Source organism: Amphibalanus amphitrite, unplaced genomic scaffold, assembly GCF_019059575.1.
Source record: "Amphibalanus amphitrite isolate SeventyFive unplaced genomic scaffold, NRLGWU_Aamphi_draft 000208F_arrow, whole genome shotgun sequence".
Classification (NCBI taxonomy): domain Eukaryota; kingdom Metazoa; phylum Arthropoda; class Thecostraca; order Balanomorpha; family Balanidae; genus Amphibalanus; species Amphibalanus amphitrite.
In genome coordinates this window covers 721739-793827 of record NW_024881703.1, presented here as the reverse complement: position 1 = coordinate 793827, position 72089 = coordinate 721739, and the positions used below count along the sequence as shown (strand labels likewise).

The 72089-nt window shown below is 47.2% G+C and overlaps 1 protein-coding gene and 1 long non-coding RNA gene across 2 annotated transcripts; one reads left to right on the top strand and one right to left on the bottom strand.

The window, feature by feature from the left end:
* Nucleotides 1-14847: 14847 nt before the first annotated feature.
* On the top strand, nucleotides 14848-17901 carry LOC122385105. Its single transcript, XR_006257158.1, has 3 exons — nucleotides 14848-15205; nucleotides 15445-15580; nucleotides 17135-17901. It is a non-coding gene; the product is annotated as an uncharacterized LOC122385105 (long non-coding RNA).
* A 1909-nt stretch (nucleotides 17902-19810) lies between these two features.
* Nucleotides 19811-48605, bottom strand: LOC122385097 (lysophosphatidylcholine acyltransferase-like). Its single transcript, XM_043373103.1, has 5 exons — nucleotides 48600-48605; nucleotides 46718-46860; nucleotides 46120-46337; nucleotides 22911-23023; nucleotides 19811-19846 (listed from the first exon to the last, which is right to left on the bottom strand). The coding sequence occupies exons 1-5, from the start codon at nucleotides 48603-48605 to the stop codon at nucleotides 19811-19813; spliced, it is 516 nt and encodes a 171-aa protein (XP_043229038.1).
* Between the last annotated feature and the right edge of the window lie 23484 nt (nucleotides 48606-72089).

The following is a 72089-nucleotide window of genomic DNA, read 5'->3' as shown; positions in this document are numbered from 1 at the left end:
TGTGCATGTTTTTTTTCGTATTTTATCTTTTGACTTCACCTATCATAGGGATCATGCCTGTTGGTGATATTATGCAATACAAGAATACAAGAATACGCAACTTAGACGAGAATCATTCAGGACTCGCCAAACATGTTATAGAAACGGGCCACTGTGTCGCTTGGGGAGATGTGAAAGTCTTAGCTTACGAGTCTGACTGGAGGAAACGAAAAATCAAAGAGGGTATTTTTATCGACAAGGCGAGAGGAAATGTGCTGAATGTGAAACCTGGTGTCATGGGGGCAGATGTGTATCGAGTGCTCGCATGGGCGTCGCCACCACTAGGGACACTAGGGACATTGTCCCTAGAAGTTTTGAAATCATCGAAAACTACTAGGGATTGTCCCTAGAAGTTTTTGGAGTTCCCTCTACTGGGGACACGCAAAGAACCCGGGACATGATAACGGCGCAACTTGCTCTGCTCTCCGAACACATGTATTTTGCCTTGGGAACGGTCGCGTCAACATCTCCACGGTAAATAAAAATGCCCGCGAGCGATGTGCCTCCCTACAGATGTGACGGTGCCCTCCAGCCTCCAGGCACGTGCGTGTGGTCGCCGTAAAGCTGGATACGGCAGGCCGGCACTCGTCCGAGAAATTGGTCGAGTTTGTTTCCCAGTCACCCGAGGAGACAACCGAGCCGATTCTGGAGGTGTCCAGCATGATTGCTGAAACGAACTCGGCTGGTTACATACTGGTCCAGCTTATAAACCCGACCGAAGACGATATGCAGCTGCCCGCCGGTTACGAGCTGGGACAGACTCAGCTGTATGACGGGCTGGTCACCACAGTGCGCGTGGACCCGGCGGGAGGTCAGGATCAGGACGGTAGGTACTGGGCCGCCGCTCTGGGCCGGCCGCTGGTCAAGCCAATATTTCCTAAATCAATTCCCTCTGGAACATCGGAATGGGGATCGGAAACGGCGGATAGAGGGGGAGGCATCAGGGCCATGCCCCCGCCCCAGGGAAAATCAGGGGTCATCATATAATTTGCTCCCCCCCCCCCAAAAAAAAAACAAGCGATGGGGCCCCGGCCCTTATTCGGTTGTCACGAGGCTCAAGAAACCTACGCCAGCTATTAACAGCTCCATACCGGTCTTCGAGGGTCCTACACTGACCTCTGAGGGCCCTTCCGTGGTGGTCAAGCGCCCACATTGACCGTGGAGGGCACGCATTGACCTCTGAGGGCCCTCCGCTGGAGCCCCTAAACCGGCCTCAGGGGCCCATCCGGCGTCTGAGGGCCTCACATCGGCCTCTGGTGGCATTGCTGTCTCTGGGGTACCGAGACTACCTTTACGTGTCCCTGAGGGCCCTGTACTGGATTTCGAAGACCCGGTGCCGGCCTCTAAGGGCCTGCATCGGCCTCTGAGGGCCTATTTTGGCCTTTGGGGCCGTCTGCTGGTCTGTGGAATCTAACACTGGCTCATGCCGGTCTTTTAGGACCCAACACTGACCTCAGATGCCCCAATGCTGGCCTATAAGGCCCATATTAGCCTCTGAGGGCCCGCACTGGATTCTGAAGACCCGATGACGGCCTCTAAGGGCCCGCATCGGCCTCTGAGGGCCAATCTTGGCTTTTGAGAGCTTTCTGCTGGTCTCTGGGGTCCAACGCTGGCCCATGCCGGTCTTTTAGGACCCCACACTGACCTATGAGGCCCCATGCTGGCCTGTACAGGGTGTCCCATAAGTTCGTTCTCACCTAAATTTTACGTTTTTAGGCTCTCTTGCTTAAAGGCACGCTGAAATTGGTTCGTTACTGGGCTTACGTGGTTGCCATGGCTGGTAGAAATATGCTCCACAGTAACTAATTTCTGTAGACAAAATAGTTTTTGCTGGAGAGCCCGTTTCTGTAGCAAGGGAATAAAGGAAAGCAAGGAAAAAAAAGAAAGATAAACTGCTGCATCTTCTTTGTGGTTCATCAAACATCGCGGTCCTCTGTCGCTCAACTGGTTATACAAGAAGAGAAAATAATTCGCTGCTGGAAGGAACTCGGTAGTAGAGCTGGTAGAACAGGGGAGCTTGAGCGTCTTGGAAATGATCCCGAGAGAGATCTACATAGAGGGAGATCCAGGAGTGATGAGAGATCCAGATAGAGATCTAAAGATCCACCTGAGAGAGATGTAGAGGTCCTGAGATGGAGATGATCGATCCACCTGATAGAGATGTAGATATCCAGATCCACCTTGCATACAAATACATCTGATGGAAGATGCTTTTTAATTTAGAGGCTTGATGATTCTGTCCATTGTATAGACCATGATAAACGAGATGCTACTTCACTGCTCGGATTAGGGATCGGGGATCCGATCAGCTGAAAAGATTGCTAAATCTTTCAACTCGTACTTCTCACAGGTTGGAAAACAACTGGAGGAACTGATTCCCCCTAGTCATATCGACCCATTGGGAAGCTTTCCTAGTGAAATAGGAAATACACTATCATCTTTCACAGATACAAATGAAGTAGAACTTGAAGAAATCGTAAAAGGTACGAAAAATGTTGGCGCTGGGATCGACGGTATCAATGCACGCATATTTAAAGCAACTTTTCGTGTAATACGTAGTTACCTTGTATATCTTATGAATCTTTGTTTACGACAAAATGTATTCCCTCTGCCCCTGAAAAGAGCTGTTATAAAGCCGATTTATAAATCCGGAGACAAACAGAGCTTTAACAATTATAGACCTATAAGTATACTGCCTTTTATCTCGAAAATACTGGAAAAACTGGTCTTTAATCGGCTCGATACTTTTTTTAACTTCAACGATACGTTATCTAAGTATCAGTTCGGTTTTAGGAGTAATAGAAGCACTTATATGCCTCTAATTTTGGTTCAGGAGAAGGTAAGCCAAGCTTTTGAGGCAGGCAATGTTGTCTGTGGCCTATATCTTGATCTACGAAAAGCGTTTGACACGGTGGACCAATATGTTTTACTAAAAAACCTATATGCTTATGGTATACGTGGAGATGCGCATAAAATGATGACTTCGTATTTGCAGGATCGTGCCCAATGCACACAAATAGATCATGTCCGATCTAGCTTCCTCCCAGTAGACATAGGCGTGCCACAGGGCTCCATTTTAGGACCTCTCCTTTTTCTTATATACATTAATGACTTTCCCACTATATCTGACGATTTTACTGCGTATCTTTACGCAGATGACACGGCAATTTTTATAGAAGGCAAAGATGAAAACCATCTTCAAAGCATCATCAATGTCACCATGCCTAAAATCACAGACTGGTTTAAATCAAACAGGCTTTCACTAAACACTGACAAAACAGTTTGCCAATTGTATAATATTTCTAAAAGTGATATAAGTGTATCTGTTTCTCTCTCTGGTGTTCATATCACGTTCGTTAAAACTGTGAAATATTTGGGTATGTATGTGGATGATGATATGAGATGGAAATCCCATATTACTTATCTTACTCATACGTTAGGTCGTAACGTAGGCTTGATAAGTCGAGTTAGGCATTTTCTTTTGCCTAAGCAGCTCATACTTTTGTACAATGCACTGTTCCAACCATATATTAACTACTGTTGTATGCTTTTTAGCAATACACATGTAACTTATATTGAGAAGCTTGAAAAACTACAAAAGCGTGTAGTAAGAATGATTGATGGACAAGACAGATTTGCCCACACTGCACCCATTTTTAAGAAGCTGAAGATCCTTCGTCTGAGAGACGTGGGCAAGCTACAAATGATGCTATTGATGCATAAAAAGTTGAATGGTACTTTGCCCACGCCTCTTGACGAACTTTTTACTGTTTTTGAACCGCTCCGAACCACCCGTTCACTTCATCACTTCCAGGAAACATTTACACACAAATTATACTGTACGCACACAGTACGTTGGGCTGGACCCAGGCTTTGGAACCAAGTTATGGGGCCAAAGTTCCCAAACCTACGAGATGTTCCAACCTCCAAGAGACATATCAAAGGTCTCTTAAAACAATTTTTCTTTGATTCTTACTGAACTGACACAATTGACCACGCATTTTATATTACAATAACTTTATACATTTTCATGCTGTCACAGTTCACCCCCGCACTGTTTTTGTCTGTATATTTGTATACAATGTGATATAATGAAGGAGACCCATAATGCCACTGCGTGTTTACAATAACATAGGTATTATGCATATATACCTAAACCAGAGCGAGAGGTGGTCTACTTCGATGAATCGTTATCTCACTATGCCATCATTGAATTTTGACCTCTTTAATGTATTTGTGCTTTCCATTTTTTTTTCTTTAGTTACGCTACCGTGTATTTTCCTTATATCTTTTTCGTGGAGTCACTCATGTATGTGTTGTGTTCGCATTCTCGAATTCATGTTTGTAACAACATGATATATTTCGACCGCTTATAAACTACGTAACAATACGTAACACTTCAAATAACGCCCTGACGTTTGCCCGCTGATTTGAGTTCGCTGAGCAACAAGCTTGCTTAGCTCGGCGGCTCTTTTCAGTGGGCATTTGACTCTGCCGAACCCAGACCAGATACTGTCCCCCCCCCACTCCGCAAAAATGTGTGAATGCGCTGCACGATTAACCTAACTAACCGATGGAATGACTGATCCTTTGGCTTATTCTTAAATGGGAAGGTGTAGTGGTCAGTCAAGCTACATTTAGCCTTGACTTCTTTGCTTCTCTTTTAAGCCATATACCATACTAACAAGGGCCTTACCGCGCTTATTCCAGCTTTGATTTTGTTTTCTTCATTCTCCTAGCAGGGAGTGTCGCGACTTGATGTATTATGTTTCGGGGTGGTGTTAACGTAAGGTTCTATGTGTCGCGCGGGTCAGTGGGTGGACACTCCTGGTCGTCTATTCATGGGCGGCGGCTTAGAAAAAAAAGCTGGGTTTGCGGCACAGCTGGGCAGGTGAAGGACAGGGCATTCGAAGTCCCGATGACCACTGCCAACTCATGGGTGGTAATTACATTGATTAATTGAATGTGATCATTTGTCCAGTCACCCATTCCTATATCACTGGCCTCCCCATTAAGAAAATTGCCCACTTTATTCGTATTAGCGTTGCTAGTTTACGTTGCCCTCGAGAATCATTTGTTCGACTGCCGTAACCGAATTCTACCAAATTCCTATCGGCCTTACTCTAAGATTCATGCGTCATCATTCTCACACCCTTGCTCGCATTACGTTCGCATTTCATGTATTCACCCAAATTTAATTGGTAGCCCCCGAAATTCCCTCCGATAGTGTTAGGCGTCTTACAAACCATGGTCTCCCCGGCTAGATAAATGTCTCTTTCCGAAATCCATATGCATGCTCCGCTAACCGGCGACAAAGATACTTATCGCAGGGCCGTCCAGAATAAATGCACAAATATCCACCCTACTAATTTATGGGATTCACTACACGTCCGATACTTATGGTACACACATACACGATTTATATCCGACTTATCTCTCTACCGGGAGAGATTACCTATGCCCTCTTCCAGTCCGCGTGTAACATTCCCGTTCACGACCCAGGGACCACAGTTCATATCCTGGAACTATCCTTAACCCGCGCACCGACGGGGGGGCGGATATCCGCCCCCCCCTGAGGTTTTTCGCAAATAGCGGGAAAACTGCGGCACGTAGCGCCGCGAAATTTGGTACGACTATTCCCTCATCAATTTTACACATGGTGTGCAAGTTTGAAACTCCTACCTTTTAAGGTCAGGTCAGGTCAGGTCACTTTGAATGACCCAACCTCAAGTCACTTTTTTGCAACTTTGTCACCGTGCCAGAGCTACAATAGATGTCGGAGGCCTTTGAAAGTCGCAGGATGTTATTAGGTCATTAGTAGCTACAATTTGTACATCTCGGAATTTTGATATCGGTGACCTAAGGTCAGGTCAATTTCGCGACCTCCCCATTATAAGTCAATGGGGGAAAAATCAACTCCCTGTTTTTACCACTAAAACGGGTCGGAATGGCCCCATATACCATACATGACTTCATATACGATCAACCTTCACTACCTTTAGGTCTGTTTTACTGTTGGGCAGCTGTGAGGTCATGTGACGTCATCAAAGGTCACCAAAGGTTTTTGGCCAATAACTCCGTACAGGAACAAGATACAGCCGCGTGGATGGTCTCATTGTGTTCAGCTCGTCAAGACGCATCGAATGATATACATGATGACCTCGAGGTCACGTGACCTGAGGTCAACCTTTGACCTTGACCTTTCGAGGTGAACATATATATCATTCGATGCGGATTGACGAGAGGATCACGATGATACCCTTAGTTTGTTCCTATCTTGACTAATTCGAAAGTTATTCGAGAAAAACTCTCTCCATATCTAGCGCCGCCATTTTGACTTTTTCGACCCCTGTGACGTCATCTTTGACCTGACCTGAAAATAACCTTAGTAAAAATTGTAGATCTTGACCGTGCGTATCCGATGCCGTTTACCGCTTGTCGCTATCTTGCTTCGTTCTCGAGATCTCAGGGGGGCGGTCATCCGCCCCCCCCCGTCGGTGCGAAGTTGGCGCAGACCCCCCGTCGGTGCGCGGGTTAAACCATAGGATTTACTCTTCAAGGCCTTACGTGTCCTGGAGTACATTCTTCCCTCCCCTGAGGCTGTCCAGTACCGATAAGAGTACCTTTACGAAATAAGTATGAGGACTTATCCGGGACACTACGGCTCGCCTTATCCGCCCTTTGGGTGACTCACCCCTGACCTTCGGCTTCTTGCCTTTGGCATAACTTACTCTCCACTGCATACTGTGCCAATCTTCCCCTTTCCCTCCTGCCGTAGAAACCTCCCACTGCCTTCTCACCCAGTGTTACCTAAGCGGGAAAATTAACAGTGGCCGGTACCACTGGCGGAAAAGTGCACATGCCCTACGTACGTGACGGTGTGTCCCTCTTATTATTCCGGTCTGGACGTGGGTTTAGAGAAGTGCATCTGTGTCCCATACGGTCATGCTGGTAAACGTTACGCCATAGGAGACGGGCAAACAAGCCGTCTGTGCCTCACAGTGCCCTGTGTCAATATTGGTGGAGTAATTATTGGCGCTAACTCGCAAGAACGCGAATAACAGAAACGCATTATTTATCCGACCTAATCGTAATCTCAAGTCCTAATTGCTGCTGCACGCGTGAACCTAATCATCAGTTCTCGTATACAATCCTAGCAGACCTTGAACCGCTCTTGATTTAATCAGATGATCTAGAACCAATAAGCACGCACCGATCTGTCGTCTGGTTGTGATCCACCGTATCATAGTGATTTACTGAATGCTCAAACGGAAATGACTCCTTGAAACTCGTTCGATAGCTTCTGATGGGCTACTAGTTACCTATACAAATTATCTTTATAGAGTGCCAGAATATTTTCATAGGGGTCCCTAGCCTTTCATAGAAAATCTAATTTATATCATCCTATTAGCAGTAAACAATGCACATCAAACGAAGTGCAGTCCTAGATATCATATAGCATGTCATATTTAAAATTATGCATTAACTGTTTACGTTCTTATCCCGTTGCAACTTTCCACAACTAACCATGCTCCTATACGATGACCTTCACCTACCGCACGCGCCCCAATTACGGCTAACCCACTGCCCCTGTTGTGGCTGCTCCTCGCGCCCTCTGGCGGCTCAACGCCCGCGTCGGGAACGACGAATACCACGGCCACCGGCCGGCGCCGCGTCGACACCGTCAGTCAGTCACGCCGCTATGGGCGCGTATACACTCACGGTGCAGTGCTCGTGCGTGTTGTCTCTTCTGGCCGGGTAGATTCACCGGATGTGTCAGTGAGTGTGAATCTGGTAAAATATCGCTGCAATATCTCCCTGTTCGACATCTCATCAGCTCCATTCCACGTAAGTTTTTTTTTTTAATTTATTTCCTGTCCCATTTAATCGTTCCCCAACAAAGATGGTCCTTTCTAGTATTTATTCTACAAAAGCACAACGATCGGTACCTATATTAGTCGCATATTAGTTCTAACCACAAACAATTCTACATCTACCTGTTACTCGACATTTCGCAATTTCAATGATGCAAAGTGACCATCTAAAGTCGCAAAGTGTCAAACCGTCAACCTCAAACCACTGCTCACAACTCTGCACCTAAGTAACAGAAGAAATTCCGCCGTAAGCTCAAGCATTCGTATCTGTCGAAAATCATAACTCATAGCCATATTCATAGATCGATCGCATGAATCAGTCGCCACCTTAACCCTCGCATGTGTGCGGCGTTTTCCAGCTTCTAATGTGTAGGGGGGGGGGTCGGTTGGACCCCCCCCTTGCCGTTTGGCCCCTGATCGAGCTAGAGCTTCGCGGAAAAAACGAGCGTGTTGCCCGTGACGAGAGGAAGCCGATGATACCCAATTTTAAGGTCCTAGGTCATTGGTTGACCTTCCAGGTCAGGTCAATGACCCAAAGTCGGGAAAATCGGGACCTATTAGAAAGTCGTAAAGTGTGGCTGCTAAGGGGTTTTTCGGGGTGCTGATCACGAATATCGTGTCAGTTTTGATCACAGATGATGTCTTTAAGCATTTAGACCAGGTCGGGTCAGGTCAGGTCAGGTCAATCAGTAGGCGTCGTGACGGGTATTCGTAGTACGTGTCAACCGCCTCTGACAGCTTCGTAACATGTTACGAAGGCACCAAAACTACTTCGTAAATGTTTAAATGGTTGCTAAATTCGAATTCAGCTCCAAAAACTAGCCTAGAAACATGTAAAACTCGAAAAAGTGAACCGAGGTCACCCGAGGTCACCAAAGGTCAATGACCTGACCTGACCTTCAGGTGACCTTGACACCCACCCTAATGCATGGGAGCAGCATCAAATCACATGTTTGAACGTTTGAAACCACGAAAAGCTTGCAAACGCGCGGCTAATGCTAGCCGACGTACGCCGAATCGCGATTCCGGCCAAACATGGTCTCGGAAAAGAGGTCACAGGTCAAAGGTCATTTGGGTCAGGGTCATAAAATTTTCAGGGTAGGTGTCAAATTGATCAATGCGAGGGTACTGAAAGTTTCGTCGCGATCGGCCGCTTTTTACGCGAGTTATTCGCGAAAAACCATGGGGGGGTCCATCCGACCCCCCCCCCCCTACACATGCGAGGGTTAAAACATTACATTCGCTTTCAACCGTATTTACCTGTTCAATAATTGATTTCGACTTCGCAATTAATTCCTTCAGCAATATTACCAATAATTTCGCAATGCAACTTTTAGTGAATTAAGCACGAATCTACACCATTAATTTCACAAACGAATTCCAACCACTGAACTCTAATATATACTGGAAGGAGCATTGGTGACTTGTTTTTGTCTATCGATTTCCGCCATGTTGTGTATACCAGAAATATAAATTGCATGTACGGTAGCAGAGGTGCAGTTTAGTGAGAGGTACACTACTCAAAAGTGCTGCTGCTTCATGCTTGCAGTTTGATTGCAGTGATCAACTTTTCAAGACTTTGGTATACACAACATGGCGGAAATCGTTAGACATTCTGGCCCATATACGGCCAAGGCGAGTGCCTCCCCCTGATTCCAACCTCAAATCGCACTTGACCACCGCCGATTATAATAAATCGAACGAACCAGTTTGGCCAAAGACAAAGACATATTCAATGTTGTCACGCATCCTGTCATCAATTTCAGCGTTCGTGACACTGAGCTGCTTGTTCAAATTTTTGCATCTCGATTCTCGCTCCCGGCCTAATCGCGATGTATCCCGCAACCCAACTGACAATAACGTATTTACTGGCGGCTCTGACATGACCTCACAATTCAGATCCTAATATGCTACTAGGGTGTCTGCACCAATAAGTTCAAAGTAATTTAAGTTTTCCAATTCCAATTGAGAGTGCATTTTATGGCAACCGAAAATGTTTGGCAGTCGTCACGGCACGGCAGGCTGGGCAGAGGGGGGGATCAAGGATTGGGATTGAGCAGACTTTTCAACAACACTCACATTCTGGAGTTTCTCTGTGCTTCCGCTTCTCAGTGTGGTCACAAGCGTCGGCGGCTGTCCTCGGTTCTGATCGCTCGAACTGAAGAGGCTTCTCGCGGGTGACCCCCGGACTGACGGCGGCTCCCAGAAGGCGTCCCCGGCTCCAGCTGCAGACTGTGACTCTCGGCTGCTCGACTGTGACTCTCGGCTGCTCGACTGTGACTCTCCCTCTGGTTGGGTGGCGCACCCTTTTATAGTTGGGGGAGGGGTGACTGCCACGCCCTTGCGCCGTCATCTTCCTCTGCCTTCTTCTGGTGGGTGGGTCCGTAAGATGGCGCCCTCTGTCCTGTTTAGTACCTTGCTCCTCTGTGCCTGCAAGTTTTGGCCGTCGAATCGTCTTCGTGTTGAGTGGTTTATTAGGTATTTTTGTAATCGCTGGCATAAAACAATCCCCGAAAGGTTTGTGATTTTCGAGTTTTAATTTTGATTCTTCAATTTCATTTTATTCAAACTTTTGTTTCCTTCCGTTTCGTCTGCCGCCAACGCCCCTTGTGACGTCACTCTTGCTCCGCCCACTGTACCGGGTGTGGCCGTAAGTCAGCGCCTTCTTCCTCTGCGGAGATCTCTGGAACTACCTCATGAGGCCATTGTGAGGTCGGTCACCCGGTTGTTTTGCCAGGGTCACTCACCCTGGGTTGCTGTGCCCGACAAAGGAGGCTGTGTGCTCCAGCCGGCATCCATCCTTGACACTGCTCCATGATCTGTTGACATATCTTACTGATCCAGCGTTATTTGAGGAGGTTCGGATCGCTCATCCTGCGGTAGCTGTCTCCATAGGCGGGCGTTGTAATGAGAGTTTAACGGCTGCCCATTGCGAAGACCTCTGGGACTACAGCGTTTTTGCTTGCCGTAGGATCTTCCTGGTTGTGCCATTCCCACCGTGGGACTCAGCGCGGCGCAGCTGTTGTGGTACCTGACAGAGTACGTGACAAGTGACAGAGTACCTTAACGTGCTCGCTCGCCGCCGCCGCCGCAGTCCTGACGTAGCTTGTTGACTCAGCTGTGCCTCGACGGTTCGTACTGATGTGACCGGCATCGTCTTCTCGCAGATGTGTCTACTGCGGGCTATTCTCACGGACAGTGCTCGTTGGGGGAGTTGGAGAAAAGTGCTGAGTGGGGATGGCGGGCCTGGTGACTGGGGGGTAGTGAATGATGGAGAGGGGAGGAGAGCGCAGCAGCAGCGCTCCGCTCAGCTGTGCGTCACCCGGTAGCAGCGATGGGTGTGTGAATGGAGGGCTAGGCCTGTGACCGGACTGCGAGGGGGGGGGGGGGACTGCCGGACCGAGCCGTGCCGAAAAGATACAACGTTAAATGTTCAAGATGTAGCGTGCTACATTTCCTACACAGACGGCTAACGCCGCAACATAGAGGTCTCCAATACGGGTACGTCTCGGTATTTAGTCAGCACGTGACCATTCGCGACGATTGAGGGTGATTGAGGCCTACCAGTCTGTAGACAATGTCCATCGCTAACTGGACGCACAGTCAGCAAGTGACACCGATGATTTGTCGGGAGTCAATCATTGCAAGTTTATCCTCTTTTTTGTCAGCTCTCAGGAGTGAGCCATGTGGCCAAAACTGTGTGGCGCCAAAGTGGCCATCAAAAAGGTCAAAGGGTTAGAAAGTTGGTAAGCAGACTTTTCAGTATGGATTACCAGCTGTCTAAGAGTGTTCTTTCGGGGTACATAACTCAAGGTTACTTAAGCTTTGCTTACCGGAGGGCTCAAAACAGTCAAAAACGTCTTAAAATGGCCAAACATGAGTTTCGTTATGCCTGAGGCTAAAAAAAAAAAAAAACTAAAGGGCTGAGGACATCAACCAGGTCATCTGGACTAAATAGTCCACGTTCGAGATGAAACACCCGTCCAAACCCGAAAACAACCCCATAAGGGCGAAGGGGGAGGCCTCCGTTTCGTCCCGTTATGTTCCTATGCGAAAGGCCAAGGTCACGGTATTGTGGGGTTATAGGCGTCCAGACGCTGACCAGGTTGCGATTGGTGTCCCAGAAACAGCTTTGGGAAGCATAATGCTTTTCCAAGAACATCTGGGAGGAGTTTCAACCATCAAGCTGAACTCGAACCGCGAGTATGAACACATTTATAGAGGAGAAAATGGCATCCGAGAGGTCGTAGGCCCATCTTCAGGCAAGACAGTGCATCAGTGCACATGTCAAGCAAAGCTTAAAAGCGGTGCAAGGAGACTGTGACAGGCGTTTGTGGCAAGACCACATGCCAGGCACCTCATCGGATCAAAATTTCATAAAAATTTGTTGGTTATGCTGAAAATTAGGCTCGTCGAAGCGTAGCGCTGTTCCAGCCTCGAGGAGCTCACGACGCATGTCAAGTCAGTCTGGATTAACTTTAAGCCTGCTATGCAGCCAAACATGCTGGTTGGCATGCCGCAGCATGTGTTCATGTGTTTGCCTATTAAATGGGAAGCACATCGAGGGGTCACGAATATATCAAGACGCAATGTACTCTGTTTCACATGCAAATATAATGTGAGAACGAACTTATGAGACACCCTGTAAGGGCCAATATCAGCATCGGAGGGTCCCGCACTGGATTCGGAAGATCCGATAACGGCCCTTTTATGGCTTGCATTGGCCTTTGGGGGGCTATCTTGGGCTCTGAGGGCCCTCTGCTGGCCTCTGAGGTCCAACGCCAGCCCATGCCGGTCTTTAAGGGCCCCACACTAACCCCTGAGTGTTCCATGCCTGCCTGTAATGACCCACATTAGCCTCTGAGAGCCCAAGTCGGCCTCTGATGGTCTCAAACTGCCATTAGGCCCTTAACCCGCGCCCTGGTGGGGTCTGTTTATAACGCGACCTGGTGGGGGGGGGGCTATTTTTTGCCCCCCCCCCCCTCGTATCTCCGAAACTACTGGACGGATCCGCAAAATGCAAACGGCGTTCGAAAGGTCTGTCAAATTTGTCGATGGAAACCAAATTTCATTGACCTCGGGGTCACCGATGACGTCACAGGTCAGGTCAAAGATGAAATGTTTCACCGTTCACGGGTCATCTAGGGAATGTGCTATAACACCGAAGAAAACGCATTTTGTCGAGAATCATCGATAGGGCGTCAGTTGCCTAGTACATATATTGCTATAAGAGGTCACTGACATTACCAGGTCAGGTCACAGGTCAGGTCACCAAGGGTCACAGGTCAGGTCACATGAACATAACTTTAGGTACTAAGGTTGTGCGATGCATGTTTTATGGCCAATTTTTCATTTCCAACTCAATGGTGTTGGTTATAAGACTATCAGGTACGGCTTAGGTCACTTTCTGGTGGAGGTCAGGTCAAGGTCAGGTCAAAAAAGGTCAAATTTCAAAGTTGATATTTTTGCATAAAATGGGTATTGATTCGATGCAGCTCGTCACGGGGAGTCTAATGGTGGTCTTTGTTTTGCGCTATGAGGTCTAGAATTGCAAAAAAATTGAGTTTGAAAATTTAACGTCATCAATTTTGAACAGTTTTTTCGCTGTAACTTGGCCAAAAAAAGAGGTATCGATCTCAAATTTGGTATGTAGATAGAAGGCGGTGAGGACTATCACATATATTCCGGTTTTTTCGAAATTCAAAAAACTTTTTGGATTTTTCGGCTATTATAATCAAAAAATCTATTTTTTTATTTTTGGGGGTCAAAATCCAAAAATTTTAAAAATCCGAGATAGCAGTTTTGTAGCCCTGTCAATTCTACAGCTTTTATGTCTTTATCGTTTTTCTGTATTTGCAAAGCTATAGGCCTGACAGCTCTTCCCGCGAAACCCTTTTTTGGGTCGAAAACGGCAGAACATGACGTCACTCTGACGTCATTTCCGGCCAACCTATCATAGCCTTTGGAAAAATTTTTGGTCACAATGTGTAAAATTGATGTCCGGGAGGGTACTGAAAGTTTGGTGACGATCGGCGCAGCGGTTCTGGAGATATATCGAAAAGTCTGGAGGGGGCAAAAAATAGCCCCCCCCCCACCAGGGCGCGGGTTAACTGGTCTCTGAGGGCCCAAACCGACCTCTAAACACACCGACCTCTGATGGCCCAGTTTCTGCCCTGGAGACCCAAGACTGGCCCTTACGTGCCTCTGAGGGCCCGTACTGGCTTCTGAAGGATCGATGCCGGTCTCTAAGGACCCATACCAGTCTTTAAAAGCCCCACAGTGACATCTGAGGCCCCACGCTAGCCTCTGCGGGTCCCAAACTGGTCTCTATGGGCCCCAACCAGCCTATGAGGTCACTAAACCGGCCACTGATGGCCCTATTATGTTCTCTGGGGCCCAAGACTTACCTTTGGGCGTCATGCACTGGCCTCTGAGGGCCCACACCGGCCTCTGGGGCCCCATAGCACCATAACGGCCATCAAATTACCACAGTGGCCCCATATTCCCAGCCAGCAATTCGGTTGGGGAAGGTGCGGGGACAGTGTTGGGGAAAGCTTGGGGAGAACGTACAATGCCCCTATCGGATCGGGGGACGGTCCGTGTTCCCCATCCCTTCCCCGACTGTATCGGTAATATGTTCAAAAGACATGGGGAAATCATACCGATCCCCGTACGGGAAAAGAGCAGCATTCCCCAATCAAACCCCACTGTTGGGGTTCGGTCGGATAAAAGATCAGATTCCCCGTACGGGGAAGGGTGCGTTATCCCCGACCCATTTTCTAGAACAGTTTGATTGGGGAAAAGTAGGGGAACTGTTGAAATTCCCCGCTCGGGATTTTACACTTAATCCCCAGACGAATCCCAACCGCCAGTAGGAGCAGTGTCGCCTCAACACAGCGAGGGAGGGGAGGGAGGGGTAGCAACGACCGGCCGCCGTCGGTTCCGTCCGCACATCTGGTTGAGGGGCGTCTCCTGTCCCCATCTGTCATCGTGAATGGGGCCGTGCCGACGTGTCAGACGGGACGAACGGGGGAAGTCGGTCCAGAGTCACTGCGCCGCGCGGTTGTGGGAGCAAGCCGTGGGCTAGGTACCGCTCCAGGTCAGATCATGGTTGGCACTGAAGAGTGCGGCGACACTACAGAGCTGTGAACGAAGACGGTGAACGGCGAGATGTGGTGACCGCTTGTCTGACCAGTGCCCAAAGTCGTGATCTACCGCTGGGGTCAGTGCGTGAGAAGCTGGACTCGGCACCGACGGAGGACGCAGCTCGACGAGGAAGCTATGCTGTGTTGGTAATGAACTAAAACACTTACTTGTAACGAATCCATGACAGATATAAAATGACGATACTAACTCAAGTTTATTGTAAAAGACAAAGCTTTCGATACACACAATATCTTGATCACTGTCTGGGATATGCAGAATATGACGTAAAAATGAATGAGGTCATCAACCTCCGTCTGAGATTATCCTTAAATTGCCCGGACAATATAATGTCATCAGCCTAATGCTTTATCTGCTTCTGTTCTAGAGGGACGTCTGCCGGTTACGACCGAAAGGTTTCCGACGGGACTTGGCAGAACCCACAACAGCAGTATGAGCCTGGCGTGGAGTTAATGCGTAATTGCTCGCATGAGCAACCGAAGAGCGACTTCCAGGCGAAGCTGGTAAGCAGTTTATGGGGGTGGGGGTTAGCTTAGAGCTGTTGAACAACCTGTCCTTCACCCAAGTCTTAAGGCTGAGACACACTCTTTCTACAGCCAGAAAATCTCATGCGAGAGCCCATTAATTAAATACATGAAATCACGATCGCATCAACCGCTTACAGGGATGTGCGAACGATTGACGCGATTGTATGTAATAAATGACATGCATTTTGAATAGGCTCTCGCACTCCATTTTCTGTCTTCGGAAAGAGCCTGTTTCAGCAGCTCTACTACACAGCTCTGCTTGTGAAAGGGACTTCATTGTTATCTTGATAAACTAGCCACCGATTTTAACTGTCAAACGGCGTTCATTTATCTGTCAACTTCGTAAGGCGTAACATAGACGTAAAACATTTATTACCTAATGACTTTTCCTGGAATGAGAAATGTTTAGAAGTACAAATTTAATTATTGAATTTTTATTTCCTGTTTTTACGAGCGAGCGAGCGCAGCGAGCGAAGCGAAGTTTTTTCAATATAAGGGAAAAATCTCAGTATGAGCGGCCCGGCCCGGCCCGGCCCGGCCTGTAACGCTTTTGAGAGGCTTATATCTCAGCAACCGCTGGACCGATTAGCCTGCGGTCTTTTTTTGCTGGGTAGCCCCATCCCTTCTACCCCGTAATTGACTACTTTTGATACACCTCAGTGACCGTCGTGGCACGTGCCACGTGAAAAGTCAAGGGTGTTCAAGCTGTTTTGCAAAAGTAGTGATTTTGAGAGGCTCATATCTCAGCCGCCGCTTGGGTGATTGACTTGCGGTAATTTTTGTAGGGTAGCAGCATCCCTTCTACCAAAAATAGGATACTCTCGATGCATGTGGGTCACCCCCAGTGCACGTGCAAAATACAACAATAAGAGGTGTTAAATTTGTTCCCATTTTAATAACTCGGTAATTACTGGGGCGATTTCGCTGAAACTTCACTTGGCATACAGGTAGGCACCCACCAGGCAATGCATTCCCATGTGTTGCGGTTAGGGTGCTACTGCACGTGCGCACGTGCAGGGGGCGCTTCCAGATCTCGAGAACGGCCGGGCCGATTGCGCTCAAATTTGGTACACGGTTGGGGACCAGTTAGTAGGGTACCGTGCAAAAGTCAGTTTGGACCCCATTTGCACGTGCGCACGTGCAGAATGCCGCTTCCAAATCTCAGGAGTGGCTGGGCCGATTGCGCTCAAATTTGGTACACCACTAGCGACCGGTTAGAAGGGTGCTTTGCACAAGCCCGTTGGAAGTACCCTCTCGCCCTTCCGCACGTGCAGGGCTCACTATCTCGCTCGCTCGTTCTTCGCCCAAAAGGCGTTTTACTGGTAATTAACTATTCAAAGTATATCACATTCAATTTCTAAGCACTTTTCGTGGGGAAAAAAGTTATAAATAAGTGTAATTTCATAAAATGGCATTCAACATGTTTCAGCGCAAGCTGAAGTTTCTATATAAGGACATTCCATGTAGTAGCTAGCTGTAAAACCTGATTAACATACCTACAAGTGCACATATTTTTGTTTTTGTCCACAGCCGCAGAATTCCTGGAGATGCGCTGGGACATGGATCATAGCAAGGTGGCTCTCAGCGGCAGCTGACCGCTGAGATGTGTCTGAAACAGCCAGAAAAAGACTCGAGTTGTGGTTCCAGGGCACTACCGAACAGAAGGCGGGACCAGCTGTAGGGAGCCTACAGCAAAGCCGTCGTTCTCAATCTGCTGAACAGACTCCTGCTGCAGAGGAAAATTGGGGTTCGACATGTTAGAACTGGGGTTAGACCTGTTACCAGTGCTCGTGTTCGTCACCTGTTGTTTGTCACTGCTGTGCTGCTGCTGTACCTATGTCATGCTTGCCACTTGCTAAGCGTTCACAATGTTTTTTGACTGAATAATAACTTTTTTAGTGTTTGTCTTGATTTGTAACGAGTATATCAAGTATGTTAACCTTTCATCAAATGAAGGACTCCACATAAAAATAGTATAGGCTGTGGTGGTACAGACACATACCATGCTTGGGAGACTATTGTGTATTGATCTATTGTGTATTGATCTATATATATATTGATTGGGAGACTATTGTGTATTGTGTATTGATCTATTTTTTTATAGTCGTTAAAGCATCCTGAAAGTCTGGAAATAAACAGGCATGGCCAAATGGATTGGTTCTAATTATTTTCCCGTGTGGTTTTATCGTTTCCCTATTGCGGGAAAACAAGTGGACAATTTTGTTTGTATGTAAACCAGTATGTGTGTACAAATATTTGTATGTTTACAGACAAAATAAATAGTCATTGTCAATTTAAATGGGACCCGATCTGTTTCCCAGTGCGTTTTTTTTTACTGGCTTCTCCGTACGGGGAAAAAAGCAGACAAGGCAGTGGGGTCATTGCCAAGTCGGGGAACGGCCGGGGTTCGCGCGGGGAAAGGTCTGGGAACGTTAGGGGAAAATCACGGTTTCCCCGATCGGGGAAGGTCTCCAGTAAGCATAAACCCGTACAGCCGGGTAGGGGAATGTGCGGGGCTCGCACAGGATCTTCTTGGGGAAAATGTTCGATAGCCCCGTACGGGGAACCGACCTTAACAACGGGTTTTAACCATAGTCGGCGCGGGGGTAGCTTGGGGGACGCTTGGGGAACGCTTGGGCAGTTATACCGTTTCCCCGTACGAATCCCGCACAAAGTTCCCCGTACAAAGTGTCTCAAATCCCAAGCGAACGCTCCGTTTTCCCCAGGAGAACGGTTGGGGTTTCCCCGAGCCCGCCCCAAGCTCGCCATAGGCCTTCCCCGTACGGGGAAAGCTCCGATTTGCTGGCTGGGTTACCATACCGGCCTCAAAGGCCTGTATGTTAATAATGGGGCCCCTGCAATAATGGGGCTCGGGAGGCACTGGGCCTCCCGAGGGTCGACAGGGCCTCTTTGCCAAGCTGCCCCCCCCCCTCAAACGCCAAGTCTGCGACCGTCCCTGCATGCATAGGCAGAAGGATGTGGGCACGCGTTTCATGATCGAACAACATGCCTACTACCGCGTAGCTTCTTCGTTTTTTTTTTTCCAACTAAATATTAATTATTCTCCCTCGTTTTTAAATTAGAGTGGCCGAAATCCAACGAGGTACGCAGATTTGGGAGTAGGTGGGTAATGCCGACCAGACTCAAGCAAAGGTTTGTGGCGACGCCCTGGAAAAGTGTCCCTAGAAGTTCTGAAACCGTGGTGACGCCACTGGCAACACCTTTCAAAGAAGCCCGTGGCAAATCGAGAGAAAACTCATCGCTACGTTTCTGCTGTAACATCCCCGTCACTTCCCACCCTCGTGGGTATCTTCTGTCCTCTGAAAACGTTGTGACATCGTCTATCTGTTTACATACAGGACAGGGTCGCGGACGGAGGCAGCGCAGCGGTCAGTTGACCCGGCTGGTTTGGGTCGACACGAGTCGTGCAAACAGTGGTGCCCGTCCCGTCCCGTCCCGTCCCGGCCGGCCGCGGCGCGGCGGTGGAGGGTGGAGGTCGCGCGGGCGTCGATACGACCGCTGAGTCACAGTGGGGCGGCCATGGGGCCGGCTGTTCCACAGCGGAGAGGCGACATCGGGACCGAGACAGCGACGGCACGGGCGTCGAGGACGGGACTAAACAAAACAAACTGAACAACCGCGACAGCTGAGATTCTGGGGATTCCATATAGAATGATAATGTCAACATTTACAGGGCCGAACCGAACGGCGCAAAATGAACTGTGACTTCGCCTGTAAGTTTTTTAAACACCATCTATTCATCGTCTATTTAGCTAAACATGAATCCTAAATTGATCATTTTTTATTCACCTACCTAAAGCGTGAATTGTTTTGCGACTAGCGGTAAAGTTCGCACGCGTGACAGTGCAGTGTGTCCGGGGGCCGGGGGGTTACACACCACAAACGGCCGCACGTGCTCAGCTAGCCGTCGGCTTTTATTTCGGTCCCAATCTACGGGATTACACGGCATGGCGGCGCGTGTAACGGCGGCACGGGGTCAGCTAGCAGCCGGTCTCTATTTCGGTACCGAGCAGCCGGCGGCGCCAAGGCCCTACCCTCTCACATAACTAACCATCGGTGCCTGGTTTACCGGTATCACAGCTCACCAGCTCGATGGGCCGTATGTATGTTACGGCCCGTTTGAAAACCCGGTCCGTATTAATGCTGCCCGGCCCGCATTAATACTGACCGGAGACCTGGCCCGTATTAATACGGCCCCCGGTCAGCATTAATGCGGGCCGCCTGGCGGTCAACATTAATACGGGCCGGGCAGTATTAATACAGCCCACTTTTTTCCTCACGGCCATATGAAAACTCGGGCCATATCAAAACTAGCCAACTAGTCTCTATTCCATGTCTTAGCAAATGCTGCGTAGGCCTGCAGTGGTTTTAAATGTATTTTATACTTTCTGACTGTTGGCTAGTAAATGTTTGTTTCGTGGTATCTTCAGCGTATAGACCAACCATACCTTGACCTTACACCATACATGACCTTGACACCCACCATAATGCATTGGTACAACATCATTTTACAATTACATGTTCCAGTGTTTAAAACCACAACAAGACTAGAAACACGCAGATATTATGAGCCAACATACGATGAATTGCGATTCCGGCCAAACATGGTCTCGAGGATCAGGTCACAGGTCAAAGGTCATTTGGGTCAGGGTTATGAAATTTTAGAGCAGATGTAAAATTGAATAACTCGAGGGTACTGAAAGTTTCGTCGCGATCGGCCGTTTTTTACGCGAGTTATTCGCAAAGAAAAAACGAGGGGGGGGGGGGTCCGTTCGACCCCCCCCCCCTATAAGTGCGAGGGTTAAGTGGAAATCAGTGCTAAAGTCCTCGAATTATGACATTTTCAAAATGAAGTTGCCATACACTTTATGATCACTAGTTATTAAGATCAGAAAATGAAACAGATGCGTGATACGCTGATACTCACTGTCGGTCCTCCAGCGGTAATGGAAGAAATGGGCGCGCGGCAGTGTCGGCACTCCCTGAGGTGACCTTGGGCGATGTGTTAGACCTGCTTTTATTACCCTGGGCAACGTCTAGATGAATATTGCTGGTTGTCTCTACAAAATTATGATAAACCCTCGTTTGTTTTCTCTAAATGGTGTTTTGAACTATTTTAACCCGCGCCCCGCTGGGCTATTCAGCCATACGCGCCCTGCTGGGGGGGCAGATTCTGCCCCCCTTGTCTAACTTCCGAACCGATGGTCGTAGAAAGACGGGGAAAACGGCAATCGAAAGCTCTCAACAAGGCGGATCTTAAGAGCCCAATTTTTTTGCTTAAGTAGGTCAGAGGTCAGGTCAAGGTCAGGTCAAGGGTACAAAATGCAAGTTTCTACAGTATCGGCCTTGCACCGTAGTTGCCGAAGAATGGACTGAGACTGATTGCCCAAAACGTGTTCTTAGACTACCAAGGCAATATTCGTTGCATACAATGTCATTCAAAGGTCAAGGTCAAGGTCATGTCAGGCCAGGTCAAGTCACCAAAAACAAAATACTGAAAAGGGCATGTGCGACAAATGTTTTATGGGTCACTTTACTCATAGAATTCAATAGGCACACTCAATAAGTGATATGGACCAGCTCTGGATAAATTTCAGGTTGAGGTCAGTTCAAGGTCAGGTCAAGTGAGGTCAAATTTTGAAATTGGTTTTTAAGGCCTAAAAAGGTGTCTATCTGATGCAGTTTTTCACGGCGAATCGAATGGTGCTATTTTGGTTTCCGTACGAGGTCTAGAACTTCCAAAAAAATTATTTTTCAAAATTTTTGTGTGTCGTGACGTCATAAAATTTTGAATAACTCCCACATTTTTGAACCGATTCTTCTAAAAAATTGCTATGTAGGTGCACATAGACCACTTCTCTGACATATATTTCGTTTTTTTATACACTCAAAATTTTGGATTGTATAATTATTTTCCCAAAAAAGTCAGTTTTTTAGAGAAAAAATTTGGGCCAAAATCCAAAATTTTCAAAAACCGAGATAGCCATTTGATAGACAAAGTGGAATCACGCATAACCTTTTTTTGTAACGTCTTGATTTCTTTAAAAATGAAGATGTGAGCGGCGTTTGAAATTTTGCCGTTTTTGAGGCGAAAATGGCGAACATGACGTCACTAAAACGTCAATTTCTCAAACATTTTCCGACGGATTTCGCTCAAATTTTCAGGGAACGTGTCAAATTGATGTATGATAAGGTACCGAAAGTTTGACGTCGCTGGCGTAACGCGTTTAGAAGTTATTGGCGAAAAACGGGAGGGGGGCAGATTCTGCCCCCCCCCCCCAGCGGGGCGCGGGTTAATCACGTATAATAGCATCTATTTTCTCGAGCACGTTTTGTTCCATATCATTGCCGAGCACTGGTTTCAACTGCTTGCCCAATTCACTGCCTTTCGATCTGTTCGCTAGTCTCGGGGTATATGTTCCGGTCTTGTAATCGAATGGTTGTGGGTTCGAGGCGGGGTTGGCGAATATTTACACATGGCATTCAACTTTTATCAGTAAGCCGAAGTCTATAAAAACATGCTAATGTAATTGATTTTGCAGCAGACGGATAAGTTTTGAAATAAAAGGTGGGCAGCATTAATACTGCCCACCTAAATCGGCCGCATTAATACCGACCGGCAAGGCGGCCCGCATTAATGCTGACCGGCCCGTATTAATACGGGCCAGGTCTCCGGTCAGTATTAATGCGGGCCGGGCAGCATTAATACGGGCCGGGTTTTCAAACGGGCCGTAACATGTATACCTATACCCGGCAACAAGCAGTCCTTTGCTCGTTTAATTACTGCACTTGTTTCAAGTGTCTCTAAACAGGTAGGACTTCATTTCTCTACGATCCTTGGTTACAATTTTCCTCAGTTTTGCATAGTTACGAGAAAGCGTTGATGAATGAATGAATGATGAATGAATGAATGATGAATGAACGAATGAATGCATGAATGAACAAATGGACGAACGAACGAACGAACGAACGAACGAACGAACGAACGAACGAACGAACGAACGAACGAACGAACGAACGAGCGAACGAACGAACGAACGAACGAACGAACGAACGAACGAACGGACCAACAAATGCACGCAACCACGTGCAAACAAACGAGAACGGACGGACGGACGGACGGACGGACGGACGGACGGACGGACGGACGGACGGACGAACAAACGAACGAACAAACGAACAAACGAACGAACGAACGAACGAACGAACGAACAACCACCCGCCCGCCCGCACAGACGAACGCACAGACGAACGGACGAACGGCCGGATGATGCGCACGGCTCACCTGCGGCCACTGGCCGTTGCTGTGAGCGCGCCGCTGGATCTCGCGGATGGTGTTCTGGCGCGAGTTGGGGTCTTCTCGCGACACGTACACCGGCTGGGTGTAGTCGATCAGCTCTGGAGGCGCGGCACAGACGGGGCGTCATGTAGACGGCGGGGCTGCTCGCGCCGCAGAGCGTACCGGGAACGAGGGGAACGGTAGAACAACAGGAAGCTGTCCCTATATGAATAACTTATCGAAAAGATATGTCATCAAAGGTAGGCTTTAATCGATCGACATCAAGATATTGCGTTACGATGTAATTCAATTAGTTACGCGTATCATTTTTGCGAGACTTCTAGTGCATTCAGGTTCAGCACAAGTAAACGACTGGACAATTTATAACAAAGAAAGTACAAAACACACATAGACTTCAAACCAGTAGCATAGGGTGCCACCCATTAACCAGCCACCCCTCCCGACGAGCCACTACTCTACCAAGCTCACCCGAAGCGCCAAGCGGGTCGCAAGTTACGCGTGGACATTGAAGATGAGTGCAGTGGTGAAGAAGGCGTACTCTACGTGACATGTGGCACCACCCCGTGAGGCGACTAGCCTATCCAGCCCCGTGGCAGGCACGCCCCGGCCCGGCTTCCTCCCTCGGACGTCCGCCCCCACTTACCTTCTGCCGCGCCGAGCTCGTGTGCCCGCTCGCCGCCGCCCGGCCGCGGCGCGCTAGGAGCTGGGGTCTCGCCTTTCGGTGGTCTCTAACCCAACTCACACTCAAGGCATGGCTATACGGGTCAAGATCGGCGGACACTAGAACAGCAGATATGACGATCATAATGAAACTAAATAGCCCATCGAATATCCATGATATTTATATGAAGGTAAACCAACAATAGCTGTACAGTAAATAAATCTTGGCTGTACTGTTATCAGCTCAGGGGCGAGACGATTATAAGCAGCCTGCGGTGCTACCTGGATCTTCCATCACCAATTATGACGCTATCCGAGCCACCCCAGTCCCGCAGCCCGATCCTAACACCGCGGAGAGCCGGCAACCTATCCCTGTCTCAGCTTCCTCTGTCCAACGTACTGCCAAAGAACGGCATGCCGATCGTCTCGCTGCGGCAGATGATGGACGGCAGGCCAGAGCAGAAGAGCACGATCGCGTCTCCGAAGGTGGAGTGCGGCGCGGCCACCAGAACGGGCGCCTCGCGCGACATGGTGCCGCGGATGCGGATCACCCAGCCGCTCAGGTAGTAGGCCACGCGCGCGTTCAGCGCCTGAAGCTCGCGCATGGTGCTGCGGAGGGCCGGACGGCGAGTCAGCGGCGGCGCCGGCGCTCCGGCCGGGAGGTCCAACTGACCCCCCGGCCTGCAGCGGGTTCGACGAGCACTGTGGCCATTCTTATAAAGAAAAGAACGGAGGGACGCTCCGTCATTTCTGAGATTAGACGGAATTTGGTTATCATAAAAGGACGAAGACGAAAGACGGAACCCGTTAAAAGAACGAAGCCAGATTGACGCTACCCCCACCCAAAAGGACGCGTTTCCGTATCATAAAGAGACAAAGACGCCTCTGGTGACGTAAGACTTTGCGTTGTTCGTGAAAAATAACGCATCAGAAATAGCGCTGCTCTTCAGCAGCGCTTTTTTACGGCATTGATACGATATTTAGCTGGTTGCGAGAGCAACTTGTGCGAAATGTGTTTCAGGCTGCATGCTAATCGATATGTGAACTGTATGACATTGGTCGGGAGTTATCTCACACGAAAATTAGTCAATTTGACATGCAGACCAAAACCTATAGACCGCCACCTTATCGTTCTGCAGCTATCGTTGTTTATGAGGCATACACATGAACAGGCAGGATTGGACATCTTGAGATGCAATATCCAGTAAGTGGTAGGTGTTTGAAACTGCCTCCCGGCAGCTCCACCCTTACCTGGCCTGTGACCTGTGTCCTCTGGCGCCTCGACTGGTATCACGGTTGGAGGTCTGAGTCACGTGGCACTACAACTTCTCGTTAGCACTTAAAGTTCTTGTTTGCACGCAGAGAAATTCGTATACACTCCGCCACGCTCAAGCGCTCTCGCTGGACTGTCCTCTGACCCCACACAGAGTAGATCCACAGGCCATTTCTTTCCCCCGCTCCCCCTCCCCCCCCCCTCTTTAGCGTCAGTCGAAACCGTCAAAACAACACCTGCCTCACCCGTCTCTCTCTCTCTCTCTCTCTCTCTCTCTCTCTCTCTCTCTCTCTCTCTCTCTCTCTCTCTCTCTCTCTCTCTCTCTCTCTCTCTCTCTCTCTCTCTCTCTACCTACTCCCACCCTCCCTCCCTCCATTTCATCCCGAGCCGCCGCGCGCGTTCGCCGCGCGCCATTAACTGGCAGGATTGGACACCTTGAGATGCAATATCCATTAAGTGGTAGGTAGGTGTTTACTGTTTGCAACTGCCTCCCAGTAGCTCCACCCTCACCTGGCCTGTGTCCTGTGTCCTCTGGCGCCCCGACTGGTATCACGGTTGGAGGTCTGAGTCACGTGGCACTACAACTTCTCGTTAGCAGTTAAAGTTCTTGTTTGCACGCAGAGAAATTCGTATACACTCCACCAGGCTCAAGCGCTCTCGCTGGACTGTCCTCGCTGTCCCCACACAGAGAAGATCCACAGGCCATTTCTTCCCCCGCTCCCCTCCCCCCTCTTTAGCGTCAGTTCGTCAAAACAGCACCTGCGCCCCCCGTCTCTCTCTCTCTACCTACTCCTTCCCTCTCTCCCTCCCTTTCATCCCGACCCCGAGCCGCCGCGCGCGTTCGCCGCGCGCCGCGTCGTCCCCTAGCTGATAAGATGCCTTATCAGTACCCCCTCATCTTTTATCTCTACCGCCTGTCCCGAGCCGCCACGCTAACTCAGGGTGTCTGCGTTGTTCCCTTACCGCTTATGGACGTGCGAGCAGCGTGAGTGGGCGGGCGGGCGCGCGGGCCGGGGTCCGGACGGGTGTGTATCAAATGTACCCAAGTACAGTCGGACCCAGAATCCAACGGGACCCAAGATTCATAAGTACCCAGGTGCCTCAGGCTATACGGAAGTACCATAGCGACGTTGGGTCCCAAGGTCCAAGGTTGCCAGAATATGATTGGCTGAGCAGGCAGACCAATCGAACGAGCTGTTAGAAACTACTGTCCCTCAGTACACTCTCTGACAGTGGGCAAGTGCGGTGAAGAGTTCGCATACCAAAGTGACCCTTCCGGAGGACCGGCGGCCGGCGCCCAGTCAGGTAACAGGGGCATTCCACGACAAATGGACCAAAAAAATCGCGAAATAACACCCTACCTCTCCAATTTTAATGAAATTTCGGCTATGTGGTTATCTAGCCCGGCGATTCGTTTTGTGACATTTTCAATCACATCCGTCGAATACTTTGGGAGATATTGCCCCAGGCAACTTAATGACTAGCATAAAAACTATAAATTTCATCCGCGGATATTTCGCTAAATACTCATAAGATTCATATAAAACTGCATATCCCCACAATTGGAATTAAACAAAGATTTGTGTGATATCAATTATTTTGGAAAATTTTCGATTTTTATTTTTTTTTTACATATGATTTATTTGTAAAAATCAAATTTTGAGAATGTGGCCATCTTTTTTTGCAATTTATTTTTGCAGTAAAAGTCTTCTCAACGCATTGCCATTGAATGATGAAAATATTAAAAAGGTGTTTTTCCTCTTAAGGTCGCTATACAACATTAAATTTCGTCGTACAGTGGAAAAAATAACAATAACTGTCAACTGGTCCGAACTGAGAACGGTCAAATGTGATTGAGAGGTCATTGCAACTCTGTTAATTTTTTCTAAAGAGACTTAGGACACCTACGCAAGCTAAGCTAGGTCCCAAATAGTCAAAGACGTCATAATGACGTATTGTTCTCAAGAGAGCGAGGTTAAACCGCATGTGGCCGTGGGAGCGAGTACTATCCGCCTCTGACGGTTTTCTCATCACTGCCAGGGACGCAATGGCGATAGAGCGCTAAAAGTTATTACAACTTATCTTTGATTTAGCTTGTGACACCAAACGAACTTTATATAGGGTCACTTCACTGAACTATTACGTCAAATAAGTAAGTCTATGTAATGTTAAAAATGTCGCAAGATCGAAATGCCCTCATTGCCAACAATTATTTACGAGGAGAATGTACTTCACGCATTCTTTGCTAGGTCCGATGTTTCAGTTTTGCTCCTGGACCTTGCGTGACGACATAAAAACGGAACGTCATTTGTGACGTCACTAAGGCTGTTTGATGGGATAATTTTTCGTCAATTGATTCCAAACAAAATGAGATCATTGGGGGAAGGGTCATCAATGTAGGTACTCAGAATCATCTCAATCGACCAGATTCGTAACCTGAACGACTTCGTTCTGACCTTGACCTGAAGTAAGCACGTTAAGCTGAGCTTTCCAAAATATCAGCACACCATTCTACCCGGCGGAGCATCATAAACACGATGGTGCCAGATAAGTGTCAGGTACTGAAATGACGGTGCTGCGACCATTTGGGGATTTATTGACAGAAAATTAATCCCTGGTTCAGGGCATTTGACCTGACCACAGAGGTCACCAGTTGACCGTAATGATATAACTGTATTTGGAAGAGGTCAGCTTAAGGTGTTTTCCTCAGGTCGAAGTCACATCAAAACCGCTGAGGTCAAGATGAGCTGGTCAAATGAGGCCATGTATCAGCCGTTTTCATGGCGGATGTCAGACGAATCTAGCCAAATCTGTTTTACTGTATAGCTATTTTCATAACGTAATTTTGTTCAAATGTTTGATTTAAAAGGAACGTCTGATAATATGATTAATAAGGTCAATAAGCAACTAGTGCAACCCAAGCTAAAGCAATTGAGAATCAACTATGAACCAAATTTGACCAAATCGCATCAACTATCAGTAAATGTGTGTTAGATACTTGTCGTGAAAGCAGCTATTTTAGGTATATGATTAGGTTCAGCAGGGTTCCGTGAGTTCACGCACTGGTGGCTTATTCGACTCGCGAGATTAATTCCAATCAAGGTTATTGACAAAAAGAAAAACGATGACCTAAAACGACCATACAAAGTACTAGCAATTAGCATAGGTATACGACGTCATGGAAGGTCCCGAAGAATCGCCCTCTGCAAAGTGTATGGAATCACGATTACAGGTGTTTGATAATTGATGACAGGCTTCGTTCGTTTCCGGCATCAAAATAATAGTTTCAATGTTTCAATATTTCCCATTGACTTGTAATAGTGAAGTCACGTGGCCAGCTTGACCTCGGGTGAAAGTTAAAGTTGGAGGAATTGATGTGAAATCTCAAGAGCCGTTACTATATGCCGTTACTTAAGTTTCATCCCCTGCAAAAGGCTCACTGAGGGCGCTGTAAAGCTGCAACTTTTTGCATCGTTCCGATATTTATTTGTGCTGTCATATGTCAGTAAGCTGACCTCAGCCTCAAAATTCTGTTGGCGTAAAAAAATCCGGCTTAAGTCAATGCTCAGGTAGGTAGGAAGGTATGTCAATTTCAGCTCTCCAGCCTTACAGCGTTGCAAACGATCTCGAGAAAACCGTTGGGGCTGCACATCAAACCTTCGGCCAGGTGGAAATAAAAATGCTATGGAAGTGAATGTTTGTGAAACATGGAGCATCCCAAGCCACTTAATACCTTGAAATACATTAATCCAAAACGTTTGAGATGCTTCCAGTTCCAGGCATCACCGTTCCGTGCTTCTATGCTCAGGATACAGAAATCCTTCTCCTCCACGCCGCAACCCCCCTCAGGGCTGGACAGGCAACTTTATCTCATGCGGGCTGCTCCCTTGGAGCGGCACCGCTGCTCCCGAGGGAGCGCACAATCCCGGCCAGTTTTCACGTCGGTACTTGTAATTTTGTTATCTGCACCCTCTCTGACCTGGTCACGCCCCAGGCAATTGCAATGAATTGCTTCCAAATGCCGCACTTTTGCCTGCATATATTTTGTGTGTGGCATATTCAATAAGCAAACTCACTGAAAGCCCATTATTACATGGACAGAGCGAACTTCATGCGATTACTAGGGTGAGCCTTCTCCTCATTTGACCCTAACACAGCCTCGGCTGTTATGAGCGTTTACACGCCGATAACTCAAAAAGTTACCGGTCGATTTTCTTTTTTCTTTCACTATACGAGAGAATATACATTTGTGAGTATGTATGGTGAATTTCTAGTTAATCCAACAATAAATATGGCAGTTGGAAGCCTGCGAAGGGTAAGATGTCGCCGGCTGAGGCGGGATCGGCCGACGCGAGAAACGCGGCAATCACAATTTTGTGTTTACACACACATAACTCAAGTTGTTACCGACCTATTTTCAAAATTATTGAACCATAGGATTGCCTGTACATTTCTCAGTCTTCTCACAAAATTTGACGCCAATCGAATATAATCAGCGGTAAGGAGCGCGATGTAAAGACGGAACCGTCCCGCCCCGGCACAGTCTACGATTCAGGCGGCGCGTAACGGCTAGCGCCGGCCGCCGCGCCGCCGCGGCGGCAGGATGTTTGACTTTACACCGCTATTACTAGAAAAGTTGTGATCCAATTTTCTTATTTCTTGCACGAGGAGATCTGCAGTTCAATTTTGGACAGGTAGCCAAAACTTCACATTAATATTATGTTTGCAGCGCGAGTTATTGGCGAAAAACAGGAGGGGTGGGCGAAATCCCCCTTCCACTGCTCGTGTTAATATTGCCGTAAATAAAAAATTATATAAAAAGTTCAAGGCAAAACACCTCTCCAAATTTTTGTACATCTAATTTTCATATCCAGAGGCATCTTTTGGCATAATCTTTTTGGCAAAAATTTAATGGCCACATTTTGAAAATAAAAAATAAAAAATGTATTAATTAAAAAAATGTTGAGATTTTGAAAATTTTCAAAATATTTTGATTGATTATTTTTCTTCAGTCAATGAGAATTTCAATGATATACATATTAATGTAAGTTACAGACCATATCTTTATATAATGTGAGTCAAGAAGAGGGTTACTCTGTGCATTTTGAAAAATGCCACTGGCTATAACTCGTAAACTGTTTGTAGTATAACGCTGAAAATAGGAGATTAAGAATCTACGGTACAGATAACCCCCTAGACGCAATTTCATCAAAATCTGAGAGGTAGGGTGTTATGGCTTGGTCGATCTGTCATGGAACGCCCCAACAATGGGAAGGGTCGGAGGGACGGCCCGCCGCGCCGCACGGTGACAGCTGATTCCCGGGACGCTCAAGTGTCGCCTGTCAGACGCGTCGCCTGCCTCCCCCCTCCCGCCCCGCCGAGCCGCACAAAGCAGCCGGACCCTGTCGCGGAACGAACCACCCGACCATGCTGTCATCATCGGCGGCGAACTGAACTGAATGTCTTTCTGAGTCGTGGCGCTGAGCAAGCCTGAATAACTGGTCATGCTTGCGTATTTCATGCTTCAGCCCTGCTGTGAGCCATATTTTATGATTGCGGATCTTTCGCCGGCACAGGGGGGGGGGGGGGGGGGTTGATGAGGTTTTTCGCGAATAACTCGCGTAAAAAGCGGCCGATCGCAACGAAACTTTCAGTACCCTCGCATTGATCAATTTTACACCTACCCTGAAAATTTCATGACCCTGACCCAAATGACCTTTGACCTGTGACCTCTTTTCCGAGACCATGTTTGGCCGGAATCGCGATTCGGCGTATGTCGGCTCGCATTAGCCGCGCGTTTGCAAGCTTTTCGTGGTTTCAAACGTTCAAACATGTGATTTGATGTTGCTCCCATACATTAGGGTGGGTGTCAAGGTCACCTGAAGGTCAGGTCAGGTCATTGACCTTTGGTGACCTCGGGTGATCTCGGTTCACCTTTTCGAGTTTTACATGTTTCTAGCCTAGTTTTTGGAGCTGAATTCGAATTTAGCAATCATTTTAACATTTACGAAGTAGTTTTGGTGCCTTCGTAACATGTTACGAAGCTGTCAGAGGCGGTTGACACGTATTACGAATACCCGTCACAACCCCTACCGGTTGACCTGACCTGACCTGACCCGACCTGGTCTAAATGCTTAAAGACATCATCTCTGATCAAAACTAACACGATATTCGTGATCGTGAAATTACAGGTATGGTAAAACGTCCCAACTTTGGTTGTCAACTGGTTATGAGTATGAGTTCCGTTTGTATAGATAATGCATTTAATATTCCAGTTTCGGCGGTACTACTCTATTATTTAGGTAAGCAGAAACGTATTAACGTCAGTAACGTGCTTTGGGAGTATATGATTGGATGGAGAACCGTTAAAAAACAATACTTCAGCATTTGCAAGCTAAGCTACCTAGCTCAATAAATTCACCCATTGCAAAAAAAATACTGTTTTCAATGTCTTCGTCATCTATTTACCCTAATCAGCAACAATGCATCACAATATAGCCATTTCTGGATTGTGGCAAGCAAATAAAATGGTCAAGGCTGAAACAGATTTTCCGCAGTCAGGAAATCGCATGCGACTTGCGAGAGCCTATTCAAATACATTACAATCCTTCCCGCATCAAACGCATGCGGGAGGTGCGTACGATTGATGCGAGCGTGATTTAATCAATTTGAATAGGCTCTCGCATGCGATTTCCTGACTGCGGAAAGAGTCTGTTTCAGCCTTATTAGAAACCATGCCGGTGCGTTTTGTGAATTTTACAATGCTTGTTTGTAGCGGTATATCTTATATCTGTCATTTATCCCGCGTCGTAGTCAGTATTTTCAATTGCTTCACGTGCTAAGAGAGAAAATTATCAGATGTTGAGTAAATGATTTGTTAACAGGTTCTAGACGTGTAACAGTTGTTAAACGTCTACTGTGACGATTAACAAACTGTTAAACGTCTAGTAGACATTACATGAAATATGTCGGCGGCACGGGATAAAATTATTAAACCGCTCGTAGGTAGAAAAATCTTTTAAACGTCTCGCCTATCGGCTCGACGTTAAAAAGATTTGTTGTAGGGGAGAGTGGGGCAAAGCGGCCACCCTAACGCTTCTCACGATGCCAACGCTTGATTTTTAAACTTGGAAAGATCGGTGGTCACGCTTTTGCGAGGCTTATATCTCAGCAACCACTTGACCGATTTACATGCGGTAATTAGTAAAGAAGCTTCATTCCTTCTATCAAGTATTGGATTATTCCTGATGAATGTGGGTGACCCCTTATGCACGTGCTACTTGCAAAACGAAGAGGTGTCAGTTTTGTAACAATTGCAATATCGGGCCGATTGCGATGAAAGTTGGCATGTACAGGGTGTCCCATAAGATCGTTCTCACCTAAATTTTACTTTTAGGCGTACTCTTGTTTTACAACACGTTCAGCGTAACTCGCAAACTAACCCGCGCCCCACTGGGGTGGAGGGCTATTCAATATTCATAGCCCCCTGCCGTTTTTCTACTGCAATAACTTCTAAACCGCTTGATGTATCGCCGCCACACTTTCAGTACCTTCGGCTGCATCAATTTGACATCTTGTGTCAAAATTTGAACTTCGTATCCATCATAGGTCGGCCGAAAATGACGTCAGAGTGACGTCATGTTCAGCCGATTTCGACGCAAAACACTGAACCACGGGAATCGGTCCCAAGAGCTCAGTTTTTTAGCTAGATCCAATTTCTTTGCATGAGAGGACTCCGAATGAACTGCGCTATCAAACTGCCATCTCGAATTTTCAAAATGTTGAAAATTTTGAAAAATATTTATATTTAAATTCAAAATTTGTATTTTTATCTTTTTCAAAAACTTTTTGACTTTTCGAAAAAAAAAACGGAATACATATGATATAAAAAACGGAATACATGCTTATGACTTACCTACTCTATGCTTTAGTCTAAAAAAACGGAGCGCTGAGGACACCAGTAAGGTCATGTGGGCTAATTCATGATCGAGATGAAACACTCGCCTAAATCCCAAAACGGTCTCATAAGCGCGAAAGACAGTGCCTCCTTTTCGCCCCTCTTGGTTCCTGTTCAAAAGGCCAGGGCCACGGTATTGTGGGGTTATAGGCGCCCAGGTGCTAACTAAAGTTGCACGAGGTACCCCAAAACTAGTTTTTTTACGAAGACTGGTTCACCAGAAGATCTAGGGATCTAAGAGAAGCTTCTTAAAAAGCTCATATCTTTTTCTGTAATTATCGCTGACGAAGCTTCAGGAACGAAATATTCGATAACTTTAGATATAACTTTTTGGCTCCTATTTCTGATTTATATTATGAGGTTACTGGTTATTCTTATATTATTATTATGATCTAAGAGAAGTCTCTACTTTCCAGCTTAACTCGAACCGCCAGTATTGACTCAGTTTTGGAGGGGAAAATGGCATCAGGGAGATCGGTCGGTCGGTGATACATTAAAGCATTGAGGCAATGATGATGACTACACGTTGACGCTTTGATTTAAACATAAATTAATAGAGACTGATTCTATTCATGTCAATACCTTAATTGGTTTGACCTTGGTACGGCTACCTACCGTCAACCCCTACATCGTAGCAGGGCCTCGTCTAACATGTTAACTGGGGGGGGGGGGCAAACCCCGCAGTCACCGGCCTGCCCCCCCCCCCCCAGTCAGGGTAAAAATGTCACTACTGGGGGGGGGCGGCAAAAGCGAAAGGGCAAACGAATTTTTACTCCAAGGCGTCGATGCGCATAAAAACAAATGCGTAAACGAAACATGGATGCAATGAGCATATTGATATACCCGATTAGTACCTCTCACTGTTTTCACGTGTTTAGGTATCTTGTTTACCTGATAGCATTGTTTTTTTTTTTCTTGGCTCACTGCTCAGCAATACGTTACATTTCGGGTTTTCAGGCGACCTAACTCCGTGTCCCGCATATTATCTTTCACGTATTCTCCTGTTGTTTCTGTCCTCGGGGCGTCAATCTATTGCTTCTACCCATCGTCGGCCTCACTACTTGACGTCGAACTTCTAGCTGAACGGTCACCGGTGTGCGGCAAGAGTAGCTCCTAATCGTAATGAAGCAGGCTCCCATTCTGAGTGATCGTAAGTTCAGCTTGGTGGTCTGTCTCTGGGGACAGGAAAGACTAGTGTGGGCTACCAGAGGTCAACGTGGGTCCAGAAGCTGGCATTGGCCATCAGAGCTCGGCACCTGACGCTCATAAGCCAGCGGGGCCCATTAGAACCGATCAAGGCCATATATACAGGGTGTCCCAGAATTACCCGAACATTGTTAATTAGCGTATAAAATAAGGCAAACATGATTGCGCTTTTTTCTTTTTACCGTCCTATATAGTCAACTAGGGTGGCTGTCAAATAGCACATGCAATATGTATATGTATGTATATTGTATTAGCGAAGCAGTCCAATGATGGATTAGTGTCAGCTTCTAGTCAATGACAATAGTAAAAACATATAAAACACAAGCACACACGCGCATACACATTGTACTAAAATACCAAAACGCTAGTCACATGTCGAGTTTAAAAGTCGTAAAAACTCTGCTCTAGTTCGAGAGCCGGTGGTGGCAGGCGGCAGGCGATTCCAGGACGAGGCCGCTCGGTACGACAAGGCCCGGCGCGACATAGACAGCCGGTAAGCCGGCAGCTCCAGCACACCGGCACACGTTGCTCGCGTTGAGCGCTGCGATACAGCGGCTCAAGCAATAGATACGCTTGTTACAAGATCAGCCGACAATGATGGAAAATGCCAGCCATTGCTGGTCTCAGTTGTTTTACGGGTCTCCCGGAACTGGGTGTAGGCCTGTTTTCTTTGACCTCTTGCCGGAGGATATTACGATCATATAAAGATAAACTTGACATCAAAGTGTTCCCAGGCCATAAGGTATTATCCCCCAAAACAAAAATTTCTGCCTACACCACTTTTGCTGCGTTTTTTACATTTGGAGTGCAGAAGCTCCATGTCTGAACATGGCGCGACCTTTGGCTTCCAACAGATTTGGTTTCCAAAACAAACCCGTTCATGGCCACTTGGTTCACGGCATCCAGTTTTTGTACTGGTAGAGTATTACCGCAGTAGTACTCTGTGCTAACGGTTGTCTTTGGGCCATCATATCAAGCCCAATGAGTGCACGGTGGCTCAAAATGTCTCACAATATGATTTTCGACGGGTGCCTGGCCGTCTCTGCTGTTGGGGCGTTGTAGTCATCTGACGTTCACACACGCCTTTTTCGGGCGGTTCGAATGACAAAATACCTTCCTTAGACCACAAAGTGTGCTTCAATATACTGTTTTGTTGTATATGATATGTTTTTGGGATGAATTGTAGTGATTTGCGCTGCTTTTCCCGTAGTTTTCGCATATTTTTCTGGCGAAGGACCCCAACTTCCAAAATTTTGTCGAAGATAGTGGTGCAAGGTAGGCTGATGTTTTGTAGATAATCCTGATCTATTGCTTAACTAGTTTTTAGCTAGATCGGTGACGTTTGTTGTCTATGACAAGCAACCACCTGTTTGACAACTGGTGCATGGCCCTTTTTGGCCGAGCCCAAGCTTGTCAATCAGGTTTAGGTATCTCTTGCTCTCTCTCGCTTCGTTAGCTGATATAATTGCGCTTTGCTCAATCCCAACTGCTTGCAGATGAGCTGCTGAAGCTCTCCAGCAAAAACCATGCCGAAAGTCCGTTTACAAAGTTGAGAACGGGAGTTGATTCACCATGGTTGCCTGTTAGTGGCTTAAGCTGAAAACGGAAAAGGACTACTCTTACTTGACTCTGGATAATAGGGGAAGCCGGGGGAAGCCCGGGCACGGGGGAAGCCCGGCCACCCCGTTTCTGGCTAAATTATTCACAATAAAATGCTCAACTGTTTGTCCTTTCAGCGTGGCAGCTAAGGTAACGCCAGTAAAAAAGTTAAGGCTAACAAAAATTGCATATTGTTAAAGTTATAGAGCAGAAATGATATTTTAAGGGTTTTTAGCTAAAAAGTGAGATATGTTGCACTGTTAATGTTATACCATACAGTACTAATATTTATACGAATGTTATGTAAGGACCGTTTAAGTGTTTGTAGTGAGGGGTGACGAGGCAGGCTGGCTTAAGTATGACATTTTTTTTCGAACATCGCAGTTCTAAAATAAAAATTAGCACATTGAGGTAACCCCGGGCGAGTGGCCAAGCTTACCCCCAACCGAGAGCAATGCCACTAAACCACTGTTTTCCATGAGATAATAGGTACTGAGCAGGTTTGGTTTACACCTAGATCAAAGATAAATTTCGAAAATAAACATGTTATCATAGACAAAGCCAGTCATGTCACTTAAGGTCAACTAGGGTCAAACTACGTTTTTGCAGATAACGCGACAGACAATGAAGTTAGAGCTTCAAAAATGGTGTCGTTGTGTTCTTCTTCATCAGCCGAGTCGAATGATATGCAATATGATGCATTAAGGCAAAAAGAAAAATAAATTTTAAGGAATTTTGAAATACACATTTTTTGTCAATTTTGCATCACGATTTTCATCGACGTATATGTGGTAGACGCTAGCTAAAATACCAGTAGTGACATAAACTCTAAGATGTCCAGAGCTTATCAGTAGGTACCTTAGTATTTCACTTTCCGTTAATATTTTGAAGACACATAATGGTTTCATCAACTCGTTGTAAAGCGCTGGGTAGGTGGCCGGCTATGCCGGGCTTACCCCAGAAAAAACAACACTTTTTTAAAACTCGATTTTCTCAACCTTATACTTATTAGAGAGATAAAATATATGAAAAATTGACCTCTCCTCGACATTTAAAATTATTTGAATAGCCAAATATTACTGTATTGATATTTCGACCAACAGGTCTTCTTCAGAATAAGTGATACACAAGTGTACGAGAATACAATAATTGATGCAGCAGACTTATTCCCGCGGTTTTCAAATTCAAAAATTAGCGCGGTTTATCTCGCGCTCATAAAACAGTGGTACAACCAGTGGTACATGAAGTTGTTAAAAAGGTTGTACCACTGTTTTATGAGCGCGAGATAAACCGCGCTAATTTTTGAATTTGAAAACCGCGGGAATAAGTCTGCTGCATCAATTATTGTATTCTCGTACACTTGTGTACACTGTCTTATTCTGAAGAAGACCTGTTGGTCGAAATATCAATAGGTACAGTAATATTTGGCTATTCAAATAATTTCAAATGTCGAGGAGAGGTCAATTTTTCATATATTTTCTCTCTCTAATATTCATAATGTTCCTCGCAAGAGCGCTCCAAAGAAAACCTTATACTTATTCCACGAAACCGAATTTTTGGGAAAACACGGCCAATGAACTTAGCTAGCTAACAGGATATCAACATTTTATACAGCACGTATGGTATGTAATAAAAATGAAAAAGAGCTTACTATGCCGGGCTTCCCCCGGCTTCCCCTAATTGATTCGAGTCGTTGCCGGCCACCAAAAGCACACAGTCCCCAAGCTCGATAGCTAAGGGATATCTTATAAAAGTATGATGCTTGTATATCAAGAAGCGAGCGCAGTCGTACTTTTAGCCAGAAAATAAATGTTCGGGTAATTCTGGGACACCCTGTAGGAACCGATGTGGTTCGCAATAAAATATATGCGTTCGTAATAAATTGCTAAGATAAGGTCAATGTTCAGGTCATTCGAGGGCATCCATTGTCCATTTGGCTCGATTATTCAAAAAAAATATTTGATTTCAACGTTTTAACTTTACCTTGCACGAACAGAGGAGCAGAAGCGCATACAAATAAGTGATGGCTCCCTTATAGCCATAACGGGAGTACGATTCTTAGATAAACGGAAATAAGTCGTTAAATTTGAACTCCGACGAACAGTAAAGCATCCATGAGAGGCTGAAATCGTTTACGAATGACTGCCTTAAAAAAAGGTGTAGCGGGTCCAAAACTACGGTTTCATTCTTTACATGCTTATTACTGTCTGGTGGGGCAATGTGAGGGGGTTGTAAACTAATGCAAATGCATGGGTTGGATGGTCTATTTTTTACTTATTTAGTGTTAAAAAAGTTCATCAGGTTTCAGGATTTGTGGGCACAAACTATAGGTACACGCTATAAGCAAGGTCATGTAAAGCGACTTGAGTATGTCAACAGTGACACATGTAGGTACGGCCAGCACTTTGCGGTCCAGCACCGGGAGCCCGGCCGCAGCCGGGAGGGCGGGGTGCAGGAGCGCCAGACCGTCTGGGAGGTGGCGCGCACCCCTCCTATTCACAGCGCAGGCCCGGCTCGCCTAACGGTCACCGCTGCCACTATACCGTTCACATACTCCCCCTGTCATGAGACAGCAGGGATGGGAAGCTGATTGATGAGGATACCCTTGAGGTGGGTCCGAGATTTGCTCCGCTGCCCGGTACGCTCTTACAATGGGCACATCCGATGGTCGGCTCAGTGGCGGGGCCCGTCCCTTGCGCTGTCCCGGCCCACCGGGGGACCTCCTGTGGCGACACTCAGTCATCCATGAATTGAGCAACTGGTGCAGCCCAAGATGAAAGCTACTAAAAATCAGCTATAAACCTATTTTAACCAGATCGCACCGAATGTCATAAAATGTGTTCCAGATAACCGTTCTAAATATGGGTATTATCTTGTCATCTACACACTTCTTTGGGATAAACTAACTACCTGTGTTTACTTGTTGATAGGGTGGGTGTCAAGGTCACATGAAGCTGCGGAGACGATGGATTTTAAGGTGACTCCGACTCAGGCTCAGACTCCGACTACGGCAAAAATTATCCGGCTTCAAAAATCGCCTCCAACTCCGACTCCGGACATTGCCCAGCAAGTCCATATAATGAAATAAAATTTATTGTCGGATATCTTTTTATCTTGCCTGAAGCGAACTTTTGCGCGTTCTTAGGCCAATGTTGCAAATAAGTGTCTACTTTTTAAATAGCATGCATAAATAAAAACAGGTTTTGACGCAGCAGCCTTCTTCAGTTTTTTTTTTCAATGAAAACGCTGGTCCAAAACGGGGGTATGTCCTTAGCTTCAACAATATCAGATTTTGAAAGGTCAACAAGCAAAATATCATGAAGCAACTAGGTGTCGGGCATGACTTTGAGCAATGCAGTGTTAACTTCGGAGTCGGAGTCGGTAAGATTTTAGCGACTCCAACTCCGACTCAGGGCAAAACTTCCGACTCCGACCGACTCCGACTCCGACTCCGCAGCCCTGGGACTCAGGTCAAAGTTATTTTCCTTAGATGACCTCGTTTGGCGTTTCAAAACGTCTCAGCGTAGTTTTTATGAGCTGATTACAAATTACGCACAGATATAAACATTCCGGAACTAGTGCATAAACATTCCGGAACATCGCTGTCAGTTATGTTACAAAACTGACAGCGATGGTTTATAGTTTACACCTAATGGATAGCCGTCGGGACGCCGGTTGACCTGACCTGACCTCGTTTGATCTACTCAAATGGATGAACACATCATCTTTGATCGTAATAATTCTTAAGTTCGAAATCAGGACTCCAGAAACATAAAGCATCACTTTTAGAAGTTCTACAAGATCTCGATTTTCCCGATATTTGGTCATTGACCTGACCTTCGGCTTCCAGGTCAGACTAATGACCTATGTACAGGGTGAGGCAGAAAGATTTACCTGTTTGTTTTCAGTCCATGACTGGAAAATGTATGAACGGATTTTATTAAAATTTTGCATGCAGCCTCCAAACTGACTTGTTCATTAACATTGATATCGTTTTTGCATTTTGTCATAATTTTTGATGAGCTATGGCGAAGATTATAATTAGCCCTCGCCCTGGCAGGGCGCCCGAGCTTTTTTTTGCGATGCAAACCGAACTATTAGTCGGATCGTGCTTAAATTTTAAATGGCCTCTGGGGCATTCTTCGCGCAACTTTTGGTAAAAAAAAAAAAAATCGGGTCATATCAGGCCACCGAGCTGCGACGTCATAATAGTTACAACCTCCGACCGTTTTTGACAAAATCGCACATACTGTAACTGGGCTTGGTCTCATCGACAAGAACGAAACTATCCCTTGTAATTTATGCTAGAATTTGGCTATCAACTGACCGGTGTGCAACGAGCAGATATGTATTGATACTCGGCAATGGTTATTTTTGTTGTTTTGATTTTTTTAATATAGGTATGTTTAGAGCTGTTGTGGCAATTTGTTTAGGCACCAAACAACATCAGTGATAGCGAGGTTATCGTTTTATTGCGTGCAAAGATATGTAGATTGTAGACTGTCGTACCGTATATGTACCGCACGGTCGGGGGTAACACACCGTGACTTGGTGGAGAATTGAGGTTATACTTTTCCAGGTATGCTCAGCTCAGTTTAGTTTAGTTCATTCAATCAATCATCCATAGGCACACACCCAATGATGGATGAAGTCATAATATAGAACAAAGCTTGTCCAAAAATAAGGCTTGCATGGTGAAAGGAAGTAATATTTGCGCTACTGAAACAGTTTTTCTTTCTCCAGGGTTGAACTGGAATTTTGTGTGACAGAGTAAGCGTAAAAATATGTTACAAGTACCACACCTTACACTTCTCTTGATGCATCTAAAATGACCGTCGTGATGCGTGCCAGTGAAAAGTCAAGGCTGTTTAAGTCCTTCCAAGGACAATGAAAATGGATACCATCGGCTTCCACACGCCACGCCCGCTTTCCCTGTAGCTCAATCAGGGGACGAATCGCTGGTTGGTTCTTTTGACCCCTCCTCTTCCAGGGGCGTCGCCGACGGGGGGGGGGTCGCGGGGGTCGTGACCCCCCCCCCACTCGCGAGAACCGGGGTGTCGACCCCCCACTTTTGGCGATGCTGAGTTTTCTTTTTTAAGCTATCATGTCAGTGAAGTTGGCGTAAGCAACCTCAATAAATACAACGTCAGATTCAGAATCGCTTCAACAGCTCCGTAGCCCTATTGCTTTATAGGTCAATAAGCGGTGGGCGTGGAACATCAGCATAACAATATTTTAACCCTCGCCAGGCGAGGGCCTTTTCCATAACACGGACGGCGAGGGGGGGCGTTGGTACGACCCCCCCTCGCGATTGGCTTCTATGGCACTAGAAACACTAAATGTACAGGGTAGGTGGGTCCATAGGAGATCTCGCCCCTGTAAAAGTTTGGTGACTCTAGGTCAATATTTAGGGGGGTTTTGGCCTTTGGGGGGTATGAGTGCAAAAATTTTGCTTAAACATGTCAAAAGTTTTTCGGTTATAACGAGCGAGCGAGCGCAGCGAGCGAAGTGAGTCTTTTCAATATAACGGAAAAATCTCAGTATGAGCGGCCCGGCCCGGCCCGGCCCGGCCCGGCCCGGCCTGTAACGCTTTTGAGAGGCTTATATCTCAGCAACCGCTGGACCGATTGGCCTGCGGTCTTTTTTGTTGGGTAGCCCTATCCCTTCTACCCCGTAATTGACTACTTTTGATACATCTCAGTGACCGTCGTGGCACGTGCCACGTGAAAAGTCAAGGGTGTTCAAGCTGTTTTGCAAAAGTAGTGATTTTGAGAGGCTCATATCTCAGCAGCCGCTTGGGCGATTGACTTGCCGTAATTTTAGTAGGGTAGCAGCATCCCTTCTACCCAAAATAGGATGCTCTCGATGCATGTGGGACACCCCCAGTGCACGTGCAAAATACAACAATAAGAGGTGCCAAATTTGTTCCCATTTCAGTAACTCGGTAATTACTGGGGCGATTTCGCTGAAACTTGGCATACAGGTAGGCACCCACCAGGCAAAGCATTCCCATGTGTTGCGGTTAGGGTGCTACTGCACGTGCGCACGTGCAGGGGGCGTTTCCAGATCTCGAGAACGGCTGGGCCGATTGCGCTCAAATTTGGTACACGGTTGGGGACCAGTTAGTAGGGTGCCGTGCAAAAGTCATTTTGGACCCCGTTTGCACGTGCGCACGTGCAGAATGCCGCTTCCAGATCTCAGGAACGGCTGGGCCGATTGCGTTCAAATTTGGCACACCGCTAGCGACCAGTTAGAAGGGTGCTTTGCGCAAGCCCGTTGGAAGCACCCTCTCGCCCTTCCGCACGTGCAGGGCTCACTATCTCGCTCGCTCGTTCTTCGCCCAAAAGGCGTTTTACTGGTAACTTTTTACCTAGTAAAGATAGTGCAAAAATAAAAGCACCAGTGAACTCAGGACGTCCGTGCGCATCGAATGATATACTTTGTTACCCATTTAAGTGAACTCTGGAATTCAGTTGCCGCTAAGCTAGTCCAATTTTTCCCTGACCTTGTACCGGCTTTTGTGACCTGGTGACCTGACCTGAAAAGACTGGGACTTCAAATTTTCAGGATAGGTGCGAAAAGGTTGCCCCAGAAGGTATGCCAAATTTGGCGGCGCTACCCGCCGCCGTTTTTACGTTATTTGCGAAAAACCTTGGGGGGGGGGTGCATCAACCCCCCTCGCCGGGCGAGGGGGGTTGATGCCACTATAGCCACTATTCTAGTCCCTTTTTATCCCTCAAACGAATGAGCGCGCCAAAACTGACCCAAGCGTTCGTCTGATTGTCAAAATAATGGTTGCAGTCGATTCGTCGGATGACATATCAGTAACTACGAGGTACCTAACTAGCCTCAGCAGCCCTGACTACCCTCGGACCTGCCTGAGGTAGCCGGGAAATGGGGTCAGATTGTGGACCCCTCTCGGGCTTTCGCAATAAGACGCGCAAAAAGGAGCCTATTGCAACGAAACTTCCTGTGACCTCGAGTTAATCAATTTTACACCTACTCTAAAAATTTATTGGCCATGATTCGAATATAGATGATACCTTGGTTCACTTTTTTGAGTTTTATTTGCTTCCACTTACAAGTGAAGTTTTTGGAACTGATTTCGAGTTTAGCGCCCGTTTGAACTTAAAGAAGTAGTTTTGATAAATGGCGGTTATGTAGTAACATGTTACGAAGCTATCGTTGGTGGTTGTCACCCACTCTATGTAGATGGCCGGCAGGAAGCCTGCTGGTCGACCTGACCTGACCCGACCCGATCTACCCCAAATGCATGGAGTCATCATCTTTGTCCAAAACTAACATCGAACTCGTACCCGGAACCCCGATAACAGCTACGGCTCACAAAGTTCTAGCAGGCCAGCTTTTTTCTACTTTTGGGAGTTGACCTAAGATGACCCGGCCAAGACCTTGAAATTGGGCATCATCGGCTTTCTCTCATCACGGGCAGCATCCTCGCTTTTCCGCGAAGCTCTACCTCGATGAGGGGCCGAAAGTATACCTTCAGCGTTGCGTTGGTAAACATTTTACCTTAGCGACCCGTAAAACACGAATAAGAGCTATAGTGACACAGAAAGCGTACTCGATAGCTTTTTTAAAGCTCTTTCGCCAACTTCGCCTCAGATAGGTATGACTTCGGGTCTATGGCTTGTGTACCACATAGGCCAAACAGTTAAACGGACGGATTTTGCCGAAACATTTGTTCTGTAACAACCTATATGATTCAGTGAATGTGTATGATATTCATGCTATCACCATCGTGTTTGTTTCGTCGAAGCACGTCGCATGGCTTACAATTTGAACTTAAGAACTTAACTAGAAAACTTGACATCAGGTAAAGGTTAATCAATGGTCATGTCCTGACCGGAAAAGAACCCGCTGCAAAAATGTGCGATCGATCTGTGTTGCTGAGCTGAACACACTTGACACTCCAGCACTGAACACTGAACACACACTGAACACACTCGTGCTGTCATTGCTCTACAGCGTCTCCATCAAAAGTTGTTGTCGAAAATGTGTAAGAGACCTTTGATGACCCAGTCACCTAACTATAATAGTAATGACTGACCATTCGAGTCACCACTGGTCATTAACTGCACCTTGTCTCTAAAATGAGCAGAGGTGCCATGGCTACAAAAGTATCTTATAGCGTTTTTAGCATATTCGTTCAAAGCAGAGGGCATCTCGTGCATTTTCCCATATCTTATCATGATTGATTGGTGAGGTCACATATTTGACCTGACTTCACTTTTCAGATGTAAAATCCCAGATTCATTAACTGTTGGCACTTATAATCCCATTCATTACAACAAATTTCAGACTTATAGGAGATAATCTTTTTTTATAAATTTAGCTCGAATGTTTGAATGGACGGATTGACAGAGCCGGAGCCCACGCTAAGCAGAGCTTGTTGCATAGACCCCGATCCCTACCGTCCGATCGCGCAATTCCGGGTATCGGGAGAATTTAGATGCCAAAGTTTAACGTGCCCTTCAAAGCCGGACACGGCCTGCCCCACTCAACTGACCAACTGGCTGCGGCTGCTCCCACCAACCGCAGACCATCCCCGTCAGGAGTCTCAAATATCGAGCGCCGGGGCGTCTCGAACCCGGGCTCTCACTACCGGGAGTCCAATGCTCTACCAACTGAGCTACGGGACAGGCAAATTTATAGGAATGAAAATAGAATAGTTATACAAGATTGCAGCTTTTAGAGGCATTAAAACTGAACTGAACATGACATTGTGACCTGACCTCAGGTGGCCTGTGCTTGATTTTTATGCACGATGCAAAAGTGATGTATGTAGTATGTACAATAAGATACACCGCTGCTTTCGTGGCGCTGCGCGCCGAGATTTTTCTCAACACATGAAAAAACCGGGAGTGTGGCTAATAACACCTCTACCCATCAAGACGAAGACCGGAAACCCGACCCCACCCCACTCAAAAATCCGTGGCGACGCCCCTGCCTCCTCCCCCTCCTGCCCCGTAGCCGCTGCGAACACTAATTCGTGCAAGGGGTCATTTTCACTTCTCCTTCGGACGCCGCAGCACGCTACTTCCCGCCGCGCGGGGGCCGAGGGACGCTACCTCCCGCCACACCGGATGACCATCGGGCCTGGGCGCCGCCGCGGCGGGCGATGGACGGCGCTACCTCAATTCGATCTCGAGAAAATCAATCACGAGCACACTGCCAAGTAGTGTACCAAGGTGGTCCAAATTTGTATCCGCCCCTCCTATTGGTCAACGTCACGGCCGCCACAGGGATGCATTACGTCATTCCCGTCTGCCAACGACCAATCACAGTATGGTACTTGCGTCTTCATGGTCGCTTCAAATCCTGGGGCCGAACGTAACTTGGGCCCCTGTGTAACCTTGGTCCCGGTGTAACCTGGGTACAATTGTATTCTGAGGGCTGTTCACGGACCCTGTGTGCGGTTGGACCGCACACAGCCTCCAAGCTCCGCCCACTGCGTCCCTACGTCAGCCTTGCGTCACCGCACACAGCGACCGCTGTGGCCGGTCGGGACTGGCCACAGCGGACCGTCCACCGCACGCAGCCGTGACGTCAGAGCCGCCTACCCATCCCCTACCCCCACGCCTGCTGGACGTACCGCACACACCGCACGCAGCAGTGTGCGGTGCCCGTGAACACCCCTCTGGTACTTATGAATGTCACCCGTCCGGACATGGGCGGGGGCGGGGGCGGGGGCGGCCGCTGAGTCTGGACTCGGTGAGTGTCCGCCCGCTACTGCGTCCCGTTGCGACCCGTCGCCGCCCGCGGTGCGCCCGACCCGTCGCCCGCCTCGTGTGCCGCTCTCCCGGCGGGGTGAGGAGGGAGGTCGGGGGGGGGGGAGGAGGACATGGGCCGACGGAACAAACTCGGTCGTACCGGAACAGAGCCGCGGAGTAACCTGACCGGCGGATAAAAATTGGACAGAATAGAGCGGTGGAAATAAAACAACGCAACTCAACGCAACGCAACAACGCAAAGCTGAACAGTAATACGACACCGAGGACGGAATACACACAGAAAGTTACATTTATAGCAAGCGCCATCCCCACAAGACTACACCGACTGCAAAGCAAGGAAGGAATGACAGATAGCGAAAGATTCGCTGCTAAATGAGTCAGGGAAACTGGAAATGCGAGAAGAAACAACAAGGCCTACAGGATGAATCAATTCAGGTTCTCTGAGGGACACGATGGAACCAAAAGAGAAACAGAATAAGTGGGATGAAACCGATGAAAACAAAATGAAAAAGGAAAAAATAGGATTTAGATTGGATATGTGAAAAGGTACAACGGAGAGAATTAAACGTTCATAATGAAGGATCATAAAAAGCAACGTAGGGATTGGATCATTATGTGGAAAGAAGCAAACAGAGGAACTCAAAAAGAGGAGAGCGAAACTGAATATGGCTAGGAACCGGGAGAGAGCAGAGCCTGGCGAGAGACAGAGAGGAGGGGCGCGAGCAGGCCGCCGGCAGAGCCGCTTACTGCCAAACATGGCGGCGCGCGACGTCTCGATCTTGGCCACCACACTGGGCGCCGCCATGACGATCACGGGCAGCACGTCAAAGTAGCTCGAGTGCGGCGCCACGGCGATGATGGGCGCGTCGCGCGCCGAGGCGCGCCGGCCGCGCACCGTCACCCACGGGAAGCCGGCCGAGAAAAACACGGTGCGGGTGCAGAGCAACAGCACCACGCGCAGCCGCCTGTCAGTCACCGGCAGAGGGGAGGGCGCCGATACAGACAGACAGACAGACAGACAGAGAGACAGACACACGGACAGACCCACAGAGTACAACCAATGACACCATGGGCAGCCGGGGAGATCTGTCGCAACAAAACATTTTCTTCGAGCGAGACACCACTCAGGATTCAGAAATAAGACATCGTGACCTTGACAACATTCCTGTAAACCTAAGATGAACATTATGTTTGAGCATTAGTTGCCCACCTTTAAGCAATGGTAAGGATGGCTTAGAACCAAGGGCTATAGGAAGACAGATGTATGATGGACACCATCACACCGACTCAACTAGAGAGGGGTGGCGCGGCGCCGAGAAAAGGTGTAATGCCGCCGGAGCCTGACCTGCGCCAGCCTCTGAGCGGCTGGTTGCGCTCCTCCTCGGTCATTCCGTAGAGGCCGATGCAGGCGAACATCCAGCCGATGAGCACGCACAGGCACACGCCCATGATGCGGAACGACAGGACGAACACGGTCATCAGCGCCGCCTGAGACAGGGGCCAGAGGGGTCAGGGGCAGAGGTCAGCTGAGACAGGGGCACAGGTCAGCTGGGACAGGGGCACAGGTCAGCAGAGACAGGGGCAGAGGTCAGCTGAGACAGGGGCACAGGTCAGCTGAGACAGGGCCGGAGGGCGAGCAGAGGTCAGCTGGGACAGGGGCACAGGCAGTGTGTCCAAAATTGTAATGTTGCGGGGAAATCCACCCATAATGAAAAGTATAATGACATCCTAAAAAAAAAAAAAAACATTCTCACGGCAGTCACAACTTATAATATACCTAACCATAGTGTAATAAATAACCATAGTGGTAGGGGTAGTCAACTTTGCATACCTTCTCTGTCATATGTAAGCTATCATTTGGATGTCAAGCACTAAATATATGACGTGAATCTGTTAAGTTATGACGTCATAATTTAGTATAATACAGGATCTACCACCACTTTAAGTCAACAAGGGAAATTGGGAGCTGCTATTCGGGCACCGGTAATGGTTTCATGCACTCCTTGCAAGGTCCAGTGCTTGACTTTAGCATTGTTGACTTTGCGTGACGTCATTTATGACGTCACTAAGGCCATATAAGTTTTTCGTCAATAACTCCTGATCAGATAGAGCTAGAGAGACGGGAAAGCCACCATTGGACTCAGGAAGACCTGCCGAATCGAATGATATGCAATATGACCTTCAACCATTTTCGTGACCTGAGGGGCTCCGACCTGACCTTGACCCGAGGTTAACACCTTAAGTTGACTTCACCCGAACACCAAGTATAGCATTCAACGCGCCTGAGCTAGAAAACACGATGATGCCAAAATCGCGGTAGTGCGACCATTTTTGGCAAAGTAATTAAACTAAAACCGAGCCCGTGACTTGTGGCACTTATCTGACCTAAGAGGTCACTGGCTGACCTAAGACCTTAAAATCCGGTAGTACCTAATTTTTGCGTCTTATAACGGCACACAAGCTTGTTTTTTTTTCGCGAGGCTCTAGCTCAATTAGAGGCGAAACGGCGAGGGAGTTGTACCAACCCTCCCCGGTCAATATAGAAAACCAATCGGTCCGGCCAGGGTTAAATACCGGAATTGTGATCTAATGTAAAAAGACGGCCCAAGGTAACCCGACGTCAGTGACAGGTGTCCTATATTTGCAGCGTCTTATATTCACGAAGGTTTCAATTTCCACTTTCTTCAGCCGAGTGATGGTTGTCAATAGCAAGGCTCTCTAAATGCAAGCCATAATCGCCACGCAATATGTGGAAGGCTTTTGATGTCAATACATACATAAATGCATACATAAAACGCGCTTTTCACAAAATTCATAAACTTAAAGGGACCCTCCCACCTTTTGCCGTCATTCATCCTGAACAAGACTACCCACCTCCAGCGTGACTACAAAAAGCAACGCATAATTAATCAAGTATGGTTAAATATTGGTACAGTGTGTGATGCAGTTGAATGTGACGGCGAGCGTGCTGCGGTCTGCTCTTGTTTAATTGTATCGATTTGTATCCGATATTTGCATTGGTCTTTTTAAGTGTACGTCTCTTGCGCAATACGTATCGCTACATGACCTCCAAAAGCCATCTGGGCCAATGTGCACGTGTGAATATTTGGTTCTGTTCCAATTTTTCAAATGTGATTGCCTCGGCTAAGCCAGAACCCGATGATGTCGTAAGACGAAAGCTCGTTCTATATTTCGGCCTCATTTTGTTATTTAAAAATACATCTTACTGCCATGTTACTGGTCAATTTCATCACCATAATTAACTTTTACTTTTGTTTACTTTTTGGGATCTACGCTGTTCCTAGCGACTTTACTTGGAAGCAATAGTTTGGCAGCTGAAAGTGCGGCACTTGTTGCGCGCAAAGGAGCATATACCACCGCGTGCTACAAAATGTTTTAGTCAAACATTTAAAAATCGTTAGATATCTGCACTGACGTCACACATTCAGAGGGGTATTCCAATGCATTAGCCCCTCTGAATCAAAATGCTGCAATTTTGAAATTCAATATTTCCGATTTAAGGCATTTCTCGATGTTGTGAGTGCCGAAACCGGTAATTGTGAGCCAGGGACCCCTATTTTGGCTATCTCAACTCAAATTTAATGTTAAGGTGGGAGGGTCCCTTTAACCCTGTTAGTGGCAGGCTCCTGGCTACCCCTATTAGTGGCAGGGGGGCTGTTTACGACCCCCCTTGATATCTCGAGATCCAACGGGCCGATTTTCAAAATTCAAATGGCATTCGATTTCGCTCAACGTGATCTACATTCCTAAAAAATAAAAATTAAAAAAATGTCAATAGGGGGGTAGAGGGGGGTAAAAACGGGCAAATTGCAGATACATTTTAGACTGTTTATCACGGCCAGGTTTCTGAACCAATCTTAACGCAACTTTTGCCGATCGATAGAGAATGAACCAGGAATTCACATGGATCCTAAAAATATGCATTTTCAAAAATCATAGGCGGATACAGATCATTGAGATTGGGGGTACACAAAAAGTATATGTAGTAAATAAGGTTTTTGTTGGTACTGTTTCTAAAAAGGGTGGTAATGGTCTTGTTATGTTACAATTTTCTTATGAGAGAACGACTACAATTGTATTGGTCATGCATAGGCGGTGTCAGGGCACCTATGTTGGGAGGTAAAACATAACCCCCTTTTTGGACGCCTGGATCCGCCTATTATAGCAAAAACGTGTCAAAAGAGGATGCACAATAACTTTGTATATGTTATCACATGATACCTTTCATTCACTGTTCGTAAAACTGGTGCATACAGTTATAATACATCAGCATCGTGATCTTCGCCCAAATGACTCGCTTCACGAATAGGACCCCCCAATTCCCAGTGCTCTGGAGCCGCCCCTGGTAAAGGTCCCTACCTTTACCAGGGTGGTAGGGTGGGGTAATTTGAACATGTGGGGCAATTTGAACATAGTGTGAATAACACAAAATGACGGAAAATCCATAAGTGGCATGACAATAAGACCAATGAGAGAAATTGTCGTAACTAAAAGGGCTATCATATGAACGGGGTTTAAAGTTTCAGGGAATGAAGGTGTTGATGAACAGTGTAAAAAATCAATTTCGAAGGATAAACGCCTAACAACACGTCATTGCAACTTCATTGCAGCGCAAAATCTTGCATTGCTAGCGCCTAATACGCAACGGCTTTTGTTGTGGAATGACCTAATCAGTGCCTTCAATCCAAGAAATTTGCTTTTGAACCCTGTTTTTTTAAATGGCAAAATAACTTTTAGCGTGGGGTAATTTGAACATAGTGTGAGAATTTCAATGAAGACAGGGATAGCTCCGAAAAAACAACGCTCCCAGTTTTTTTTTTTGCCAATATTTTCGACCGAAAGCAGTAGCAGATAAGTGATGCCAGTTTTAGAAAATTTACGTCTAATATCCGTCTAATGTCCGGCATTTTCGTTGATTTTCCGTCCAAAAATGTTAAAGTCAACTATTTGTCCAAATATGTCCGAAAATTATGCAGCTATCAACACTCGAAACCGTCATTTATATTGCTTATCATGTAATTTTACCAGCCGAAAAGTGTCCATTATATTGAGAGCTTAACAAGCTTTCCATTCGCCAATCAATGCTACGCACGATTACTTGATAAAAATGCTTAAGTGTGGCAGGCCATCGTCCAATGTTGTCCAGATTACTATACCTTTGTGCAATCAATTCCAAATTTGACATTATAAAGAATCGGAACACCGAATGTCCAGGTTCCGATTGGCACCACTATAACAGATGAAGTAAGGTTTGGTAGAGTTTTTATCGAACGGAGATGATAGACATTCTGTTAAATGAAGAGAGGCGAATTCTGGCAACTGACCGGTGTGCAGCGTGCAGATATTGATACTCTGCAACTCTTATTTTTGTTGTTGTGTTGATTTTTCAAATGAAGGTATGTTTAGAATTGCTCTGCCTATTCGTTTATGGGTCAAACAACATCGGTGCTGGCGAGACTATCGTTTTTATGGCAGGTAAAGGCAGTATGTTCAAATTACCCCACGGTGGGGCAATTTGAACACACCGTGACTTGGTGGAGAAGTGATGCTATGCTATTCAAGGTATGCTCGGCTCGTCCAAAAATGAGGCCTGCATTGTGAAAGCAAGTGACACATGCGCTACTGAAACAGTTTTTCTTCATCCAGGGTTGAGCTGGAATTTGGTACAACGGAGAAGACGTAAAAATATGTTCAAATTACCCCACACTACCCTATGACCTTGAAATTTTCAGGGAATGTGCCCAATTTAGTTTTAGGAAAAGTCAGAAAATTTCAGCATCGTAGCTTCAGCGGTTTCGGAGATATTCCCGAAAAACCTGAGGGGTGGATGAAAACAACCCCACTGCCACTAATAGGGTTAAGCGCATCTGTTTTTAATGACCAGTCAACTACGCATGGATGCGTGCAGGCCACACAGGTCAGCGTAAGCCGGGCGCGGCGGCCGAGCCGAAACTGGGGCGGGACGGGCGGTGGTTGGGTAGGAAGAGCGGCTCATGCAAATTTTGCGCAAATATGCGCAGTTAGCTTTTATGTTGCCCTGGTGTAAATTTAAATCCTACTTCATCTCACAAAAAATCAGAGTGGAACTATATGGGACTGCCTGTTGTTTCCTTACCTAAACTTTGCAGTTATATTCCAGAATCACTGTAGGAGAGCCTTCATAAAAAAGCTATAGTACATCTTAGTTAAGGATTAGTATGCCAAAAATTTTGCACTGACCAGTCGGCAACTTCATAACAAACATTTTGATGCATAATGGCCGTTTTCACGACGGAATAGCAGGCATCTATTTAATCCCCATTTGATCCTTTAGTTCCTCAGGAATTTTAGTAGTTCTTTTTAGTAGGTTCCCCAGCTTTCGAATGAATGGTGCGTTAGTTTGCTATTTTTCTATTAAATATCACATCGATTTACTTTATCTAAGGATTTATCACTAATATCAACATAAAGCGTAAGCACAATTATAAAGTTATGAAATTATGAAATACTAGTACAATAGTTGAAAGAAGATACTGAGTTGCCAGGCTACAAAGAATATATTCATTTATGGCGCACGACAGACATTTAGAAAGCAGCGCCCTGTTTTATTGCACGCTGCTAGCCGCTTCCATTGGGTTTTGCAGGCCGACGTCATTGGTCGTTACACGTATGATGTCACGCGACTTGTGGCCTGTCACGGCTCTTTAATGATCTCCACTAAATGAATGCAACAATGGCCTTTTAATGAGTTTTAAGTTGATCTCTGTGGCCATCTGTCTATGGAGCGACCAATATGAAAGTTGGGTGAATTTACCGGGGTTACATGACTATGAGCAAGCAAATGTGTATCAGGAATGGATTTAGGTGGAGAATTGCGCTGGACCATGAGTGCTCGAACGCTCCCAATTCCACGCCGGTTTGGCTTTGGAGCCGAGACAGACGATGCGGGTCAAGGTCACCGCTGGGGTAACGGTGGATTGGCTGCGCCCGAGCACCCGTAACGCGGCACAATTCTCCATCTATGGATTTTCCTATTCGCTCAGCATTGTGATAGGCGTTCGTAATAGCATTTACTCTGCTCATGTACCTATCCCCGGTTATTTAAAATAAGTCTTTGTGGGGGAATATCACGGCTTTAGGTACTCGGTGGCCCTATTCACGACTTTCAAAGAATGCTCCGATAACTAAACACTGCACAGACCTACTGCATTAGTGAATCTGACAGAAGGTCTGTGGAATTACATCCCCCCTCACCACACCCCTAAAAACTCATCCAGTGTCCAAAACCACTTTTATCGACTCGCCAAAAAAAACAAAAACAAAAAACACACACACACATACACACACAAAGCATGGGGCATGTCAGCTCTTAGTTCATTTATCATTGTCTTTACCATGGTTCAATTGCATTGCGCGATTTAAAGCACGTGAGTGCCTATATAGTATATGTATATGTAGAAAATAATATCTACAGCAAAACATCCAAAATTACAAAGGCTACAATGCTTAAAAAGTAGGTTCATCAAGGAAGCCCATTTTTACTTGCGTTGTGTTCCCAACCATGCGATTCCAACGCGGGCTATTCGCAACGTCTGTTAAGGCACGTTGACAACTGACAAGCCGCCACCGCTGCCACTTATTCATAGATGGTTGATATCGCAGCTTGGGCGTCAGCAGCGCGGCCCACAACGCGTCGGCGCCAGCGCACGCAGCTGTTGGCACTCGACAGCCGGTGTTGCGACTTAACGGCCGGTCGGCCCCATAAAGGAGAAGCTCTTGGTGAAGCTTTGTGATCGCCTCATAGCCGCCTTGGATGTCATCTTTCTTGGCAGATCCATCCGTTCAGATGGTACGGTGCAGTCTGGATAAAGGACGAAGTCCAACGCCGCTAACCCCGCGACCGCCACCCCACAACGTGGCCGCAGACCGAACGGGCGTGAGGGCCGTAAGGGCCACCCCGCCATCCGGTAGGTGGCTGACCAGCCGGGCGCAGCGGCGCCTGGGCGGCGGCCGCGCTGAGATGAAGTCCCAAACCGCCATGTCGCCATCACCGCCATCACCATTGCTGCAGCTGTTCCCAACCGCCTCAATCGCCGCCGTTTTGCCAGCAGTCGCGCCGCGGAATGGCAGAAGCTCCAGAGTAGCCTCCAGCGCCCCTCTCCGCACGTGTGCAGGTGCACTGCGGCCGCCGGGTCCGACGTCCAGGCAGAACATGATATTTCCATGCTGCTCCGACGGTGGGCTGGTCTTGTTTGGGCGTTCCTCCACTGTGACGTCGGTCACGCCTGCCCCGGCCAGGGCGCAGAGGCCGACGTGTCACCATCCGGTTGCAGTCCTCAGTCGGGTCGCAACGTGTACCTCTTCCGCAGCGTGGAGCGCGCTCCCGCTGGGCAGCGATACAGCCAATAGTAGCATAGCATGCGGGCGGCCAGCGCTGCGCCGGACAGCGGACCCATGCCGGGGGTATGCCGGTCTCGGCCATTAGCGGGGTCGTCGGGGCCGAGGTTGTACATACAGCTGGTGACCGCGTGAGCCGCCAATCGAAGCTCACGGCTTATAAGCTCGACGCGGGCATCACACGCCGTCCCGATGGGAGCTCCACGACGCCGCCGCGAACTCCAGCGCGGCTCGCAGCGCGAAGACCAGTACGGACGGCCGGGGCAAACGGCGTGCGGGAGTCGCAGGCGACGTTCTGCGGACAGAAAGGGTTGGGCATAAGCTGGTCGGCAGGACACTCTTGAGCCGAGCCTTTGATGTAATTACAGATGATCCAGAAGCATGCACAAAAATTCATGACACACTATTCTCATTATGTATTTGCTACATATGATATGATATACCAGCTCATGATCAGTGACGCATTCTGGGCAATATGTTCTAAAGTGAAGTAACTGAAGTTACAGCTTAAAAGCATAAAAAAACAGCTTAAAAAAACACACACACACATTCGACAGCTTATGAGAATAGCATGCCTTGTGTGCTTAATGCAGGAAAATATTTTTTTCACTTTTTTAGAAACAGCAAAAGAGTTGTCAACAAGCCATGTCAACTATCTTAACCATTTTTATGGAAACTGCTCTAGCTAGCTTAAAGTTCCACAACGTTTCCGGAGCACCGTAACCAAACTCAGTTCATGTTACAAGAAAAAACAGTAATAATGCCTCCTAATTTTGAATGAAATATAGGTATGAGTAATTTGATTTGGAAAGCAACAAATTTCCGCACATCATTTTAGCAAAATTACTATTTTCTTCAGCCATCAGGTTACACAAAACTATAGTAAACTTTATGATCTAGTTTACACAAAACCAAAGCCCCGATTTTAACAAATGTAGATAAAATGTAAACAATTTTAAAAAATGTATCGTGGAGAAAATGAAAAGTGTAGATTTGTAAAGCCGGGATATTTCAATTTCACGGATTAGGCACATAAAGAAATATCTTCACCTTTCTTTGAGCCACCAGCCTTCACTCAAGTTTTACACGAATGTAGTGAAGCAGACAATGTGGCAACTCAAAATTGTTATGGTTTGAGATAATTATGACGGTAAAAGAAAAAGCAACACAAGGTTCCTTACCCTCGTTTTTTTCACATGGGTTCAGATGAGGCTTCAACTGTTGCCGACCTGAGGAGCTATAGGAACTTGAGCTTTCCAAAACTCAATTTCTAAGGGCACTGAGCAGTGTCTGGCTTTCACACGAATGCGATAGTAAGTTATATGAAGTTGACAAAGCAAGCAAAGCAAAGCATGATGCCCCGCGCGTCCGCCCGCGACCACGCCCCGCGTCCGACTCCCGACCGCCGCGTGACCCGAGGCGCCCGGCGGTCACGTGACCTACCGGCCGGGACTGCAAACGGCCCTCACCACCATTCTTGTATGACGTCATATCCTACTGAGGTGCTGATTGGTCGGAATTAGATACCTGCAGGTAATTATCTGCCGTAGTTATTTTTGTTTCATTGTTTTGCGTGTTTTCTTATATGAAATGTAATTAAAAAATTTGTCATATTTTAATCACCATTAAAACATAACTGAATAGGTATAAAAGAGAACTCGATATATACTTTCCTTGTTTTTAAGAATTCCGGAATTAGATACCCGAGGGAGCAAAGAGGGAGCAAGTTGCCACGCTGATTTAATACCTCATAGTCGAAAGGTGGGCTACTAGAACCAAAAATTGCTGTGTTTGTAAATAAATAAGTGATTTGAGGGCAAAAAATGCCCGGATTTAAACTTCTAAAATTATTTTGAACATAAAATATTTCAGTTTGAGGGATGTTAAGGCCTCTAAGGGTAGGTACTTTTTAGGTATCAAATAAGTTCCTCTGCGAAAGTTCCGTCGTGAAAACGGCCAATATGTGGGATTTCAATTTGGTGTCTATCAGCAATAAGACTCTGAATATCCGGCTCAAGAAACCTCTTGCTCCGCGTCAGTTTCCGAGTTCTGGGATACCCCATCTTCGGGGGCTGATTACAGTTATTTTTGGTCACCCGGATTAGTTTTTTTTTGGCCTAAGTATAATAATTTGATCAATTTCAAATCGATCTATATAAAAAATAATCAGAAACTCCGGAATCGCCCGTGGCCTCTCGTAAGGGCGTTTCCGACCAGTGTGTGCCGGCGCGTGCGGCTTCCACCGACGAGCGCGCCACGTATCACGGACGCCACTCGGGAACTGCTAGCGCGGCACCGCGCCCTACTCAGCCCGGCGGCCGGCAGCCGTGCCGAGTATAAAGCGGTGAACAGACAGTGCCGTGCTGCTATCAGGCACGATCACGCTAATTACTATGCTGACCAGCTGCGCGAAGCAGGACCGGCGAAGATGTGACAGTGTTGCGACCTGTTATCGGAACGGGTAGAGGAGCCGCTACGGCCACACCGGCTTGCACGCCGGACGTGCTCAACACGTACTATGTGGGTGTGGGCCCCAGTACGGTAGCCAATGTCCCTGTCCCTCAGACGGCCCTGCCAGTCAGGATCCCTCGAGTGATAACGTGTGCATTCCGACTGCAGTCAATCACATACGAATACTTGTACCGCCTCATCCGTGATATGAAAAATTCGTCTTGGGCTTGATGATGTCAGTGTCAACATGTTCAAAAAATTCTTTCATGGACTAGGACACCTGCTGTTAGATACCATTAACTCTTCACTGGAAACCGGCTTAGTACCAGCGAGCTGGAAACATGTTTTGGTCACTGCCATTCCGAAGGGTGCTGACAGCTCACAGCCGTCAAACACCAGGCCCATCTCCATGTTGCCCAGTGTCATGAAAGTTGTCGAGCGCGTGGTGCAGTGTCAGGTGACCGAGTATTTCAACCAGCACCAGCTGTTCACTGACGCACAGTACGGCTACCGGCGCGGCCGCTCCACCGAGACGGCGCTGACAGTAATCACGGACAAAGTATATAGGGCCATGGACAACGGAGAAGTGTCAATTCTTGTACTCATCGATCTTTCAAAACGTTTTGACGTCATTAGCCACGATAAGATACTCAACAAGCTACATTTGTACAACATCGACACAACCTGGTTTCGGCATTATCTCCAGGGGCATTCCCAACGGGGGACTATTAAAGCATCCAAGAGCGCAGCATCCAAAATACGCAACAACCAAAACCGCAGCATCCAGTGATCAAAACCTCCAAATAACATCCAAAATCGGCCCTTTTGGGAGCATTCAAAGCATCCAAGAGCGAAACATCCAAGGATGCAGAATCCAAAATCGTATCATCCAAAATGGCAGCACGAGAATATCTGAGAATCGTATCATCCAAAGACGGTTCATCCAAGAGCGAAACATCCAAGAATGCAACATCCAGAATCGTATCATCCAAAACAATACAGAAAAGATGGATCCACTCAAGAGACTCAGTAGCGCCACCTGGCATATTTGATATAAACTATTAGTTTTAGGCTCGCTTGACAGGTGGCGAATGCGTCGTGTTTAGCGGCACATCTTCACGATGTGACGTCACTAGGTAATATGACGCCACTAGGTATTATACAGTGGATCCCGCTTATATTTATTAACAACCAGAGCCGACTGCCGGTGGCTGCTCTGTGCTCCCGCCGCCGCCGCCGCCGCCGCCACTCTGTCTCCCGCCAAATAGCAGGAAAGCGCGGGAACCAAAAGCGCGCCAAATCGGCGCGCCGCGTGCTAGCTCTTCGCTCGCTAAGTGCAGGTGCACTTGGCGCCGGCTGCGCGCCGCGTGGCAACTCGTTGCTCGGCCGGTACAGATGCACTTAACAAAGCAATGAATTGCGGACAGAGCTGTTAGCTGTTGGCGCCTGGTGGCATTACCAAAAGGTTAGGAGGTCGATGGTATTTGGTTTGATGGATAACTTTACTAGAAGTTATTCGTTGAGGCTGCAGGCAGGGGCGTCGCCACGGATTTTCGACTGGGGGGACGATCGACAGAGGTGAAATCTAAAAAAAAAACACAAACAACACGGCCAGGCAACCGTGTTTGGGACAACACGGCCAGTTAACTTATCAAGCAAACAGGGTATCAACATTTTATACATCACGCAAGGTAGGTATGTCATAAAAATAAAAAAGAGCTTATTATGCCGGGCTTCCCCCGGCTTCCCCCACTGTAGGGTAAGGTGCCTAATTAGCGACCCTTTCCTATTTGCGACCTACCTCCCTACAGAAAAGCTGGGAAGATAAATCGGGGTAAAAACAATGTCAAAAGGTCTGCCATACTTTGGTTATCAAACTAAATTATATTCCGGTTGTTGGTGCTTCTGGTGGAACGTTTTAGGGGAGTTGCGATAAAAATGGCCAGTTTCTTATCCAAAACGTGTGCATTTGGACCCTTTCTGATGAAAAGCGATGCACATTAAGATAATGCACCTTTTTTATTCTAAATTGACAATCCTTTTCCAATTGATTGCCGTTTTCCCGTAGTGAATCTTGTTACTGTGCACTGCATGGTAGTCAAAAATGTGTCGCAACCCATATTTCCTATTTGCGCCCAACACGGTCGCAAATAGCTCAAGAAGGGAAAGAAAGGAAACAGACAGAAATTAAAATGAGGTGTTGCTGAAGTTTGCGATGTGTGGCGGGTGATACCAACTGTCGTCACCGACTGCAGGGGTGCCGATGCCGAATCCAGGGCGGGCCTCGAATATCATGCGAGATAGCCCGCGATATATGGGTTTTCGCCTTATTTTTGCCTTTGGTGCATCACATGATCAGTTTTCACCTTCATAAAGGTGTTGGACAAACGCTCCTGTTCCAATGATTGAGTGCTTTGCGTATAAGTTGCCTGTTTGGAACCATATTGCAAATTTGCAGGCGTCGCATTTTTTTGCCATTTTTATTATGGGAAAACCCATAGACTTATCAGCGACCCTCACCGTGGTCGCTAATCGGGACGAGTTCCCTATTAACGTTTTTGCAATGGTTTGCCAAAATGCTCAGTGCAAATAAATTAGTGGATATTGGTGCAGAAAATGAATGGATTTTAATAGCAAAATGTACGATCTCTTCGAAGATCAAGCCAGTAATACAGTGGCACCCATAGGGCATGAGCAATGACGGTTCAAATTAAGGGGGTCGCTAATTAGACACCTTACCCTACAGATCCGTATGTATTCTGAGTTCTCTCATCTAAGAAAAATGATTTAGTTAAGAAACTAAGCTCTTGGGAGCGATTACCGTAGCCGAATGTTTTGCATCGAAATTGGCCGAACATGACGTCACTCTGACGTTATTTCCGGTTGACCTATGAGAAGCGAATAAATTTTTATTGGAACACGAGGTGTCAAAGTGATGGAGCCGAAGGTTCAAGGTAGTAGGTACTGCAAGTTTCGTGTGCATGGATACGCCCAGTCGTTTAGAAGATGTTACAGAAAAGCGAGGGGAGTTCTCTGTAGAGTCCCCCCCTCCCCACCCCCAGCGCGGGTTAATGGCAGCCGACCGATTACCTGTACCTACATTTGCAGCCCGATAATTCAACTTAGTACGGTTACAGGCAAAGCCTCTGGGCTTCAATCATTATCGTCGCCATGGGGATGGGGGGGGGGCAGGCGGGGTACCTTCCCCGCCCAAGCTCCGACCGTTTTAGCTTAATCGTTTTGAACTCGTTAGACATAAAATGTGTACCATCCTTTTTCCGTCAAGATGGTTCGAAATATGTATTTGATAGACCTCGGTAGTCGGTAGGTCACTTTCACTATTCGACCCACGTCAAGGTCAGGTCTTGTCTTGACCCAAGCAGGTCTTTTTGCACCTAGCGATCGACATGTCATGACAGTTAGGTACCACACTATTTACTAGTTTTAAGCACCATTATATCGTGGAAAAACTACTTTTTACCATATTTGACCTCAGATGACCTATCCATTTCAGTAAATGGTATCCGGGTCATCCTCACCACTCCAGAGCCGGTGAGGGCCCTTTGAAACTGGCGGGGCCAGCTGGGATAACTGGGCTTTTAGGTGCCGGTGCGGGGCCCTCAGACTTCGGCCCCAAGAGACCTAAGGGGGCTGGGGCCCTTAAGAGCCGGCGAGAGCCTTTCGATACTGGCCCATGGGGCCCTGAGATAACCTGCAAGATAACACCCGCACGTACAGCCCACCGCTAAAGTAATGTGTGGTTTTACCAATCTCAACGGATGGCTCTGACCGACGATTTTTAAATGCGGACTGATTGAAAAGAAGACGTCAATAGACAAAGTTGTAGCTGCAAGGGTGAAGATACATGTAAGCTACATTTAAAGTCTCGTTGCAGTCTGGCTAATCGTTCCTAGGCTTCAGAAGCAGAACATACCCATGACTGAAACCACACATTACTTCTGCTGTGGACTGTACCTGTTTAGGACTTAAAGTTCCGATGCGGGGCCATCAGGCTCGGGCTGGGGCCCTCGAGCATCGGGCTGAGACAAGCAAGCGCCTGTGAGAGCCCTTATTAGCCCGCATGAGCCCGCAATGAAATGTGGATGTGCAAAAATTAGTGTTTGCAGTTTGCACACCTTGGGATTTTCAACGTCTGCAATTGCACATGCCCTGCCTCCCCCCCCCCCCCTCGCCGGAATCCGCAGCCCCATAATCCAAAGTGTTTTTAGAAATATAATTATTCTGTATAATAAAATATCAACATCAGCGCAAAAGATCTACACGCAAAAGCTCTACAGTCTTGCTTTTTGTAGAACACTAAACACTTGGTATGTTTAACGTTACGGTCCATTTGAAAACTCGGCCCGTTGCTGTACAGTGGAATCTGCTTAATAAATCCTCGAATAATAAATCCAGCCGCTTATTGTGGCCGCTTGAGCCATAGGCGGCGGAACGGGGAGGGCACCGGGGCACCGTGGCCCTTTTGATTTTGGCATTTTAACATGAGCCCTATGGGCGATGCATGGAAAGAATGGGACCAAAAGTCGGCAGTGCCCACCCCTCCCCCTCCCCCTTAATTGAAGGTGTTCCGCCGCTACTGGCTTGAGCTGTTCCCGGATTTTCTCCATAGATATCCATAGTTTATCAATCCGCTTAATAAAGTCATTTTGGAGTTTCGAAGTCTGCAGTGACGTCTCCCGACTCGAAATGTGGCATGGCATCCAACCCGCTCCTTAACTAAGGTCCGCTCCTTAACACTTAACTAAGGTCTGGTCACAAAGTCAAAATAGCCCTCTAAAAAAATGTGGTCCTTTAACCGCATAACTTATTTCCTAGAAGTTTGAAATTTTGTGTAGTGCAAGTGCAGGACTGCGGGATCGGAGCCGGAGCTTGACAGCTCGTCAGCTTGACTTGACAGCTCTGGCCAGAGTCGGAGCTGGAGTCACCGAAGTCGTTTGTACTTCGACTCCGAAGTCAGAGTCGACATTCTCTGGCTTGAAGTCATGCTCATTGCTCTTAACTGGTTAGTCGAAATTTATGAAGCCGTTTTAGCCGATCGTGGGCAGGTGGGATAAGAGCTCTAGGTTCTGTTGACCGTTGTGACTGGTGGACGGTGGTTGTATCAGTAAAGAGGTCAGACCAATATAGGCCCACACTGAGTATTCAAAACTCCTGGACCCTCTCATACCACACACCGTTCCGTCATTTATATCCTCAGGACAGTCAAATCCCTCTCCTCCACGCCTCAACTCCTTGTTCCGGGCTGGACGGGCAACTTTATCCCATGCGGGAACCCCCGATAAGAGCACGACCGTAACCGGGTGCGGTGACTGGTGAGTGCTTGGGGTGCTGGTCGGCCTGCCCTCTGGACGGGCTCAGCCTCGTCGACTCATCAGGGTGCTCGCCCAGACCAAATGTCCCCCCTCGCCCTCCCCCTAATTCCCATCTCCTTCCGGCTCTGAAATGGTCTCGTCAGACCGAAAAGTCCTAACCCAATAAAAAATCCCAGACCGTGGCGAGGTCCTCTGACCTCTCACACCAGCATCAGGTACTTTAAGGTCATGGTGAACTGGTGAGCCCCTTCGGCTGTCGTTTTGCCTAGCACGGGAGGATGGCCGTTTAGAAGTGGGGGTCTTGCTTGAGTATTGTGAATATTCGAATGTGTGGCTTATGCAGCTGTCACCCCACCCAGAGGCCCGAACTTCAGCCTTTGGTGGGTGTATAGTCCACAGAAGAAGTAATGTGGGGTTTCAGTCATGGGTATGTTCTGCTTATGAAGCTTAGGAACGATTAGCCAGACTACAATGAAACTTTGAATGTAGCTTAGGTATATGTATCGTCACCCTTGCAGCTGCAACTTTAGCTATTGACATCTTCTTTTCGATCACTCCGCATTAACCCGGCAGTTGCTGGGGTATTTCGCCACCCACCGTTTGCTGGGGGGGGGGGCGTTAAACGCCCCCAGCCGATAACTCGAGAACCAATAGGCGCAGCGAAACGCACGAGGCGGCAAACGAAAGAGCGCGACGAGACGCTTCAGATGAGTACTTTAAAGTTGAATTTTGAGGTCACAGGTCGGGTCAAGCAAGGTCAGGTCAAACACCTGAAATCGGGCTTTCAGTAGCATGGACTTCAGAACTTCGCAATTGGCGCCTCTCGCCATAAACTCTGTCAAAACGGTGCACAATCCATCTTATAAGGCCTACAAGAGTGTCAGCTCCATGTAGGGGTCAGTCAAGCATAGGTCAGGGTCAAGGTCAGGTCAACCGGGTAGGCACATATCCCCGAAAATCAAAACTGATATTCGCAGCCTGTGACACATGTTTTATAGGTAATTTGGGGCGTAAAACACGATGGTGACATTTATTTTATCATATGAGTACGTGTTTGGCTCAAAAAGTTCAATTTAAGAAATTCATGTATCATGGTCGTGAAGTAGTCACGAAAAATTGCCAAGATTCAGTTCAAGATTATGGAAAATACGGAACGATAATCAATAATCGAAGATAGCCATTTGATTGACCATGGTATTGGCAGTCTAATGGCGTTTACGGCATGTCTGTATGTCTATTCTGTGATTTTATATGATTTTTTGAACATATGCCATTTTTGGTCGAAAACTCAGAAATCATGACGTCACTAAAACCTCGATATCTCAAAAATTTTCCGACCGATTTTTTTGAAACTTTGTCACAATAAACTTAAATCAATTCCCTACAGGCACCCAAAATTTGGCGCGCCTGCGGCGCGCCGTTTCTATGCTATGGCCCGGCGAAAAAAGTGGGGGCGTTTAACCCCCCCCCCCAGGAACTCGCGGGTTAAACAATCGCCAGTCAAAGCCAACCGTTGAGATTGGTAAAACCCTACATTACTTTAGCGGTGGGCTGTACCTGAGCCGCTGAAGTGTCTGAGTTCTCAGTTGTACCGTCGAACTGACCAGCATCAGTAGGTATTCTTTTAAAAATGGTTTATTTCTGTTTACATGACTCCATATTGAATGACCGTTGCAAATAGTCACTTTTGAAATCCTTTATGGCCGATTTTTTTTAGGGGACGTCCCCCCCGGATTCATCGACTGCCGGCGGGGGGGGGGGTCCCCCGTCCCCCCGCTTTCGACGCCCATGCTATCTATAAACACTCTCAAACATCGGTTTATTGGAAAACATGACACACCCGAATATTGCACCCGTTACCCCTTTGTGTGACCCTGAGGTTATCTCAGGTCATGAAGGGTCACCAGCAGTTTTTTTAAACTATTTCTTTTGAATTGATATAAGAGACGACAGACGTGCTAGAGCGGTAAAAACATGTCAGATGTGTTCAACTCGGCGATACGGATCAACTGATATGCAGCATGACCCTTTCCGGTCAGGTCATGCCCTGACCAGAGGTCAAATTTTCCAAATGACCTTAGAAGTCCGAATTTCATTCGACGCGACTCGACGAGGGGAACACGTTGCTGGTAAAAGGAATATCGTGGCTCCCTTCAGTCAAAATCTGTTACCTAAAACTTTTTTTCGTATAAACCAGGGATGCGGAGCCGTGGAAATTTCAGACGGTCCGGCTCCGGCTCCGGCTCCGAGTAAAATGGTCCGGCTCCGGCGGCTCCGGCTCCTTCTCAGTAGGTACATCCCCTATGCGATTAATTAAATACCTACGGGTGGAAGAGAAAGGGCGATTGAAATTAAATTGGTACACGTTGCCTCTGTATTTGCATAACAAGGCTAATTTGAATAGTGAATACCACATGGCCTTGTGCTGTCAAACCGAACTAGGTCAATAATTTTTTCTTCTTAAAAAAAAAAGAGTCGGAGCCACCCCCTTTTTTGACGGCTCCGGCTCCGGTTCCGGCTCCGGGCTATATTGTTTTACGGCTCCGGCTCCGGCTCTGGGCAAAATATGCCGGCTCCGGCTGCTCCGGCTCCGGCTCCGCACCCCTGGTATAAACGGCTATTTTTATATTTTTTGCCCTCTGGAACATGGAATATATCACATAGGACAGGAAAAAGGTTAACTGTGAAGGAACGGGAGGAGCTGACGATGATAAGCTCGATCTGACGGTGAGATGAAGATCCTTGCGGAGGCTTGGTTACGGGGATAGTGGACACTTCACGACTTATTAGGCACTTCTGGTGTGAAAACAAAGGGCAATTAATAAACCCACTTTCGGTATCGGTCTCCATTATCGACACTTCAGCCTACCTACATACGTGCCGCGCTTGGATACGCTGCAATGCGTCTTCATGTCATATGTCAGGTTTGTAGTGGTATCGCAGCGATGTCGCTACCAGCAGCTACGCATCTCCGTCTTGACGATGTAAGGTCATTATAGGGATGCCACTGTATAGAGACTCAGTGATGTCATACAATTCCGTCACTTATGAACCGTACGTGCCACCACCTATCGGACAGCCATTGAACTAATAGTTTACAGCTTGTACAACAGATGTCACTATTTTGGATGATAAGGTCTTGGATGCTGCGGTGCCAAAAATGTTTTTTGGATGATACGGTTTTGGATGCTACACCCTTGGATGTTTCACTCTTGGATGCTGCAATTCCTCGTCCTTGGTTGCTGCCAATTTGGATGATACGATTTTGGATGCTGTGGTCCTGGATGTTGCAGTTTTGGATGTTTCGCTCTTGGATGCTCTGAATCATCCCTAAGGGGTCGGTTTTGGATGTTATTTGGACGTTTTGATCGCTGGATGCTAAGGTTTTGGATGTTGCGTCCCTTGGATGCTGCGCTCTTGGATGCTTCAATACTCACCCTTCCCAACAAGTCAAAGTGCGGAACAGCGACGGCTCTTTTAGTCTCTCACAGTCATTACCGATCACGACAGGCGTATTCCAAGGCGGTTCGCTCAGTTGTCTCTTGTTTTCAATTTTTGCGAACGATCTGTGCTTGTATAGTCTCTCTTGAAAGTATCGCGTCATGGGCTGCGGCGGCTCGGCGAACTATTCCATTCAGTTTGAGGACCCCAGCAGTGAGGTCATGGCCTGTATCATAAAATGTACGCTGTAACACGATCCTACGCCAGCGTTAGAAGGAAAACTACTGTATGACGCAGGCACCAGCGGCTGTCAGCTGGGTCGAAACAGGTGGAGGCCGGCCAGAGGTCATGCTCGTATCGCTTTCCCTTGACCCCGTCCACCGCCCCAGGCCAATACCTGCGCCGCTTGGGTTCTCCAGCCGGGCGCTCATTGGTCTGCCTTAGTGGGCGCCAATCACTGTTAACTCAGTGTGAGAAAGAGAGAGAGAAAGAGAGAACGCTCAAATACAGGACTAAGTGGCTAGAGAGCAGACATTTTTGTGATTGGAATCCGCTAGCGGGCGGGTGCTCCTGCAGCCACAGATGCATTTTATTATCGGGTGCAACTGATGTTTTTTTCTCGTATTCTTGCACGAGTTTCCGGATTACACCAAAAACCTGCGGTAGTCGTACCGATGACGGGTCAGAACTCAGATTTCCAGCTTTGTAATGAAACAAATCTCAACAAATCCTCTGCGAGTAGGGTAGCTTCCGTTGACCACACGCTTACTGCTATCACAAGTTACCGGGCGGCAACCGCCCGCTACGGCTCATCCCCTTTCCCTCCGTAACCACTCCCCTCGGCCCGCCGCGCTGGCTGCCGCCGCGTGCCAGGCTTGGTCACTGGTCAGTGCTACCAGTGGCTCTCATACTTTTCCGCTGAACCGCGGCTGGCACAGGTAGCGCCCTCCCCTCAGAGTCGCGATACTTTCAAGAGAGACTATACATGAGTGACGTTATTATATATAGTACAATACGTTGACGACACTCAGCTGCTGATATCTGGAAGGAAGGACGATCTGACTTCTCTGATCTCGAGAATGGAGGAGGCACTGTCTGACCTGTTAACGTGGTTTTGCACGAATGACATGAAAGTGAATGCATCCAAATCGCAGATGATTGTACTCGGTACGCGCCAGATGCTGAGAGGCCTGCAGCCCATCAGCATTAGGTTTGCCGGTGCTACTGTTTGTGAGTCGGCGACCGTCAGAAACCTGGGACTTGTGATGGACAAACACCTGGGGCATTTCACGATAGATCGTACCACTTTTTTCCAATTTGACACCCTCATCTCTCGGAATTTGACGAGAATTGGTCTCAAGGGTAAACAGGGGCTCTGAATCCACCTGTAACAATTTCAGGCTTATCAGATAAGTATTTTTTTAGTTATGGTGTATAACATTTTTTGGATCTTGCTTTGCAGCGCTAAGTTTGGCGGGCTGTAACTCTAAGACGGATTATTCAAATGCCAAATGTTATATAACATTGAACTTGCAATGAAACAGAGATTAATATGTATTTTTGAAATTTCGAAAAATACGCTATTTTTGATATATGACATATCAAGTTTTCTTTCATTTGTATTTTTTGGACTTTGGAACCAAATTTTTTTGAATGTTTATTTCTTTAGAAAAATATTTGGCTCATTGTTAAGAAGTATACAAGAAATTAGGAAGGTGTCAGGGACCGCGGATTCCGGGGGGCAGGGTGTGCAATTGCACACTCTGAAAATCCTGAGGGTGTGCAAACACCTATTTTTGCACACCCACAGTTCGTTGTGGGGGCCCATGCGGCCCTGGCGCTTGAGTGTCCCAAGCCGATTCTCGAGGGCCCCAGCGCGAGCCTGATGGTCCCGCACCGGTGCCTGAAGGCGTGAAAACTGAACAGGTTTTAGTGTTATCTCAGGGGTTATCTCAGAACCCCACCCACGCCATTTTTTAGCGCTCCCACTGGCTCTTGAGGGCCCAGGCCGATGCCCGAGGGCCCCAAGTCGATGTCTAAAGGTCCCACGCCGGTGTCTGAGTACCTACATGGCTAGCTCACGGATCCACGCCAGTTTCTGAGGGCCCTAACCGGCTCTTGAAGGCCCCCGCCCCCTGCCCTCCTTAACCCCCTCTTGGGGCCGATGCCTAAGGGTCCCGCATCAGCACCTGAAAGCCCACAGAGTTATCTCAGGGCCCCATACCAGTTTCTGAAGGCCCTCACCGGCTCTTGAGGGGCCCAGACCGATATCCAAGGACCTCTGGCCAATGCCCGGGGGCGCAGGCCGATGCCCGAGGGCCCCAAGCCGTTACCCGAGGGCCTTACACAGCTATCTCAGGGTATAATGCCACTTTCCGAGGGCCCTAACCGGCTCTTGAGGGCCCCAGGCCGATTCCTAAGATCCCCAGGCTGATGTGAGAGGGCCGACCGACTGGGGCGGCCCCTACGTCAGTTTCTAAGGGCGTCCACGACCGCCGTCTGGTCAAAGCTGATCTCTGAGGGCCCTACGCAGGTTTTTAAGTGCACTCAGCTCTTGTTTAGGATCTCACACCGGCCTCTGAGATCGGATGGCTTATGCATGCATGCCGCAGAGGAGCCCTTACCGGCTCCTGAGGGCTCCGTGCTGATAGTTGAGGGCCCCATGCCAATACTCGAGAGTCCCATTCAGTAATCTCAGCGCCCTACACCAGTTTGAGGAACGCCGTTCGGCCAAGGCCGACCTCCGAGGAAAAGCCCTTTGCAAGCCTCGGAGTGCCCTCACTTTCTTTTTTAAAGGAAGACTGCCACCTTCAAAAAGTTTTCTCAGATCGGCCTATGATTTATTCCCTGGACAAAACAAAATTTTAGAATTCACCTGACAAAGTATCATCACGTGAATCGCGAAAAAAAATGTCGATTTTCATACAATTATCAATCGGTTAATGTCTAGCGACAATGTTTACACATCACTAGACTTCAAGGTCATAAGATTATTACATTTTATTTGAAAAAGTAAGGTATTTTATAATTTACTAATATATGATTTCATGAGAAATTGGCCATGTTTGATTTATTTTGCATTTAACTTCGTAAAACATTAAAAAAAAATCATGGCTCATTTGGAATGGGTCTGGCCCATGTTAAACCCCATTTCCCACACTTTTTCGGAAAAAAATGAACTACTGAATATATAAGTTTAACTTTTATTTTGACACTCCAATATTCTTCTCTGATCTCGAAACAATCAAAGTTTTGGCATATATTTACCAAAAGATAAGAAAATTCATGTTTCAAAGTTATCGATAAACAGTAGAGATGTCGGTTTTCTTGGACTAAAAAAATGGCATCAAACTGAACTTTGGTCTCCGATTTCTCGCAAACGGGTTCGAATTTCGGAAAACCGACTTCAGTCTGGGACATAGGTGGCTCAGCTCTAGTGAAAACCGTTTTGTGGAAAAAAGGTGGCAGTCTACCTTTAAGAATCTCACACCAACCTCTGAAGTCGCAGGGCTAAAGGATGCTTGCTTCTGATAACCCTCACTAGCTCGGACCCAAATCGATGCATGATGACCCGACAGAAGTGCCTGAGTAGCCCACACAGTAATCTCAGGGCTCACACCAGTTTGAGGGCCTACACGAACGCTTTTTGGCCAAGGTCGATGTCTCGGGGCCCTATTCAGGCATCGAGGCTACTCGGGCGCCAAGAGACGGTGGGGGACCTCCAGGCGAGCTTGCTTGATGGTAGTTGGTACCCCATGGAGCCGGCGAACGGTGTCAAAGAGCCCGGTGTGGGGGCCCAAGAAGCGGCGTGGGCATCCATATTTCTATGTACATGAGGTATTCCAGAGGCCGTTATGGGACCTTCAAAGACCGTGTGCGGTGCGCCGGTGACCCTTAGAATTGCCGGCGTTGGGTCTCAGGAGCTGGCGTGCGGCCTTTATGGGGCCCCAAAGCCAGCGTGTGGGCCGTAGAGCAATGGGGAAGCTAAGGGGGCCGGAGGCCAAACCCCCATAGGTCATAGGGGCCAAATCGATGGGCCCAAACATCCCGCCGGCCGTGTTTTATTTTTAAACTAATTCATGTAATCCACGATAAAAAGAAGTGTGCCAACATCAACTGTGCAAAAGGGCTCTCTGAGGCCCATAGGGGCCCTTAAAGGTCACTGTAAGTCTTTAGGGTCCTGCTTGGGAAAATCAGAGATCGATTTGGATCACGTTGCATGCATGCATGTGCATTTACTCTGCTCATGCATCTCCTGACCGTAAGATGCTCGCTCAGTCATCTTACGACCGTCAATTTTGAAGGTTTTCCCGCCCCGCTTCCTTAGAACCGGCTTATACCGGAGCAGTGGCGGCGCTGACTTTTTGGAAGGGGCCCGGCGTGAGATGGGGGGCCCGATCGCCACATCTTGCACACCCTACGAGAATTTGAATCCGCGGTCCCTGGAAGGTGTTCTTTCTATTAATGTATTTATTTTACGTCACGATAACGGTTTCGAAAAGTGATTTCGGGAGGGGAGCTTACAAATGGCGTGGTAAAGCTGCCTAGTGACATCACGGGTTACTGAAATTTCAATTCAAGTCTGAGTCATCTGCAAAATGTGAAAAGAGGGTTCATTCAACCCTCTTTCCTATAAGCGCGAGGGTGAAAAAGGCTGTTTGGTTCTGACATTGTTTTGGACGCCAATGACCATAGCTGTCCGAGATGAAAGTTACAGGACGCATACATGGTGTCCTCCAGAGGTCTCACAACTTGTATATCTGGAAATTTTTCAAGGTTACATGAGGTCAGGTCGGTCACGTGACATCACTGTTATAAATCAATGGGGAAATATAAAAACTGTTATTTTGGCGCCGAGAATGATCTAAAACTATCCCACGTACATGGTATCGTGATTTCATGCACTCCTTGCAAAGTCCAATGCTTTACTTTTGCATTGTTAACCTTGCGTGACGTCATTTATGACGTCACTAGGGTCGTACGAGTTTTTCGTCAATAACTCCCGATCAAATCGAGCTAGAGAGTCGGGAAAGCCACCAATGGGCTCGGGAAGACCTTCCGAATCGAATGATATGCCATATGATACCCTTTGCCCAGCTTCGTGACCTGAGGGGCTCTGACCTGACCTTGACCCGAGGTCAACTACTTAAGTTGACCTCACCCTAGCAAAAAGTATACCATTCGATGCACCTGAGCTAGGCGAACACGATGATGCCAAAATCGCGGCTCTGCGGCCATTTTTTGCGAAGTTATTTACTAAAAACCGAACCCGTAACTTCAGTCACGTGACCTGACCTCAGACGCTACCGGTTAACCTGAGACCTTAAAATCGGGTACCAATCGCTGCGACTTGTAACGGCACACACGCTCGTTTTTTTCCGCGAGGCTCTAGCTCTATTAGAAGCGAAACGGCGTGCTGGGGTCGTATCAACCCCTCCGAAACCCATTTTGTTTGCGGCAAAATGAGGTACTTATAGAAAGAACACCTTTCTAATTTTTTTGCATGTCGATTTGCACTGACATGAAGATTATTTTGAAAAAAATAAAAATGTGAAAAATTTTGGTCCCAAAAGTCATTAGAGGCAAATGAAAAAAGATTCAGGTTTTTGCTCAACAATGAAATTTTTTCTTTGGAATTTTTAAATAGTAATACCTATTAATTTTTGATTCATCGCAAGCTAAGTGTTGTTTACTTTTTGTTGGTTGCTTAACCCGTTCTTGAGTTATAGGCCATCAAACTCACCGTTACATACCGAAGTTTGTTTCATCGTACTTCGTACGCCGGATCGAGTCCAGCGGAGCTGTCGCCGCCCCCTCGGGCGCGCCCGCCCGCCGACTGAACACGCCGTTGACTTTACTGCCTCGTAAATTCGCAGCCGCCGTCCGCTCGTCGCCGCTAGATAGTTCCTATCCTATCCTATCCTATCTTATCCTATCCTGGCCACATCACCTGCGAACTAAATTATTATCGCTAGAAACAAGAAAATGTCACATAACTCTTAGCATCCATACAACACACAAACACTGGAAACGCCTAGGGGAGCACACAAATTTGCAAAGCTTGCTTGTTATAGGTGGCGTAGAAACAAATCCTGGGCCGAATATCACACACGCTCTAAATGTTTCACATATAAATATCAACAGTATAACAGCGACGCAAAAGTTAGACGAGCTTCACCAATTCATCAACGCTAACGACATTAAAATCATGGCCCTAACAGAAACAAAACTGGATTGTACTGTTGCAAGCAGTTTGTACGCAATTGAAGGATACCACGCTCCAATAACCAAACACAGAACCAGACATGGAGGGGGAGTCGCAGTCTATGTACACTCGTCTTTGCCTGTGCAGAGGTTAATAGATCTAGAAGTAGGAAACCATGAATGGCTTTGGGTCAAAGTAAAGACTAAAGCTTTCACTCTAATCATATGCTGTCTATATTTGCCACCAAACCAACCAGTTGAAAAATTAGACAATTTCATTGGAAATTTCTCGGAAGCCGTGCTACAGGCGCAAAGACATACACCCACTGCCACATTAATTTTAGGAGATTTCAACGCAGGAAACGCATACTTAAGTGAACAATTGCAAATTCGCAGCAGTGGAGTTACACCATTTGACAATGCGCTAAAAGACGCCGCTGATGGATTATGTTTGCACGAACTAATAACAGAGCCAACGCGTTTTTCAAGAAACTCATGTAATTTAAGAGACTTGATATTCACGAATTGTACAGAAATAATCACTAAGAGCGGTACATTATCTCCATTCGCTTATTTGGATCATTGCCCAATATTCGCATCGTTAAACTTCATGTTGCCCTTACAAAATCAAGCGGACACCAGACTGATATGGGACTACACAAATATGGACACAACTCGTCTTACAAATCTTTTAATGGACACTGACTGGGATCGTTTACTTGACAGTGACGTAGACACAGCGACAACAAATTTTACGAAAACAATATACGACGCAGCTGTTGCCTCAATACCGACTAAACGCGTGAAAATACAGTCCAACAAAAAATCATGGGTCACTTCTGAGTTGAAGAGGAATATAAGGAAACGGGATAGACTATTCAAGAAAGCCAA

Bases quoted from the DNA above. Each gene is read 5' to 3' on its own strand.
- LOC122385097 (XM_043373103.1), bottom strand. The intron at 46,338-46,717 runs GTCAGGCTCCGG...GGTGACTGACAG, and splicing joins CCGCTCAGAGGCTGGCGCAG to GCGGCTGCGCGTGGTGCTGT. The intron at 23,024-46,119 runs GTAAGCGGCTCT...CCGCGCCTCCAG, and splicing joins GCGCGCCGCCATGTTTGGCA to AGCTGATCGACTACACCCAG.